The 72,089-nt window shown below is 38.5% G+C and overlaps 1 long non-coding RNA gene across 1 annotated transcript; it reads right to left on the bottom strand.

Moving 5' to 3' along the window:
• Positions 1–32,349: 32,349 nt before the first annotated feature.
• Positions 32,350–66,189, bottom strand: LOC137638348 (uncharacterized). Its single transcript, XR_011044088.1, has 5 exons — positions 66,098–66,189; positions 60,304–60,480; positions 57,144–57,419; positions 44,048–44,126; positions 32,350–36,996 (listed from the first exon to the last, which is right to left on the bottom strand). It is a non-coding gene; the product is annotated as an uncharacterized lncRNA (long non-coding RNA).
• Between the last annotated feature and the right edge of the window lie 5,900 nt (positions 66,190–72,089).

Genomic DNA, 72,089 nt, shown 5'->3' with positions numbered 1-72,089 from the left:
TCTTCCGAGAGGCCGTCGAGTGGTAGCATAGGCTGTAGTTCTATTGACCGATCCCGGGGTGCGGGAGAGGTAGTTGCCTCCCATAGCGAGGCAGCTGCCCCTCCTCCCTCGGAGGAGGATATTGATTTCTCTGTGAATAACAATGATTTGTTACAGCTTTGGGCTTCCTTGGGGCTTCAGGGTTTGCCCTCCAATGAAGCCCTATTTGACATGATCCAACTGGGAGCAGCTGTTAAGCAATCGCCGACGATAGCAGACATAGATCCTCTGTCTATCGTTGACGTTGTTGTAACGGAGGCCTCCTGTGTGTCTGATCAAACTCCTGCTCCTGTTGTTGCTGAGGTAGCTGAAGGCTTAGCTTCCCCCTCTGAACATCCTTCGAGGGTGGAACTTAGTCCTACGATCCCTCCTGTTAGTGATTCTCCCCCTCGGGGGAGTTCACTTACAGAGACTCCTCTGCGGAGACCTTATGATGGTCAGCTTGCTGATCCCACGGCCCCTAGAGGGCATATAAGGCGGAAGGCTCGTCCTCCCCTTCACCGTAGAGGACTTCCTTCTCCTCACAAGGGAGTTAGGAGGCACCTATTCGGCTCGTCATCCCCGCAGTCCTCTGCGGAGGAGACTCGCCGTTCACCAATCCTGCCAGCAACCACCTTAGACCTCTCCGGAGATCGTTCGCGATCCCCTTCGGTGGAAGGTCGTCCTTCGGGAACCCCTGACCTGTCACCCTCCAGACCTGCTGACCTGCCGTCACCCTTCAAGGCTGCTGATGCGCTATATGTGCCTTCTATTCCTGTCATTGCACAGGCACCGGTCCCTTCGGGGCACAAGGGACTTGAGAGCAAAACTGCGCCTCAGTCCCTCAAGTGTCAGGTACCCCCTGCGCGCCCTCATGCTGCTGCTTTTCCTGACTTAGCGCCCCAGCGCGCACCTGCGCGCGTGCGAGCACCTATTCCTGTTCCTACGCGCCAGGGTTCCCCTGCGCGCCCACAGTCTCCTGCGCTGCAGCGCCCACCTGCAGTTCCTGCTATAGAGCGTCAGCGCTCACCTGCCCGCAAGCGCTCATCTGTTCCTGCTACAGCGCTCAAGCTCTCTCCTACTTGTCAGCGCTATCCAGTGCCTCAGCGCACTTCTGGAGTTAAGCGCGCAGTCGCAGTTGTTCCTGATACAGCGCGCAAGCCCTCACCGGCGCGCCAGCGCACCCCTACATTCCAGCGCGCAGTCCAGGAGGTACCTAAGTTAGCGCACGGGGGCTCACAGGTACCCCTGCACTCTCCATCCAAACTGCGCACTCCTGTGCGCCCGAATCCTGTTGCGCGCCCATCGCAACAGCGCACTCCTGTGCGCCCGCATCCTGATGTGCGCCATACGCGCCCGCGATCTCCTGCGCGCCCACGATCTCCTCAGGGTACAGTTCCTGCACCACCTGCGTGCCAGCGCGCAAATTCACCTTTGCGTTATCACGAGGCTGCGCAATCACGCCCTCGCCCCATGCTTCCAGATACGCGTGCTCCACGCCCACGCGCTAGAGACATTTCTCCTGCTCACGCGCGCCCAACAGTCTCGTTCGCACGGGCTCTTCAGCCGGTTCCTGTGCGCCTGCACCCGCGCGATCAAATGATTGCTCACGCGCAAGCGCTCATCCAGCCTTCAACCCCGCCCCACGTTCCAGCTCCTGTGCGCCGCACGCCCTCGCCATCACCTACGCGCCCTCGCCATCACCCTCGCGTGCGCGAGAAATTCCTACCGTGCACGATCCTCCCGCGCGCGATCCAGGGCAGGGCTCATCGCGCGACCACCAGCGCGATTTGCGCCGCGATCGCCAGCGCTATCCCGCACGCAATTTCACGGGGCTTCAGGCGGACAGGTCATCGTCTCGTTCCCCTCCTCACAAGCGCAGAACAGCGCGCTCGCTGGAGGAGGGGAGGTTTCCGGACAGGTCTAAGGACACTTTTTCTTCAGCTTTGTTTCAGGCAAACCCTCGTTTGTCGACTCCTCCTAGGGATCGATCGATCCCCTTCCCTCCAGAGGGAATGTCTGACAGCGCGACTGTCAGCCAGCAACCCTGGTTTGGGACCATAGTCAGAGCTCTCATGCAGGGTTTTAAGCCTGTGTTCTCTGAACTGGGTCACAAAACAGTGGCGGCTTCTTCTCCCCTGAAGAGGAAGAGAGGAGTCCCCTCCGTGGTGACTTTGTAGTGGTTTGCGGACTGTGGCCAAAGGTAGCACCCAAACTGCCTAGTATCCGAATGCCGACCACAACCCGACGTTCACTACACAACAAACATACAACGGTGGAATACCCAAAAACCTAAGTAACAGTTCAAAGCACTGGGCACCACCCCTTGATTTATAATGGGCAAGGGGACCCAGCTAGATCCTGACTTAAACCTTTGCTTCTCCAGCTTGCTGATCATAAGTATAAGAACATTAGGTGAAAGGGATTATTATAAGTTATTTGAAAGATTAAAAAAACAATGGCTGAGTAGGGGAACTCAGTGGTTTAAGGAACTGGAATGAGATGCTGTACTGTATACATAAAAAACAAGAAATGTTTATTTGGAAAAACTAATAGGAATAATATTACAGTACATCAATTAGAATAAATAATCAAAGGAAAAAATTAGCATCCCTTTCGTAAAACTTCAGCATCCGGGTAACAAAATAAACATTACACAAACAAGATTTCCACTGGGGGGACACTCATAAGTGTTCCTATACAGTTCAAGTATAACCAGAGGCACTTCTAACCGTGTATCTATTTGGGCAAGTACCAGTATGCCATCTATAAAGAACATATAACGGGGAAAAATACAGTACCACAATTTTCCCTAAATCAATACTGTTCTCATCAATCTCCCGTCCACCATTGGGATGCAAAGTCACTTAAACAGTCCTAATTTCTGAAAAGTACAGCCGCAGACTATGTCGTACAGGTCTCTACGGGCCCACAATAACAATGTCTCAAAAATTTTGTCAACAACACGAGCATTCGCCAATGGCCTTATAATACATTGGTTGTGGTGTTATTCATTCAAACACATGATGGTACTTACAGTTCACAGGCAGTGAAAAATGAATACAGAGCAGACACACCCACCACTACACACTGGTAACAGGCCATCAACTACATTTATAATTGTAATGAACAGTACTAGACAGATACTCTGTTCCTATATTCTTTACATACAGTGGTCTCGAGTAAATTTCCCTTACAATTGGGAACTTCTGTCAACATAAAGTCTGCCGTATCTGTTCTTTTTTCTTTTCTTGATGAAGGAACCTATTCTTTTAAAGTACAGTACTTCTATTTACTCAAACTCTGGTTACACATTCAAACCCTACAGAGAGTAGGGCGTGCTGCAAAAACAAATGTGATTAGACAACTGGTAGGACCAAAAAATATTACAATACCCCTTAAAACTATAAATAATGCTTCTATTCATGAATTTCTGTTATAAAAATAAATGAATTTGTTGCTGGCAAAATATGTAAATCTATTTAAGAAAAATTGAAATCTTTACAGTGAATATAAGGGAAATCATTATAGTACAGTACTGGGGCAGAATATCAGACATTATGACAAAAGGGAATTGATAATGAGAGTTACTTTAAAACATTTATAACCCAAGCTCGTTATATGTGGAAATGGTTTGTATTTTCCCCAACTATTATTAATTTATTTCACAACTTCTCCGAGGGCTAAGCTGTCTCCTCGGAAATCCTTGCGCAAGGCTCCCTCTCCCCCCCAGACTTTCTCTCCCTCCCCTGCGGATGAGGATTTCCACTCCTCAGGGGAGTCGGACGAGCTGGTTCGTTCCCCCATCGCACCAATGGGGGAAACTCCACCTCTCCCTGAGAAGTCTTCTCGCACGGGTAGAGAAGAGCCTGCATCCATCGTTATTAGTGTCCTGTATCCCTCCCAGGAGGGAGCCGAAAGACTCGAAGACTTTACCTAAGTCTTCGGCAAGGATCAGACAGGAGCCAGCTAGACCTTCGGAGAATGTCCACGAGTCCCCCCAGGAAGACTTTGCTGCTAGCCCTTCGGGAGGAGAGCTTCAAGAGTCAGAACATGCGTTCTGACAAGTTCTGACCCTCATGAGAAATCCCAACGGGTTTCCAGACCCAGAGATTCCTCCTCGTGAGGGTAAGGACACGGTCTTGAACCGAGTCTATGGCATCCAGAAACCATCTAGGGCCAGTGCAGCTTTGCTCTGGTCACAAGGGATGAAGAGTGCCAGAGACAAAGTCGAAGGCCAGCTGTCTGAGCTTGCCTCCTCCAACAGATCCAGCGCCGGTAACAAGCTCCTCCCTCCTCCTCGAGTCCACCAGAGGAGGTATTTCGAGGTCTTAGAGGAAACTTGTTTGGGTCTTCCTGTTCACCATTCTGTGGAAGAACTCACTGGGGGAGTCCCTCTAGAGAGACTCTCCACCGGCATGTTTAGTATTCTGCTACTGAGATCCTAAGCCAGGAGAAGGTGGCGAAGTGTGCCATGCAGGCAACCTCGTGGCTTGACATCCGGCTGGGGTCTCTGGACATCCTGGTGCGGTCTGAGGATCTGTCCAAGGAAAGCACCAGGAAGGCACTGGAGACATTCTTACTCTCAGGCACGCGGACCATCGAGTTTCTGGCCCACCAAGTCTCGAGCTTGTGGGCCAATACGATCCTGAAACGACGGGACGCAGTGGCTGAGAGATTTCACCAGAAGGTCCCCAGTTCCGACGTTAGCAGGTTCAGACATTGCGGACGCAGTGGCTGAGAGATTTCACCAGAAGGTCCCCAGTTCCGACGTTAGCAGGCTCAGACATTCTTCCATACTCGGTAAGAGTTTGTTTGTGCCTAAGGACATGGAGCTAGCTGCTGAGAGGTGGAGGAAGTCCAACCAGGATTCCCTCCTCCATAGGGCCCTGACATCGAGGCCCTACAAACTTCCAGCAACCCAACAGCCCCGTCCAGCTAAGAATGCGAAGAAGACGACAGCAGCAAAGCCAAAGGTGTCTAGCCCTTTCCTGTCAAGGACAGGAAGGGCAGGAAGTCCTCCAGGGGAGATAAAAATCCTAGATGGAGCGGCCGAGGCCGTAAACGCTAGGATTGGCAGTCCCCCTGCATGTCCACTAGGGGGGGGAATGCCTACAAAGTTGCGCGACAAGGTGGCAGCAACTCGGGGCAGATACCTGGACGATTTCTGTGATCGGCCAGGGATATCGCGTCCCGTTCACAACATCTCTACCTCCCCTGACAGCGAAGCCAGTGTCATTGAGCTCCCTTACCATGGGATCAGTAAGGGGGCAGGCCCTCCGGGCAGAAGTCGAGACCATGTTGAAGAAGGACGCCCTCCAAGAGGTGGCAGACGGGTCCCCAGGCTTCTACAGTCGACTCTTTCTTGTAAAGAAGGCGTCTGGAGGCTGGAGACCAGTCATCGACCTCTCTACCCTGAACGGGCTTGTCAAACAGACACCGTTCAGCATGGAGACGGCAGACACGGTCAGACTTGCAGTGAGACCACAAGACTTCATGTGTACACTGGACCTGAAGGACGCGTACTTCCTGATCCCAGTCCACCCGTCTTCAAGGAAGTACTTAAGATTTTGCTTAGACAACAAGATCTACCAGTTCAAGGTGCTGTGCTTCGGTCTCTCCACAGCTCCTTAAGTGTTCACCCTGATATCATCTTGAGCTCACAGGATTGGTATCCGTCTCCTCCGTTACCTGGACGACTGGCTGATCCTAGCAGACTCGGAGGCAACCGTTCTTCGCCACCGAGACAAGATTCTCGAACTTTGCTAGGATCTAGGGTTCATGGTAAATCTCGAGAAGTCCTCTCTGCATCCCTCTCCGAAACTGGTATACCTAGGCATGGTCATAGACACCAATCTCAACAAAGCTTCCCCATCAGATGACAGGATATCAAGGCTGAGGAAGGTCGCAAGGCCTTTCCTCAAACGAGAAGAGCTTCCAGCCCAAGTGTGGTTACGTCTCCTCGGCCATCTCTCTTCCCTGGCCCGTCTGGTTCCCAATGGTCGCCTCAGAATGAGATCTCTCCAGTGGCGACTCAAGTCTCGGTGGAATCAAGGACACGATTCCCCGGACACTCTGATCCCTATGGGTCCTATGGAACAGACGGACCTTCAGTGGTGGGTGGCAGACGAGAACCTACGAAGGGGAGTGGATCTTCTCGTCCTTCCCCCGGATTTGATGTTGTTTTCGGACGCATCAAAGAAAGGGTGGGGGGCCCACGTTCTGAACCACAGGACCTCAGGCCTGTGGTCAGAATCAGAAAAGTACCTCCACATAAACCTGCTAGAAATGAAGGCCGTATTCCTGGCACTTCAGAAGTTCCATCAGGTCCTGGCGGGCCACTCTGTGGTGGTGATGAGCGACAACACCACAGTGGTGGCTTATATCAACAAGCAGGGAGGTACCTTTTCACAACAGCTATCCCATCTAGCAGTAGAGATACTGAGATGGTCCGAAGTCCACTCAGTCACACTATCGGCTCACTTCATTCCAGGCAAGAGGAATGTGCTCGCCAACAGTCTGAGCAGAGCGACGCAAATAGTGAGTACCGAATGGTCTTTGGATCGTCAAGTAGCCAACAAAGTCCTGACTTTGTGGGGTTCCCCGACTGTGGATCTGTTCGCTACAGCACTGAACTTCAAGCTCCCGCTGTACTGCTCCCTAGTCCCGGACCCCAAGGCTCTCTGGCAAGATGCCTTCCAACAACAGTGGGACAACATCGACGTTTATGCCATTCCCCCGTTCTGTCTGATGAGGAGGGTGCTCAACAAGACCAGAATATCGGTCAATCTATCGATGACCCTGATAGCTCCACTATGGCATCACGTAGAATGGTTTCCGGACCTTCTGCAACTCCTTACGGCGTCAATGACCTCAGATGTCAGGATGCCTGAAAACTTTAAATCAATCAATCAATCTGCAACTCCTTATGGAGCTCCCGAGAGAACTCCCTCCATGTCACGAGCTACTTAAACAACCACACGCCAACATCTTCCACAAAGCCGTAGCTTTGCTTCGACTTCACGCCTGGAGACTATCCAGCACCTCCTCGCTGAGAGAGGATTTGCGCAGCAAGTTGCGAATAGGATGTCTGGACACCTGCGCAGGTCATCCGCGGGGGTCTACCAGGCGAAGTGGCGAGTTTTCTGTGGTTGGTGTCGTGGAAGGGGTATCTCTCCACTCGATGCCACTATTCCAGCAATAGCAGAGTTCTTCGTGTATTTGCGGGAAGAAATGGGCCTTTCAGTCTCGGCAGTAAAAGGCTATCTCTCAGCCTTAAGTCTAGCCTTCAGGCTCAAAGGAGTGGACATTTCTTCCTCGCTGGAACTTTCTCTACTCATACGGAGTTATGAACTTACCTGCCCTCAGTCGGAAGTGAGACCTCCTCCATGGAACGTGGTTCGAGTTCTCAGGTCTCTGAAGAGACCTCCCTACGAACCATTACGCCAGGCTTCAGATCGCCACCTTACTTGGAAGATGGTGTTTCTGCTAGCTTTGGCTTCAGCCAAGCGAGTCAGTGAATTTCATGGTCTCTCGTATGACATCGCCCATTCAAGGGGATGGGGGGAGGTAACGTTCAGGTTCGTCCCTGAGTTTGTTGCCAAGACTCAGAATCCGGGAGTGCCGGACCCTCGGTTCGACTCTTCATTCTGTAACAGATGACGCAGACCATCTCCTACTGTGCCCAGTAAGGTGTCTGAGGTTGTATTTTAAAAGAACAGCTGCAGTTCATCCCCAGGTGCAAGCCTTGTTTGTGAGCACTGGGAAAACGAAGAGGAGGGTCACTAGGAATACCATCTCGGCCTGGATTCACAAGGTAATACACCTAGCCTGTAATCCTGACCCCCCTTCGTCACGTCGCCCTAGAGCACATGATGTTAGGGGCATAGCTACGTCCCTGGCCTTCAAGAAAAACTATTCAGTGACGCAGGTCCTGCAAGCTGGGGTGTGGAAGCGTTAGACGACCTTCACAGCCCACTACCTGCAAGACGTGACACACAGGAGACTCGATACGTTCTCTATCTGCCCTGTGGTGGCTGCACAACAGCTGGTCTAACCTTAGGCTCCTTAATGGACAAGTAGCAGAAGGTTGAGGGCATTGTTACCTGGTTTTAGTCTGCATGAATGAAAAGGTTTGTCTGGCCCTTATTCTTTTCTTCATCCTCTCCTCCCTTGGAGAAAGCAGCATCCTGGGTTCTCTGCACAGCTGACCTCAAACCACTGCAGGTAAACCATGCTTCCTTGTGTTCCTAGTATCAAGGTTAATACTGTCACATCCCCATACCCTGACGAGGTGGTATTGGGAGAGTCCTAGCCTAGAATTCCATCTGAAGAACTCCAGGTCAACTTCCTAGGACGAGTCACACTTCTCACCTTCACACACAGCTTATGTAGGCCGCAGCAGTTACACAGCAATGCTAGCGAGGCGCAGGGACTCCTTATTTCTTGAGTACTTACACACTCAAATATTGAGTCCCCGGGCAAAGCCAAAGCCAGTATGGCAGGGACTTACCACCCTTCCTAAGGGGTGAGTCACCATATTAAATAGCGTGGTTTGTATTTCAGTTACGGAACAAATGACAAATTCGTAGATAATTTGTATTTTTCCTAACTATACAAACCTTAGCTATTTAATCAAACTTGCCCGCCAGCCCTGTCCCCCGTGAAGTCCTACCTCTAAGCAAAGTGAAGTATTCACAGGTGTGTGAGGGGGGGGGGGGTAGCAAGCTACCCCTACCTACCCCCCGCTAACTAGCATTGGGGTAGTAAACCCTCGTTAAAATTCTAATGGCTCGTCATTTCAGCTACGCCGAAGTAATAACCCATATTAGATAGCTAAGGTTTGTATAGTTAGGAAAAATACAAATTATCTACAAATTTGTCATGTTTAAAAACAAATTTCAGTTGATATATTGTAGAAAGCTTCTGTTTTCATTATTGCATTTTAGTCACAGCAAAAGATTTTTAACTGAGAAAGAATAATTTGATAAAGTCAAAACATTTTTATCTCATGATAAATTTAATCCAGAGACAAATGATCTGGTTTGTATTTCACTCGAGAATAATTGTAGCTGAATAGGTCACTATTTTTCTAATAATTCTCCAATTATTTTGAGTGCCGCTAATTCTATTTTTCATATGTGATAGGAAAAGGACTTGTCCTAGTATGCTAAGATCCTGTAAATGTATTCTGCCTGTTAACTATTACTGCAGCAGTGGCCAAGATCTCTTTCATTCGTAAGAGTCCTTGTAGTTTTCATTGTGGATGTGGCTCCTGTAAAGAGTATATATATATGTGTTCTTATGAAAAACAAACCTTTATCTGGGGATTATTATTATTATTATTTTTATTATTATTATTATTATTATTATTATTATTATTATTATTATTATTACTTGTTAAGTTACAACCCTAGTTGGAAAAGTAGGATGCTATAAGTCCAAGGGCTCCAACAGGGAAAATAAGCATGAGGAAAGGAAATAAGAAATCCGATAGAATATTGTGCCTGAGTGTACCCTCAAGCAAAAAAAAACTCTAACCCATGACTATGGCATTACCCAAGACTAGAGAACAAGGGTTTAATTTTGGAGAAGAGCCTCTTACCATAGCTCTTCTACCCTTACCAAGAGGAAAGTAGCCATTGAACAATTACAGTGCAGTATGTAATCCATTCAGTGAAGAATTTTTAGATTATCTTAGTGTTGGCAGTTGTATGAGGAAAGGAAAATGTGTAAAGAATAGGCCAGGCTATTTGGTGTACATATAGGCAAAGGAACAATGTGTAACCAGAGAATAAGTTATCAAAGAAGACAAATTCTATAGAACTTTGAATAGATAACACACGTAAAGGTATTTGCATTCTGTACCTTTAAATGCATCTCAGGAATTGTGTGACATTGGCAATTTGTGAGTACAGTTTTCCAGAGTTTTTTTTTTACATTGATGTTACAATGTTTTTTTTCTCTGGTTTTTAATCTGACCTCACAAATTGCCAATGTCATACCAGTTCAGGATATGGTCAGATAAGGAGTGTCATTCACATAAACTATCTGGACCTGTTAGCAGTATTCAAGGAAGTTTGGGCTTAGGAGTTACTGGTAAAAGGGAAGTGCAGAAAACACTGCCGCGGTCTCCTACATTCAGCGCCAAGTCTCTTTCTGGAGGCGACAAGATCCTCACTGTCGTATAGACTTTGACACATTTTACTCATGCTGTTGTAGAGTTAGTATTATTATGATTATTATTGCTAAGCTACAAACGTAGTTGGAAAAGCAGGATGCAATAAGCCCAAGGGCTCTATCAGGGACAAATAGCCCAGTAAGGAAAAGAGATAATCAAACAAATGAAGTGATGAACAATTAAAATAACATATTTTAAGAACAGTAACAGCATTAAAATAGATCGTTCGTAAATAAACTATAAAAAGAGACATGTCAGCCTGTTTAGCATAAAAACATTGGCTACAAGTTCTACCGATTCAAATACCCAATTAGGAAGATCATTCCACAACTTGATCACTGCTGGAATAAAACTTACAATACTGTGAAGTATTGAGCCTCATGAGAGAAGGGCTGACTTTTAGAATTAGCTGCGTACTTAGTACTGTATTATGAGCCGGATGGTACTGTCCAGGAAGATCTGAATGCAAAGGATAATCAGAATTCGGAGGTCTATTTAGGTCTTTGACAATTAGTTCATAGTGGAAAGGCTGCAATAATGTTAGATGGATCATGAACAGTGGCTCAATGGAAACATGGATGGAGAGTCTATGTAGGACAGTTTCAGAAATCCTTTAAAATTCAAAAGTTTTCTGTGTAGGTGGTTCCAAGTATGTCTTCCAAGAATGATGATGTATTCTTGCATATTGCCCTAAGTAGGATATAAAGGGTTATCTTAAGGGAGGGATTTCTACATCCATAGGTACTGTACAAAATTCTTCATCATTGGATTTGTAATTTCAAAATATGATGTTCCCCTGTATGCAGTAGTGTGATGAACAATGGTATCGTTTCTGTAGTGCTGTTTTGAACAAAGTTATGTTCTCTAATCAGTTTACCAGTTGGCCTGATAAAGTATTATGATTTTGGTTTCGACTTAAGTGTGCTCCCTTTAAGATTCAACTTCTAAAGGGGGACATTATTCCCTTTGGATAATTTGCCTAGAAGGGCTACTTAACTTTTAAAAATGTCATCACTGAAAGGACTTATGCTTAAAAATGCCATTCTTTTTAAGGTTTTACTCCATAAAAATGAATTATCTTCAAAAGTACGCTTTCCTTTCTTCAGGGAGATTTGGTGTCGGCTAATTGCTGTACCACACAATAGCAACTTAGTTTCTGTCTAACCCAGTGATAAAGTATCAATTTAAAGTTGGTTTGTATTTATGAAAGAGATATTTTATAAAATAGATCACTTTTGTTTTTTTAAATTTGATTACATACAGTAATTCACTTTTGTATTATCTTTGGACAGAAAGGAGTTTAATCTCTTATTTTATTTGATAGATTTGTATCGTAAAAGTTTAAGGAAATTTTTCAGTCTTGTTCCAAATGAGTTTAGATTTTAATGACCTTAACATTCTTTTGCATATACACTAGATTAAATACTGAAGATGTTCTTATAATAATCTTAGGACTTCACAAGAATGTTTAATAGATAACACTTATTTTGTAAAGCGTGAATATATTTTCTGCATAATTGTAATTCATATTTTTTAAATTAGATAACCATGGCCACTACTGCAGTATGATACAACTTAGTTTGCGTTAGAGGTTAAATCGTGTACTAACTGTGATTGAAGTACTGTTACTTCTATGTTTTTGAAAAGTTTTGTAAAACTTCTTTTGACATAAGTCTGGATATGATATTCCAGCTTCAAACCTTCTGAATACAGTTGAGGAAGTACTATTGCTGTTAGTTGAGATCAAGGGCAAGGTTGAGTTGTTAGTAACTTGCAGAATAAGTATTTATATTCTTATTTTTAAAAGTTTAATTGCATTTGTGATACACTTAATAATTTTGTGATTTATTCAGGTAGCTTGGTTGCGTATAAGTTTGAAATTCCCGAGCAAATATTTACAACCATTGATATTATGGTGGTTAGAAATAAACAAAATAATTTGCAAGTTAGAAGTGATTATAGGTAAATCTATATTTGAGAGTTTATAAGGGATTTTAAGCCCATTTCTTTAAGCGAGATGCAGGTAATGAGATTAAAAGAAATCTAAGTAGATACTGTATAGTGAGTCAAACCTTAGATAGATTGACAATATCTAGTCGAGGAGATGAAGCAGGTTATGTAATTAAGAAGGCATTACAGTATAACAATATTTAATCCTAGTTTCAAAAGATTTTCAACTTGATAACTGTCCTGAAATTTAGGCAAGAGGACAATGTATTAATAGCTAAATTATTGTATTCTTTCCATATTTTTGTGTTGGGTTAAGAATTATAAATAGGATTCCTCATATGTCCAGACCTATGTCAAAACGAAGTCCGTCTTGTAATGTTGAAACATTAAGTGTATTCTGTAACCTTGTGACAATACTGTATTCTTTAATCTCTTCCAGATATAGATTGTATACTATTCCAAAAGAAAATAAAGGCCTTTAGGCCCATCAACAGGGGCTGATGTCATAGAAGTTGCTGGCCATGCTTCCTTGCCACCAGAAGCCGTATATAGAAGCTACAACAGTCCCTGTCTCCTGTGATGAGTTTGGTGACGTATCTTCTCAATGGTGAGGCTTGAAATTATGTGATAACTTCTTGTTTACTGGAAGCAGTGTGTCACTGGGTTATTATCTTCCAGTTGTTTAATGTTTACTGAATAGGTATCTTGAACATTTGATATTTTAGTCTAGAAATATGAAACTGCTGTCATAATTTTTTCATCTTATTGAGGGAGTTACTCAATGCCACAGAACTAAAAATAGCCTGTCACTAGAGTTCTTAAGAAAAATCCTGATTCATTGTAGCTTAATGAATAATCATATTTTTAAAGTTCCAATCGGTTTTCTTTTAGAATCATGACTAAAGAACAAATGAATTTAAAGTTTTTGAGTTCTTAAAGTGACCTAAGATGTCTTTGGACGCAACAGTTTGATGTTCCAGTTGAACGTAGATTTGCCATTCAAAATAATTCCTAATTCCATTATAGCTGATGGAAAAGATTACTGTACCTGGAGTATTGTTCCAAACATGAGTGCAGTGGTTAGATGATTTTACCCTGGATGTGAAAAAGTTTTGTCTTCATCAGATTTTTTTTTTTACAGGCAATTCAGTTTTGTGTAACTAATTCTTATAGTAACTGTATTACTTGATAAGTCAATTTTATAGAAATAGAATCCTCAGAAAGCTTAAGAAAGAGTCTTAGATCTTCCACAGGCTTTGAAAGTTCAAAATTTGTTAAACAGAATACTTTCTTCTGTGTTGGATGCTTAATTTGCCAAAATTTCATTAATTCTAAATATGGCATTATCTGGTAATTGTCTACCCCTGTATTTATGATTACATCTTAGATTATATGGGAATATATCTCTAAATCTTGAAATGTATATCTTTATTAATTTGATTTTGAAGAACAATTTAGTGTGAACTTAATTATTCTCTAGAAGCCGGGAATGTTAGATTTTTTTTGTGAGATTAGTAGTAAAGTAAATTGTAATTAAATCTTTTCATCTTAATAATCATTAAATGTCACAGAATGTGAATGCAGTCATTCATTGTAGGGCATTTTTAGGTTACATTTGTAACTTGTCCCACGATGGACTTGGAAGAGTTTCAGTATTTTTCTTTATATTCGGGATGCCAATAGCTTTTTAGAGAGGGGACCGGCATCACCCTTTACATGTCCCAAGATTAGATGCGTGTTATGTTTCTTGAATACTTCATTGACCGAGGAGAAGTGCAACAAGCACATTGCTGCGTCATTTTTGGCCCAAATATGGTGCGGTAACCTATCATTATTAAAATAATCTTTACATATTCTGTTATTTCCTGTACCAAAAGGTAGAGCTAATGGATTTGTCAGATTCTTGTGCCAAAATGATGACATTTAGTAGAACAAGTTTAGTTGTGTTCTAGAGAGTTGAACATTGCCCTAATATATTGCCAACTATGTCATGCATACTTGATATGCTGTGGTCATTAATACATTCTGTATTGAGCTATTTTGTTAACAGAACTTGATTTAGATGTGTCTCTCATTCGTAATTTTAGGCTTGAATCACAGGCAGAAGGCATAGCTTCTTTTTGATTTTGGTCTTCCATATTCTTTGGCTTTAGGTGGTTCTGTCTGGCTCTACTTCAGTATTGGTCGAAGCGCACACTTATATTTGAAGCTGTAGATTTTGTCACACCCAATCTATTAAGATTGACAATTGCTTTTCTTGATTAAGCACTGGTGTTTTCGGAGAATCTATTGTTCCTTTGTTGTGCTACTTTGGGTCCCCATGGTGACCACTGAGGTAGTGGCAGTAGGCGAGTCAAAAAAAGTCACTGAAATATTTCTATTAGATAGAAATACTGTATCAATATCTGGGTATTGTAAATGTTCATGTTACTTTGTTTGTGGTAGTCTAATTGAAATATCCCTGCTTGGAATCTGCTGGCCTGGGGTTCGAGACCCGCTGAAGCTTGGGGGGAGCCTATAGGTCTACCTACTGAGTTATCAGCAGCAATTAGGTAGCCCTCACTGGTCCTAGCTTGGGTGGAGAGGGGCCTTGGCTGATGACAATATGTATATGTTGTCAGTCTCAAGGGCACTGTTACTGTCCCTTGCCTCTACCATTTATGAGCAATGTTTAAACTTGCAGAAGTCATCTGTCATCTTTATTACAAAAACTACAATAATTCTTGTTTTGACTACAGGTTTCATCTCCATCATGAGCTGTACAAAAGTCTTTGATTGAGAAATTTAAGATTTCTACTTTATTTGCGAGATTTTACATGTTATATAGTACTTCAACTAATGTACAGTACATATCAGGAGATAGTTTACACTAGGGAAGAGTACTGAATAATTTGGCTGTTCCTTTTAAAAATTATCAGAACTTGAGACAATTTTCTTTTTGAAATGTAAGGAATTTTGTTGTCTTGTTTATAGTCTACAAGACTTTTCCAGGTGTAGCTTTTTCATATTGGCTATAGCTTATGGTAAAGGATGTCAGTACATCCAAGGTTTCAGTTAAGCTGAGATACATTGAAAGCTCAGTACTGAATGACATTGGAGAAGTTACTGTACACATTTTAGAGTTATATTATTGGCTGAAAGTCTCTTGTTGTAGACTGCTAAGTTTATTTCTCCATTGAGATCTATTAACTGCTTTGGGAAATACTGTATAGTTTAGATTTTCACATTGAATGAGTTCTGCCATGGAAATTCTTATTAATCAATTCAACTGTTCAGAAGCTCATTTGAAGCCAAATTGTCTTTGGTGATCCAGAAATATTCTGTATTTTTCTTTTTGGATGAAAGATATAAAAATTACTTGTCATTGTCAATCCTTTTGCAATGCTATACTCAAGCAATTGAATTAATTCTAGATTTTTTTTCCCAGTCTGAGGATGTTTCGAGATTATTTTCTCCTTGGCTCGAAGGATTTAATTAGTGCTTGTCCCAAATGTATTTCACTCAGGTCTTGTGTGATATGTTGATTTCTTTCTGATTTCATCCTTCCCAAGATCCTTGGACATGATGAGGCGTACAGTGCTAGTGGCATTTTTAAATTTATATCAGAAGCAGGTCTTCTTGATACTATTTAAATTTTATAACATGTTTACTTTTCTGGTTTTAATTTGAATATTCTTTTAATCTTTATTTGTAATAAACGATATCGGCGTCAATGACCTTCGATGTCAGGATGCCAGAGAACTTCAAATCATTAATTTTTTCTGACGGATTTAAATACGGCCAAAATTGAGCTTCATTTGCACAAAAACTTGTAGATTAACTTTTCCTTATTCAAAAGGTTGGTTTGACGCTTGCTTATGATAAATCTATTATAGATTTCATTCTGTCTTCTCTAAGGAATATGTATGCTCGTTGCAATTTTAAGTCTGATTCAAGTATCTTTTCCTGAGGATCTAAAAGATTCAGTTTTCCCAAGAATGACAGAAGTCTACATGGAAGAAGAAGCTAAATGCATCCTGTTTTCTCTCTAATAAAAACAGCTTCTGTGAGTATGATGCTTGATCTAGGTATCATGGTATTTGGAAGCCTTTCTTTAATTGTTCATTTCAAATGCTTTGAGTCAATTGTTTCTCGTTGATCTTTGTTTGGATGATGCATTCGATAGCTGATTTTGACGTATATTTTTCTTTGTACGTTGCTCTTTCTGTCAGTATTTATTTTGATTACTACTCTCTGTAGCTGCATGCCTAAATATTGGGCCACTTTTGTTATAGTGAGGATATTCTCCTGAGACCTTTCAGTTTTTCCTGAGATCTTACCGTTTTAGAGACTTGGTGAAAACAGTTCTCTATTATTGCTCTTTTTGTAATTATTTTCATATTTCCTTGGGAGGAAGTTTCTCCACTAAAGAAGCCAAAGAAATTATCTATTCTGTTTTGTTCAGTATCTTGATGAAAAGAATACTGCTTTCAGTGCAACTCAGAATGCAACATAGCACAAAGGCAATTGATTACTGTACTTTCAGCATTTTATTTTATTAGCTTGTTCTGAGATATGTGGACTTTCATCTTCAGCTATCAGTAAGAGGCTGTAGTCATTTTCATCGTTTGATTTGCAACATTTTCCTTGTGCAATCATTTTAAGGAAGGAATTCAGTTCCATAGTGCTTTTATAGAATTATTATACCTCTATCAATGCCTTAATGAACAGCTATTGATACAGTGAGTGTTGATCCATAGTTCTCTTTTGAGTTCCATAGCTCTGGTCATAGCTGACTTTTGTGCACAAGGAGGCTGTTAATTATTTCTTTGGTTCATTATCTTGTATCCTCTGTACTTCATATTGCTGTCTATGAATATCATTAGATCTGCCCTTTTGTTGATGTGAATCAGTGTAGCACTGTCCAGTCCTTTGATTGTTGGTGCCACTAGCTATTTTCAGAATCCTAGTCACTGTTATTTTTACTAGTACACTATTTGTTCAAGGAATTTACATCAGCATTTCTGCTGTACTTAGTGTACGACTGTCATTTGTTATTGCTTTGGATTTTGAAATCTTTTATCACTTTGTATATAAGTGCAGTTTGCTAGTAATTGAGATGGACTTTGGTGTCTTTTGACAGCTGGCATATTGTGACGTTTAGGAAATTTCTCCTCAAGCAGTTAGTACTTTTATACTCATGTTATTTTAGAGGGAAATACATTGAAATCACCAGCTTCATTGCACATACCAATGCTCAGTGGTGGAGAATTTATAACATTGTTCCAGTTCAGGTTTTGTATTCTAGAAAGAACAAACAAAACTTATTTTGTCTCACTAAACACCAAAGGCATATGATAAAAATTTTTCTCAATCCTTGTTGGGAGTGTAAGATGGTGTAGAACATTGTCCTTGTCACTGTGCGCTTTGTTTTGGATCACAGCTGTGATAAGATGGAACTTTGAGGTCTGGAGGAAGTAGTGTTCTGCACTCTATGACATACTTATTGTTTCCAAGTTCACCAAGCTTTTTTGCAAGCAAGCTAACTCACTTGGAATGTCCCTTCTTATGGGATGTGGTCTAAGGATTTACCCTTCTCTAAATGATTGCCATTTTGCTTTTTTTTTTTTTACAAGTCTTAGATTTGAATCTGGATTTGTAATCTCCAATTAGGGTTGACTATGATGTTAGTCCCTGCTCACTTTAGGTCAGGATTTCCCAAGTGTTGGAATTCCATTGTGCTTTCATATTCTTGGTGTTGATTGTCTAAATCCAAGGTACATGTCATTGTATGCTGTCTTTAACTGGGTTTTGTAGACATTGTGAATAGCTTTATTTGCCTCGTGTGAATTGTTTAATCATTGTCATTGTAGGAAAATGATTAACAATGATCCAAGCAATTGTTTTTGGCTCAGCTCCCATTTAAGAAGTTGTTGGACTGTTGCCTCTAAGAAAGAAGAAAAACAAGCGGCAGGAAAGAGGGTGTTGCAGGAATCTTTAGCAGAAATTTATCCCTAATCTATTGATAATGCCCTTGTTCTCTTTATTTCTTTGAGGAAGAAACTTATTGTTTCCTTAGAGTAAAGTACTATAGTCCAGTTGTATGTGGAGCTGATCTAGTGGTCATAGAATTTTGTATAGTTCATGAGTTTCCATTTGAGCATTCCAGTGCAATGTTTCTTAGAAAATTGCCTGGATGAGTTTCGTAAACTTCTCAGTCTTCCAGTTGATTGTCACGGATCTCACGCTTATTAGCAAGTGTTAAACTTGCGTCGACCTCTCGTGATTCTCGTGACGTTCTCCTCTTAGCTTTGCTCTTTGTATTTTGCCTCTAAGAAAGCTCCTTTATGGCTACTCAAGTATTGTCTTTCTCATTGAGCAATGAAGTGCATTTGATATCAGTTTTTGCTCTGACAGTAATTCCCAAGTACTTGAGGTTTTACATGTTCTGTGAGGTATCACATCAATATGATACCATTTCAGGAATTTCAGTTGGATTACCATTTCTTAGGTTTTCTTGACACAACATGAGTTCTGATTAGCCTAGTGCATTTATCCTCAATTTAAGAAAGGTATTTGTATTATAACCTAAGCATCTTTGTCATCTGCTTTGTATGAATGACATGGCCTCCTATTAGGAAATAAGAGTAGCTATATTTTCCCTTTAGTTTGCTTGAGAGGAAATTGCTGAGGATGCCTCTTTTTGTTGCACAGGTTAAAAAGAAATCTGTTCTTGATTATTCTGTCAATATTATTTCACATTAATTAGTCTGTTGGGTTTTTCTTTTGGTTGTTGGGATTTTATCCATAAGTTTATCTAATTGTGAAAAGTCTAGAAAAAAATTGGTTTCATTTCCAACAGTTTACTCAAATCATAGATTCTTGTTTGTTGGAGCAACTTAGTCTGTTTTTCAAAATTGTTGGTGCATCAGGGTTTGATTTAGACAGAGTCTAGGTTATTGAAATCCCTTGAAATGAAGACAGCAATCATGTTATAAGACAAAATAGGGCCAAACATTTATTAGAGACAGCCATTTGCTTAAAAGACCACAATTTAGAAGGGCACATCTCAACCATATTTTTATCTTTTGGTTTACAGAATATGCAGGAAATAACTTGAATATGTAAAAACATTTAGATTTAATGTTAAGGTCAGGCAGTCACCCTCCAAGGAAAGTACTGGCAGATGCATTTTGGTATTTAAGGTTTACCTTAGTACCAATGCCATGTCTTTCAGTGCCCCCTCGAAGGGTGCGCTGCCTGTGCTAACTCGTCTGTGTAGGGGAATGCGACGTCAGTCCGATCTGGCACATAGCCGGCTGGGGTGAAGCCGGGGTGTCAGGGTAGTACCCTGCATTTGATGTCATCCCCTTTTCCGGAGTCTTTTTTGCATTTGAGAAACATCGCACAAATTTTACCTTGGTTGTGTATTTGGTCTTGTTGCTTTCTATAAAGCTTTTTCATCCAGGTATATTGGATTGTATTTGAAATGATGACTCCTGTCCTCAGTGGTGACTTGAGACGCTAAAGTAAACTATAAATGTCTGAACTTTAATGATAATTCGTTCACATTAAGGGGTTTAAATGGGGATATTTTAGTCTTTTGTTTCTTTGCATTTAATGAATGATGGCATTGATAAGTTTATACTTTAATGTCAGTTGTAACGTAAGATACAAGTTTAGATATTAAAGTTTCTTTGGGGGTTTTAAATGTTACATTACCAACAACTTCAAGTTTAATTAAGATAACACCTGAAATTGTTCTTATTCTGACCAAATTAAAGAGATATATCCGCTTGAAAAGTAGTAGAGAAATACTTTGATATAATCCAGATAATCTTAAATCCAGGGAGACATTTGCTAGACATTAAATGTGTTTAAAGATAAATTTGTACTTTGACAAATGTTGCTTTTACGCAGTTTAACATATTCTGCTTATTAAAATAGTGTTGCTCTCAAAGATGTATGGAAGAGTTATGGCTAATATTTCTGCTTTCTGAAGGTTCTAGTTTTGTAAACTGGACTTAGATTCTAGACTATGCAGTATATTATAGGGTTAAGATATGTTAACAAAACTGAATTGCCTATGAAGTGTCATAAAGAGTTAACTATCAAGTCCATGGTAACATCATCTAAGTATTGTACTGATTTTTAGAACTACACACTCCAGGTATGGTTAAGCAGGATTCAATTTGATTGGCAAAGTTCTTCAAATGGTATTTTTAACTGTAATGTCTAGTATGTTCTTAGATCCCTTCAAGAAATTAAGAACCTTACTTCCATTTGTTGCTTTAGATAAGTCATGATTTTAAAAAGCAAGACTCTAAGTGGAACTTTAAAAACTGATAATCGAGTTACAAAATACAGAATTTTTTTTAAGATTCTGTTTTCAGAGATATTTTTGGTACTGTGGTAGACTGAAACACTTTAAATTGCTTCCAAGTGTTCTCTCAATAAGATAAAAAAATTGTCTGCAGCAGCAGTTTCTAGTTATGATATTCCTAGACTTTATCATTTGTTATAAATGATACCCATTTCCTTAAATGTTAACCAACTGGGAGATGTCCCAGCGATAGTCTGCTTCCAGTAAACAAGGAGTTGCCGTACAATTTCAACTTCTCCAATTGGAGGAATGAGACAATGTCACTGTACTCGTCACAGGAGACGTTACGGGACTGTTCGACTTCTATATAAGGTTCTCTGGTATGCTGGGAAGCAGCTAGAGCCAGAAAATGCAAATCTATGAGGTCAGCCCCTTATTTGGGGAGGACACTAATATGTCCAGAAAATTTTTTTTTTATTTTTTTATTTTGTTATATTTTCCTTTGTATTTTTATGGGAAATAAAAGTTTCTTGTTCTAAATTTTCCTTTATTGTTTTCCTTAATTTTTTTTTATACATAGAAATTGGAGATTTTTTCAGTTCATTTTTACAACATAAGCATAAGGATTTTTTGCAGAGTACAATTTTACATAAATTTCATATATGTATTGTGCATTTCTACTTTAACTGTCAAAACTTTAGTGTTAATAGATTTATATTTAACTTTTTTGGTTAAATATCTGACTTACAGTAATAACTGCATTGGTTAGAGGGTATATCAGTTTGCATTTTTATTTCAAAGTGTTGACATTTCATTGCAAGAATAATTTGTATCACTGTACACTTATGTATCATGCATTTGAGGTAATAGTCCATCTTGTGGTCAAAGTTTTGGATGTAAAATCATGGTTTTTGCAATTGACTCGAGAGATCTAGTCAATGACAACCAAAGACGACCATAAGAATCCTTGGGATTCATAAGTACTTTTGAGGGACTTCAATTAATCTCTCCAGTCAACTGTACAAAAAATAAAAATTAAAACCTGCTTTTACATCTAAAACTTTAACCAGAATTGATAAATATTTATCATGTGGTCTAATAACTGAAATGTATGATACGTAAGTGTACAGTGATGCAAATTATTCTTGTAATGAAAATGTAAATACTTGGAAATTAAAATGCAAACTGATATACCTTCTAACCAATGCAGTTATTACCGTAAGTCAGATATTTAACCAATAAAGTTAAGTATAAATCTATTAACACAAAAGTTTTGACAATTAAAATAGAAACAAAATTAGTCTAAGAACTTTTACACAAATATTTCACTGGATTTTATCTTCATAGAAATATCTTCTGACTTTGGCAACATTTAAAATCGAAGAAACAAAATAAATCTAAAGAAGTTTTACAATAAATATTTTACTGGATTTTAGCCTAATTAAAATCGGTTTTGACTTTGGCAAGAGATTTGGCACCATTTAAAAGTGGACAAACATAATTAGTCTAAAGAAATTTTACATAAATATTTCTATAACAAAGATAACGGGGCAATAAAGATAGATAATAAATCTAAACTTGGCTTAAGGATGTAAATTGATTCTCTATCAAAGCAAGACTGTGAATAAGCTAAATGAAAGTAGAACATATCAAAATCATAAAATCTCAAACTACTGTACATAGATCACATATTGACATTACTCGGCAAATTGTACTAATTAATCAGTAGAACTTAGCAAAAGACGACTATTTTCTTAAGTGGTACAGCAAAATTAGATGGCAATACAAGAGAACCACAAAGCAACCAATACAGCTATTTTCCTATACACAAATTTTTGTTTAATATATATTAAAAATCTATGCAATAATATTTCTGGCAATTTCTCCGGTAAATAATTAAAGAAAAGAAAAAAAAGTAACATGGTAATTTCTTCACAAATTTCCCAAAACTAGGAGAGAACTTGAAAAGTTTTAAAAATTCTTGTATTTTTCTCAACTTTTCATTTAAAATAGTTTGAAGTACTACAATTCTGCAACTTTTGGCCAAGGTAACAATTAAAATGATTTCCAAGACAGACAATTTAAAAAAGAAACAGGAAATTGGGAGCAAAAACCATTAAATACCGATTCCAAAAAAGGAAAAAGACCCATTCCATATTTACAAGGTCTATCAACATTTCTAGGCAAAAATAGGAGGCAGAGACTAGCCTCTTAAAATGACAGAGGATAGACAGTGGTGTGAAAATGCAACCTTATAACATCTCTTGGGCTAAAACAGAAACTGGACAGCTATTTACAAAGACCCGAAAGAGATCGTGATAAATAGAAAACATAGAAACAGTGATGACCAAAAAAAGCGATGCTATGCAGAGCCTTCAGAACAATCTTATCGGATAAGCATAAGGCAAAGGGTGAGAGGTCCTCTCCCCAAGCGATAACCATCTAAAACTCAACATTAAAAATTGAGGGAAACTTTATACAATATCAATCTCTTGAGTGAGCGATGATTTGGAAAAAAAGGTTAGACCTGTTAAGATTTGACAGTAGAGGGAAATAGGGCACCAGTTTCATGTGGAATTGTGACGGGTGCATTTTACAGCAAACTTTAAAAACAAGTTTCATGACTGAGTGGCACCAAAAATAATAATGCTATGTCATTACAATTCCAAAAGATTATTCTTACTGTACCTAGCATAAAGGGCACCAGAGAATTAATGTTGAAATCTGCAAAATTATACCAACCTGTAAATTGACACGTCAGCAAAGGACCCTGCATGGAGGGCATGATTTAAATGGAAACGAGAATATTAAACTAACAGACAGGATTTAATATAATGGCCTTTCAGTGAGATTAGTATATACAGTACAGTATATGCAAAAGCAACCATAAAAAAGTCTACCATCCATCCATATACCAAAGGCACTTCCCCAAATTTTGGGGGGTAGCTGACATCAACAAGAACAAAACAAAAAAGGGGACCTCTACTCTCTATGTTCCTCCAGCCTAACCAGGGACTCAGCCGAGTTCAGCTGGTACTGCTAGGGTGCCACAGCCCAACCTCCCACATTTCCACCACAGATGAAGCTTCATACTGCTGAGTCCCCTACTGCTGCTACCTCCGCGGTCATCTAAGGCACCGGAGGAAGCAGCAGGGCCTACCGGAACTGCGTCACAATCGCTCGCCATTCATTCCTATTTCTAGCACGCTCTCTTGCCTCTCTCACATCTATCCTCCTATCACCCAGAGCTTTCTTCACACCATCCATCCACCCAAACCTTGGCCTTCCTCTTGTACTTCTCCCATCAACTCTTGCATTCATCACCTTCTTTAGCAGACAGCCATTCTCCATTCTCTCAACATGGCCAAACCACCTCAACACATTCATATCCACTCTAGCCGCTAACTCATTTCTTACACCCGTTCTCACCCTCACCACCTCGTTCCTGACCCTATCTACTCGAGATACACCAGCCATACTCCTCAGACACTTAGTCTCAAACACATTCAATTTCTGTCTCTCCATCACTTTCATTCCCCACAACTCCGATCCATACATCACAGTTGGTACAATCACTTTCTCATATAGAACTCTCTTTACATTCATGCCCAACCCTCTATTTTTTACTACTCCCTTAACTGCCCCCAACACTTTGCAACCTTCATTCACTCTCTGACGTACATCTGCTTCCACTCCACCATTTGCTGCAACAACAGACCCCAAGTACTTGAACTGATCCACCTCCTCAAGTAACTCTCCATTCAACATGACATTCAACCTTGCACCACCTTCCCTTCTCGTACATCTCATAACCTTACTCTTACCCACATTAACTCTCAACTTCCTTCTCTCACACACCCTTCCAAATTCTGTCACTAGTCGGTCAATCTTCTCTTCTGTGTCTGCTACCAGTACAGTATCATCCGCAAACAACAACTGATTTACCTCCCATTCATGATCATTCTCGTCTACCAGTTTTAATCCTCGTCCAAGCACTCGAGCATTCACCTCTCTCACCACTCCATCAACAAAAAAGTCTACGAAAAATATAAATCAGGGAACTTGCAATAAAATAACAAGTAATACAGTATTACAAGTAAAACGTCAAGACAGAACGTTGAAATGAAAAGTGATGAGCAGCTGAAGATTGCAAATTTAAGGTAACTTGTATTTTTCCTAACCATACAAAACCCGACACTTTTAATAGTAGCATGACAATCAGCGGAGCTGAGCAGCTGTTAAACTTTAACGAGGAAAACATAGCTGCTTACTGGGTGGAAGGTAAGCCGCCACTCGACAGGCAGCTCGGCTTTCACTTTGACCTTTGGCCCGGGTGCCTGCCAGGTGCTTGAGGGCGGCTGTGCAACTTGAAGGTGTAACAAACCATCGACTTTGAATGGGAGACTTATCCTGAGGAGGGAGGAAGTTCTTAAGACCAAAACTGGCTTGGCGAACCAACCCAGGAACTCCGGACTTTGTGTGCCCTCACTCTCGAGGGTCAAGTGCCTTGCACCTCCAAAGAGTGGTAGGAAAGTCTGATAGTTTTTAAAAGCTTGAAGGAAACAGTGATTTTGGAGATAAATTCTCTTCAGCTTATGATTCAGAGCTATGAAATATTCTCTTTTGATTTAGCATCTCAACGCCCTCACAGGACAGTAGCAGATTGTCTCGATTGCTTAAATCCCACATTGACAGGTCATCTGTCCTCACCACAAACTGTGGGGCATATAGAGAAGGAAACCTTCCAACGATCAATGGCATATGAGTGCTGTGTAATTATTAGACTTGCTTCAACAAGGCCAACACATTCAGGTACAGTGAACCCTCGTTTATCGCGGTAGATAGGTTCCAGACCCGGCCGCGATAGGTGAAAATCCGCGAAGTAGTGACACCATATTTACCTATTTATTTAACATGTATATTCAGACTGTTAAAACCTTCCCTTGTATGTAGTACTGTTAACAAACTACCCTTTAATGTACAGAACACTTAATGCATGTACTAACATACCCTAAACTAAAACAGGCACAAATATTAAAGGCAACTTTATATCATGCGTTTCCTAAACACGCCAAAAAGCACGATAAAAAATGGCAACCAATGTTTTGTTTACGTTTATCTCTGATTATAATGAAGAAACAAACGCATTTACACATCTGTGTATAGGTTAGTTTTTGCATTGATTATATTGATTATTCAGTGCAGTATGTTGATTTGGTTATTAATAATGTTTTACCTTAATTTTTCTTAGGACTTCCAAATGAAATGTTTTTCTTTATGGCACCGCCTGAAACGACGGCGTCATAAAGTACGCTCAGTAAACAAACTAAGGAATTTAACGTGCATGATGAAAGTGATAAATAATGATATTACAGTAAAAGCTTTTATAAAATATGTTGTTACAAATATTATTTACCGTATCTATATAAAATCATACATACGTAGCAAAGCAGGAAAACAATCTACGAGAGAGAGAGAGAGAGAGAGAGAGAGAGAGAGAGAGAGAGAGAGAGAGAGAGAGAGAGAGAGAGAGAGAGAGAGAGTTGTTTTACATTCGTAAATGTAAATTTTAAACAAAAAAAAATAGCCCCATTTCATATAAAATAGATTACAAATATTTTACTTTATCATACTACAGTAGTCTGTATAATACTGTAAAGTTCAGTACAGTATGTTGTTGTTATAGTCGTGGCGATGAAATTCTCACGAAACAAAAACACGCCATTTGATTACAACAGCTGATTCATTCTCTCTCTCTCTCTCTCTCTCTCTCTCTCTCTCTCTCTCTCTCTCTCTCTTCGTGTTATACAATACTTACATTTAGATGAAGAAACTAAAATTAGTTTTCTTAGTGTCAATTAAATAGAAACGAAAAAAATAGGCCGAGTCTACATCCATTTCAATCATAGCTAAAAATACCGCATCCGATTTCATCAGCAAACCACTAATTTTTGGGAAATATAATTTAATTCTAGAAAATTGCCACTCTTTAAATAGTTAATTGCACATTAAGAAAGCGTGTACTTTTGTTTTTAAATTTCGGGTGTGTTTTAAAAATCGAGTATTGACGACTTCTTTTTGTTTTACTTTTGGCTGTGATTAGATCAGCTGTCATCTAGCTGCCGCTCTTGAGTGTGTACGAATACACTAACAAAGTATCGTTTATACCATTTCTTAACTTATTCAAACTGTCTACAGTATACAGTTGATATTACATAAGCACCAATGTGTTATAACCTATCAAATTTTTTTGTTTATTACATTCAAACCCCCCTCCATCTCTCTCTCTCTCTCTCTCTCTCTCTCTCTCTCTCTCTCTACCTCTACCTCTCTCTCTACCTCTACCTCTCTCTCTACCTCTACCTCTTTCTCTACCTCTCTCTCTACCTCTACCTCTCTCTCTCTCTCTGTGGGCTACTTTTCACTACCTCCCATTCCTTACCTCTCTCTATCTCTCTAACAAATGATATCTTTGTTGCTCCTCAAAGTTTCATTTATATTGAAAATCAGTCATGATTCAATTTTCCTTACTTTCTCCAATCTCGCACCATCGGTCACATCGCGGTATTTTCGATATTTCCGGAAAATCCGCGATATATGTATATACATGGGTTATGAAAAAAATCCGCGAAGTGGTGAATCCGCGATGGTCGAACCGCGAAGTAGCGAGGGTTCACTGTATCCCCACCATAAATACAAAAATAATTTCTGGTACGAGGTCCAAACTACACAGTAAGTATTGACAGCAAACAAACCTGGTGTCCTTGACCAGTAATTTTTCTGATCAAGGCGATACACAAACCTTTTCACCACATTCAAGTATCCCCATGATTCAGAGGTGTGCTCACCTACTTGAGTGTCCATCAGTGTCGATACTACCACAGCCGCAAGAGTTAGGATGGGGCGAAAGGTTACTTAAATTCAGCTCACACATCAGGTATTAATAAGTAACTGACGAGTTGAGACTTATGATAACACAACTGCTGAAGCATGGCTTCTACACCAAATATTGGGCGACAACCACTGCAAGGCCTAAAGAGCAGGTGTCTAGAATCTTGTATGCACCATTTATCAAATAAGAAAGGTAGTTTTCCTCTTCCAAGTTCCTGCTAACAGTAGCAACGATATCCAGTGGTTTTAGTGAAAACAATCTTGGTGACAAGACCACGGAAATTATGAGCCCTGGGCGAAGCGCTCCAAAGAGATGGAGGCTTCATAATAGTCTTTTGTAGTCAAAGAGAAACTGTATTTTTGGTTACTCTCTCCCTTTTATCCATTGTTGACAAATAAGTTGGAGACACTGGTTTCGACAAGGTTCAATCTTTATCAAATAGAGATACACTGCCCTAACAAGGCATAGTAGTAATTCAGTCCCTTCTCGAGTGATGAAAGTCAGATCAGTAGACACAAAAAGGTGGATTTTGGATCTTGCAGGAAGCTATGGTCGCAGCAAGCCCATGAATATTGTGAGCCCTGGGAGGAGGCTAGGTAACCCGAGAGTTTGAAGGCTCTCCAAACAGCCTCTTTCTCCATGTTTACCGATTGGTTATTGCATAACGCTAAGGTTGAAGAAAGACCAATAATGTCATTGGCTTTTACCAAAGATATAAACTCTCATCATCACATCCCCGTGACCAGAAGGAGATTGTGATCTTGGACCCGCCTTTCTTGTTTTGAATTGTGCTAACAAACAAAGATATGGAAGGACAGGTGGCAAGGAGCATTCTCCTAAGGTATAAGTAAACTGCCCTTACAGGAAAAAGTAAACTGTGCGAATCATCAGTTACCTCCTTAAATGACAGTACTGTAGAGGAGTGAAATCTGGTATCATTATTAGAAAGAGTTTGGATTTTGGCTACAAATTCTGTAACAAAAGTAAATGACAGATCTTTTCACCCTCTAGTGGAAAAAAAAAAAAAAGATAGGTCCTGTAGTTTGCTTGCTCTTTTTGATGAGGCTACAGCTAGAAGGAAGACTGTCTTTAGTAGTAGGTCTCGATCTGAAGTCTTGTTGAGGGGAGTAAGAGGTGCCATTATGGTACTTGCTGAAGCCATAGTTGCTGCATTACGTATATATGCCTCGGGAGGGCCCCATCAGATGCTTCTCTCAAAGATAAACATGCTCTCATAAACATCAAGAACAGTGGACTAGAATGATACAGTGTTCGGTAGATGACACCAGTGACAGGGATCTCAGTTACTTTGGAGTCAGCCTCAAAGTCCCTCTTTCAGAGGTGGTAGGTAAACTTCAACTGTGGAGATACAGTATTTACAAAACAGCGAAGCAGAACTTCAAGTGCACTTACCGCAGCAGAATTGGTCAATCTGGAAGCTCCTTGGAACTTCTGCGGTTAGATCTATAAAGTTAAGGTACCACTCCACCTGAAGCTGTTCTTACCAGGAGGTCTGGTTGCATTCGGACCTTGTTTAGGACCTGAGAGAGTAGTCAGAACTGGGGAAAGTCTTAAAACATCCATACCCTGCCAGGAAAGATGGCCAGCATCTGGAACAGAACTGGAGAATAATGTGCTGCCAATTTTAGATTCAAATAATCATCACACCTATTTATAATTGAGGAACCCCAAATGATGGGGTTTCTCAGTACTCAACGATTCAAAGACAAAACAGAAGCAATTATCATCCTAGTTAACCAATTGTCTATTACTCCTATCACACTTATTTCACTGGGATGTAGAAGGCTGAGAGGTGAATGACATTCACATTGACTATTAGCAAAAGAGGTGTAACAGTCTCTCCTTGTTTGTAAATACTTCTCTGAAGTCATGCTGTCGTTCATCAATACTACTGAGGGCCTACTGATGGTTGCAGTAAAGTAGGGCAATGCTAGATAAGCTACTTTTGGTTCTAGATAATTATTAATATCATTATTATTACTTGCTAAGCTAAAACCCTAGTTGGAAAAGCAGGAAGCTATAAGCCCAGGGGCAACAACAGGGAAAATAGCCTGGTGAGGAAAGGAAACAAGGAAAAATAAAATATTTCAAGAACAGGATCAACTCGCCAATCTGTGGTAATCACAAGGACACTTGCTCCTTCCGAAGGCAGGCACCACATTTAGTATGACACGAGGAAAATGGTGGGTATGGCTCCCCTGTACACTTCCTCTCAAAACTCTGCAATTATCTGGGATTAGGTTTAAAATTGCCTGACGCTACTTTAACCGATATACAGTATAGACAAGCATAGCAAAAGTTACGTTAATATTTCCATTTCTAGATAGGCCTGAAAGGGCATAGGTCATCATTATTATTACTATCATTACTCACTTAACTACAACCCTAGTTGGAAAATCAGGATGCTATGGGCCCAAGGGCTACAACAGTGGAAAATAGCCTAGTGGGGAATGGAAATAGACAACAAGTAACTATAAGAGACTTATGTCAGCATGTTCCACATACAAAAATTCACTGCAAGTTTGAACTTTTTAAATTTCACCAATTCAACTAGCTGATTAGGAAGAAAATTCTAGAATACTGTGTAGAGTTAAGCTTTATGATGGAGAATGCATGAATATTAGAATTAACTGCAAAGGATAGTCTGAATTAGGAATAATTTTACGCAACATGCAAAGGCAAACAAACTAAATGAACAACGGAGGAAGATATCAATGTTTAGACCAGAAATAAGACATTTAATTAGACCGTAAGTAGAAATGAGATTCAGCAGCTCAGGAGATCAATAATAAAACAAGGCAGAATGAAAGAATCAAAACACTTCTTCAGAATATATTGATCACCAAAAATCTTGAGACATTCTCAATACACCAACATTTTGTGCAACTGAAGAAGAGAAAGACCGAATGTGTTTCTCAAAAGTAAATTTGCTATCAAGAATCGTACCTAAAATTTCAAGTCGTACACAGTAAAGAAACATAATTGCAGAGCCACTGTTCTCGACCTACTTACAATTATTTTGAGTTTTGTTAGGGTTCAACTTTATACCCATAATTTGCACCATGCACTAAATTTAGCTAAATCTTTATTGCGGTAAACTCCAATAATGATGGATTTGAAAGAGAAAGGCCAGAAGTTGGGAAGAAAGGCTTTAGCTTCTTGCTTTCTGCAGAGGAAGACACAAAAGGGGAGGAATCCGACACCTATTTGATTTTTCCCAAATCATGCAAAATTCACAAGTTGAGGTAAAGAAGCATTGCTTACCATGACAGGTGCCAGAAGGACCTTCCTCCGAGATTGGGGCAAGTTCTCATAATCACTTGGGAAATACTCATACTCCCAAATATACTAAAAGCAAAGAAAAAGCATAAGACACAAAGCGAAGCACAGCATGGACAACGTCGAAACAGCGTTTGATTGGAATGACAACCCTGATATAGCTACAGCCTCTAGAAGCTACGAATTAAGAGGCAGAAAATGCCGAGGTTAAATGACTTAGATTCACAAGATGTGCCCAGTGTTATGACAGCTCCATCCAGTTCAACAGGCAGCGAGTTAAGAGTTTCCATACGGACATAAACCTTTCCCTGCCAGGAAAGGGTAGGTAGACTTGATGACCCGATCAACCTCAGAATTTTCTTTATATAAAACTGCTTTATCAGGATCATCATGGTATCTCTATTTTGATTAGAGAGTGGTACTCCTAACATATAATGTGCACTTGGGTGGCTCGGAAAGAAACCACCAACCACACAACACCTCCCAGTCACCTGAGCATGAAGAGGTTCTCCATAGCCAACACTATGACAGATAAGATGCAGATCCTCATAAAACCTAATGCTTCACCCATTCATGACAAGAGACCGAATCGTAGGCAGACGATAGGGAAGGAACTCGGTCGTTATGTTCTGCTGAAAGATTCGTGATATGAATGAAGAAATAAAGGAATATTAAAAATTGGATCTTTGCAATTTAACAATTTCTGAAATAAGTGGCATTTTACCCCAACTTTCCATTAAAAAATATTCATATTCATAATATGGATGAATAGAAAGCTAAATCCAAGCTGTTTAAGTGATAGCTGGTCACAATAAGAGGAAGGAGGGATAATTCTTAGAATAGGAGATACAGTTTTGCACTCCTTTTCTTATAAGATATTCATGTAATGTTCTAACTTCTAATACCTGCAACTTCAGCAATGGCAAGCAGCTCTTCTAGGAGTAGGACACTCCAAAATCAAACCATTGTTGCGTAGTCTTAGATAGTGCCTTAGCCTCTGAACCATGGTCTTCCACTGTCTTGGATTAGAGTTCTCTTGCTTGAGGGTACACTCGGGTACACTATCTTATCTTTTTTCTTGTTTTTTAAATGGTGTTAGGCAGCCTTAATAGAAGGGCCATGGATGTCTGGTGGTTTTTCAAAAGGTTGTCTTTTCCTTATATGTTTTTCTTTTCAAGATCATCCTTACTGTCCGCCCTTCGGTTGAAATGGCTATCCTGGACGTTATTTAGCCTTGCTTGGTGTATCGGCTCTATGTTTACCAGTTTTTGAGACTTTTTTTTTTTATAGGCTATGGATTTGATCGATTACTTTATTTATAATTCTGTCCATATTGTTTTCATCATTCTTGCTGATTTGATTTGTAAGTATAATGTATCTTTTTTTATTACCATCAATTCTTATGCTGTCAAGAGACATTGAGCAAAATCCGGGATCAGTATGTCTTGAATTTTGTCAATGTCGTCTACTATATTGCAATATTCAAGGTCTTCATGCAAATATTCAAGACCTTACAGTTGCGTTGAGACAGTATGATATTCTTTAGTGCTCCAAAACTTTGGTTTCTAATATGAGGCACTTATATGAGCTCTTACAACTGGTTTTGAGTAGCCAATAATTTTGAAAAGGGATGCCTTTCCTAGGGACAGGAGAATGGCAGTGTTAGGACCGAGTACCCTGCTTCTCATAAGTCCTGCTATGAATGTGAATGTCATGAGATTCAGGTAATAAAATTTTGTGGCAGGCACAACTTCTATACGAGTTCTATCCATCAAATCCAGACATGGATGATTCCATCTTCGATTGTCTTCTTACCATTATGGCTAAGATACAAGATGATGATAAAAAGGCCTCTTTTGTATTTTTTGGCAATTTCAATACTCACCGTTGGGAGTGTTTAAATTCTGGTTCTCCTACCAATCGCCATGGCTTAAGAGCTTTAGACTTTACCTCCAAATCAGGCTGCGACCAAATCACAAGTGAAGCTACTCACAGGTCTGGTAATGGCTTGGACCTTGTATACAATGACTACCCTAGCGTTATACCAAGTAAGGTTGGTTCTCGAACTGAGACATATGATCATGCCTTGATTTCATTAGTGGTGAAGATTTGTATGAAATCTCAAGCAGACTGGAATGGGATTTTGAGTGATCTCTGGGGTTGAATTGGTTACAATTGTATAATACTGTTGATCCTGTTGTCTCTTTGAATGAGAATCTAGTCAACATAATTGATAAGCGTATCCCTTCTCGGATGCTAACATACCGAGTGGAGGACAAACCATAGTTCAATGAGGATTGTATACGTGCTTATTTGGAGAAGCAGAAGGCCTATCATCTTTGGAAGGGTAACAGATCAGATTTGACTTGAATTAACTATACTCAGCTTAGAGCTTTTGCACAAAATTTATGTTTCTGTTTGATACAACCCAGGAATATAAGTGCTGAACTACCCTAGATCTGCATTCTTTGGTGAAAATGCACAAATTCCTCCTTTATCTAAACCTGATGGCTCTGTCACTCACTGTCCACAGGAAAAGGCAACCCTTTTGGCTAAGGTGTTAGACAGGAAGCAGAGTAACGAGACTCGAGATCTTCCTCATTCCTGTTTTTCTGAGGCCAAACTAACTAGTTTAGCCTTTTGATCTAGTGAAATTACAGCTCTCTCGATGAACCATGATGCTTATGGAGGAAGACCTAGATGGTATTTTCCCTGTGCTTTTTACAAAGACTACAGATTTCTTAGCTCCGAAGTTATGTTATTTTACACAAGTTAGCAAGAAGAGGAGTTTTTAGCACTTGTTGGAGAATTGGTAATGTTACTCCACTATGTAAATGTGTTTGTGGTAGCTCAAGTCCAACTGCTTACCATCCAATTTTTATAACTCCCATATCATTTAAAGTTTTTTAACGTCTTAATAGGATTGCTAAAGGTAATCATCTGTTCCCTAGTTTGGAATTTGGTTTTTGTAAAGGCCTTGTAGCATGTGATACCGTTCTTACAATCTTCCATGCTGTACAGAAATCCCTTGATTGTGGTCAGGAAGTTTGTATGATGGGCCTTGTTTTTAGTGCTGCCTTTGAACATGTTAATCACGAGACCCTTGTTTTCAAACTTGAACAGTTGCGAGTGGGTGGGTTGTTTCTTAGCCTTATTATTGAATTATCAAGTAACAGATTGCAAAGAGTTGTTATTGATGGGCACCATAGTGATTATAGGAATGTGATATCTGGTGTTCCACAGGATAGTGTTCTTAGCCCATTACTTTTCATTCTATATACACATGACATGTGGTTTGACCTAGAAAACAAGCTTGTTGCATAAGCAGATGATGCTACTCTCTTTGCATCAATACCATCCCCTGAATGAAGATCTGGGGTTGCTGCAAATTATGGGTTATGAAGTTGAATCCTATGATTCAAGTACCGGTAGGTCAAGGACAGTGGCTCCTCAACATCCAGACTGCAGCATTTATCAGGTTTCTTGAACTCTGTGACTTAAAATTTTAGGAGTAATTCTCTACAGCAAATTTACTTGTGAGAAACACATTAGATCTGAGTGCTCTTTAATTGCTATACAAATTGGCTTATTGAGAAAGTCTTTTAAGATTTAGAGTGATCAATCTATTCTGAAGAAGAGTTTTAGTTCTTTCATTCTATTTTGTTTCGAGTATTGTTCTCCTGTCTGGGCTTACGCTGCTGATTCTCATCTTAATTCGTTAGACAGGAACTTAGTCTATTGAATTTCTTATTCCTGATCTAGATATTCATCTCTGGCACCATCATTCCATTGTTCATTATGCATGTTGCATGAGATTTTACATAATTCTGATCATCCTTTACGTTCAGATCTTCCCGGACAGTTCCATCCTGATCGTAATACTAGGCATGCAGTTAATTCTGATAATCAGGCCTCCTTCATCATGAGGCTTAACACTACACAATATTCTAGAAGTTTTATTCCAGCTGTGACCAGGTTGTGGAAGGATCTTCCTGATCGGTTAGTTGAATTGGTAGAACTTCTAAAGTTTGAAGTTGCACCAAATGTTTTTATGCTGAAAAGGCTGACATAAGTCTCTTTTTATAGTTTATATGTTATTGTTTTTAAAATATTTAATTCTAATTGTTCATTATTTCTCATACCGTTTATTTCCCTATTTCCTTTCCTCACTTGACTATTTTTCCCCGTTGGAGCTCTTGAGCTTATAGCTTCCTGCTTTTCCAACTAGGGTTGTAGCTTAGCAAGTAATAATAATAATATCATATGCTTAGGGCCACCATAGTTATAAGGCAAACCTACTTTGTGAGAACGTGATGGGAATTGCAAACTTTCCTCTTCCACCAAGGGTGCCTCACGACTCAGTGGAGATAAAAGTCTCAACTCTAGAGTCCCTCCAACGGGAGCATCTTGTTGAACCTGCCTGTCCTTTTTCCATCATTCTGGTTGATGTGCTAGGACATGGCTCTTCAAGATTACGCTGTGCGTAATCCAACACTCCCCTGAATGTGAGAGTCGTTTGAAGATAAGGTTTCAGGGAAATCTCAACATGAAAAACTGAAGGGAGGTTCTCGCCACATAGAATAACATTTGTCTCTAAATCCCGTTGGGAGGAGAAAGAGTAAAGTAAAAATATCGTTAAGCTTCCTATGACGAAAAAAAATATTCCCATTGGGAGGAAGTCCACAACCTACAGTTTTTACATGGAGATGCCCTTGAACATCTCTTGTCTAGGCAAGAGAGACAAAGAGGATGTGCGTCTATGTCTGCCCAGCTCATAAGAATGCCACAACAGTCGCTATCCTGTCCAAGGCAAGAATGTAAATATTGAGTTTTACTAGACATAAGCACTCACTTGTAACTTACAGATAATGAATAGCAACTCATATGACTGTGAATTAAGAAAGAAAACACAAGAGAACACAACACTAAATGGGTAGGGAAATGAACGCAAGAGACTCGATCGTAGAGAAGAAGTGAGAGCACAACCTCTTCACTTCGCGGCCAGCAGCGTTGTGAAGAGATGTTGTGAGCATGTGTCCCCTTGCTCCTTGTGCATACGCTATGTTTACCCAGCAACAAAGCATGATGCAATCAACCAAAATTTTGATTGTCCGGTCGTAAAAAACATGATTAGCAGTTACCCCAAGTAAATGACTGGGAAGTTTGTATCCGCGTAAGAATAAAAAAAACTTACAGCACAAACAACGGAATGAATTTTATGTTCTTTGAGCACTGAAATAAAAACATAGTGTACTAGCAAAATTTTTCTAAATATCTTAAAATTGTCATAGTTGCATGAAAGTTAAGTGTTGTTCACATGTTGAAGATGAACAAACCAAATATTTCTGTAAGAATAATAAATCACATCAAGACAATATATAAAAGAAAATGCAATGAATTAGTTTCCAGTGAAGAAAAATCAAATTATTCTATTAGAACTTACTAAACATTGAAATTGAAATACTACATTCAATTCCACCAGTTACAAATCTAAAATGCATTATCCCTTCAGCTTGACTAGATTTCTTTACTAAGCTAAATTATCATTTTTTTTTTTTTTTTTTTTTGTTACAAACATAAGATTTTAAGAATGCATTATTAAGGAATGTTTACTTAGAGATTTTTCTGTAATAGATTTACTTGGGTGATCAATTTGAAATTGTACTACTCCCTCATCTACTATGTTTTTAACAAAGATCTTGAGGCAATTGTAACCTTAACTAAGTGTACACTGCATTTTACGTTAATCTTAATGAAATTCAAGAAAAAGGCAACCGTTACATGTATCTGCAAAAATCACATTGAAAACTTTACTTTAAATTGAATTTGTATTAAAAATTATTCTCAAACTGAATTCGTATTAAAAATTATTCTCATAAGCTGAATTCGTATCAAAAATTATTCTCATAAACTGAATTCGTATTAAAAATTATTCTCATAAACTGAATTCGTATAAAAAATTATTCTCATAAACTGAATTCGTATTAAAAATTATTCTCATAAACTGAATTCATATTAAAAATTATTCTCATAAACTGAATTCGTATTAAAAATTATTCTCATTAACTGAATTCGTATTAAAAATTATTCTCATAAACTGAATTCGTATTAAAAATTATTCTCATAAACTGAATTCGTATTAAAAACTATTCTCATAAACTGAATTCGTATTAAAAATTATTCTCAAACACATTCTAGAAAACATTATGGTAAATATTAGTAGCGATGACTTGACATCTTGAAAATTGGGAGCGACGACGATATAAACAGTATCTTGAAAAATGGGCTGGCCTTCTTTGGGTCTTCCTAAAGCTTGAGAATTTCCAGTGTCGGTGCTCATCCATCAAAAAATGTCTGTAATAAAAGGAAAATTGTCAAAACTGTCCCAACCTTTCTTATTACAGCTTTTAAAGTTGAAGAGTTTAATTATTCAAACAGGTTACTTTACATGGATGAAACTAGCAAGGCCATAATCATTGGTTGAGAAAAGTTTAAAATGGAATGATCCAATGTTGAGAATAGTTAAAATTCAAAGAAAAAGGTAAATCAACAAAGAGATGAAGACATACAAATAGCAATGATGATTCAAAGAAAAAATAAGACAATGATGAATACTGTACGACTATTTACACATCCTTTCAAACTGACGCCATACTGTGCAGTACGTACACGACTATTTTTCACTTTTATAAGAGGGAGTGAGATGTACAGCCTTAATATTATTATAATTATTATTATCATTATTATTATTATGGTATGGTATGGTATGGTATTATCATCTTCATTTTTATCATTATTATTATGATTATTTCTTGCTAAGCTACAACCTTAGTTGGAAAGCAAGATGCTGTAAGCCCAATGGCTGAGACACAGAAAAATACCTGTGAGGAAAAGAAACGAAAATAAACTATATGAGAAGTACTGATACATGGATATAAAGTGTTAAGATCAGCAACAACATTAAAACAGATCTGTCATATATAAACTATGAAGACAGATTCATGTCACTCTGGTCAACATAAAAACATTCATTGCAAGTTTGAACTTCTGAAGTTCCACCAATTCTACTGCACAAGAAAATAACACACTAACAGGGTTACAACATCCTCATCCATGTTAAAGTTTGAAGGCCACTTGCAAGCGGCAGAGGCAAGGGGCAGGACAATTTTCTAGAATGACTATTGGAAACATCCCTGCCTGGTTCAAGCTCAACAGTTTCTTGTAGAGAAGAAAAAAAAAAAAAAAAACCTGACTGATTGCAATAATTACAGAGGCATAACACTTACTGTACATGAGTCATGAAAATACCAGTATATAATATGCTTAATCTAAAGAGACTGGAGAAAGATTGATGAAAAGCTGAGAGATGAACGAGCAGGATTTAGAAAAGGTAGAAGTTGCACTGACCAGATTTTCATTTTGAGACATGTTGTACAGTAAAGCGTAGAATATAGAAATCCCCTTTTGATGGGATTTGTGGACTGAAAAAGCCTTTGATAGTGTGCACTGGCCAATTTTGTGGAGAGTCCTGCATTACTATGGAATTCCTCTTAAATATGTGAATTTGATTAAGTCTGTTCATGAGCATAGCAAGTGAAAAGTTAATGTTAGTGGAGTCTTATCAAGCAATTTTCCAGCGAACAGCGGAGTACTCCAAGGGAATGTGTCGTCACCTATGTTGTTTATTCTCTTCATGGATTCTGTGATGTGTAGAACAGTTATAGATGGTGGAGAAGGATTGGACTGGATTGGTGATAGGAATTTAGCAGACCAGAGTATGCTGATGAGGCTGTCCTTGTTAGCAGAACATTACAGAATTTGCAATGCTTGCTTACCAGAATGCATGAAATATCAAATGAGGTTGGGCTGAAGATAAGTAGAAGAACGACAGATGAGAATGGAGTATGCAATGGAAGATGAAATATCATAGGAAGGAAAAAGGATTAATGAGGTAGAATCTTGTAAGCATTTAGTAACTATGATCTCCAATACAGTAGAGTTTAGTGAAAGATTGAAAAAAAGCAAATCAGACAGTGGCTAAGTAAGTAAAACTTGGAAATCAAATCGCCTGAAACTGCATATAAAAATCTGACTATACATCAGTTTAGTGAGATCGGTGTTACTCTATTTACATGAGAATGAAACAATCTCTAATATATTTAGTAGATTTGAGCACAAAGCCTACAGAAGGATATTGGGAATTAAATGGCAGGACAGGATTAGAAATGAAACTATAAGAGATTACTCGAGTACCATATGTTGACGAGATCACGATGAGGGGTAGATGGAGATGGTTTGGGCATACTCTTCGCACTACCAAAGAAAGATTAGTTCACCAAATGTTCAGTTGGGATCCACAAGGCCCTAGAAGAGTTTGAAGACCCAGGCCTACATGGTTGAGGACAATGAAGAGTGAAATAGGAGATGATGAATGGAGAAGTATTGAATTAAAAGCTCAAGATAGAGACGACTGGTGAAAGCTAACCGAGGCCCTTTACGTCAATAGGCGTAGATGATGATGATGATTACAAAATAAAAACAGCAAATATACTGTACGTCTTTTCTATTGTTTATGCTTGTAAGCTCTTTCAGACTATGTTTATGCTTGTAAGCTCTTTCAGACTATGTTTATGCTTGTAAGCTCTTTCAGACTATGTCTATGCTTTCCATATCAGTTGATTAAAGCAAAATACTGATTATTTTTCAAGCTAATAGATAATTATTACTTGAACGAATATTTCTATTTTACCATATCAAAGTATATACCAGTAGTTTTTACTAAAATTAACCAGTAGTTTTTACTAAAATTAATTTTCTCATTCCATTTACTGTCAATTTTAATGGCATATCGAAGTTTAGAGGTGTTTCATATCTGATGCTGATGCACAATTTCATGATTCTTGTTTACAAAGCTTTGGAAATTATTGAATTGTTCTTATAATTCTATAAGTAATATGTGGAGAATTTTTATGTGAATGGCTGAGTGGGAACTTAGTCCAGGAAAGTCTCCCTACGGCAATTACCCAAAGCTCAACAGGGGAGGATAATGAGCACTTACTCTCGGGACGCAAACGCCCTGCTAATACTTTACTGCCATAGTTCACTAACCTTTCACTCTAAAATACAAAAGGAGGCAATTTTACTGTCCAGAGGCCGGAGAACTCCACACGTTAATTTTGAAATAATTTAAGGCCTACTCTAGCTTTGTCAGGGCTAGAGTCATCTCACTCTAAGGCTCTGTTTCGATTCCGTCCCAGTGACCCCAGTGAGATGCTGTACAGGTATCTTACGTTAATGCAACTAGAGACAATAAAAAAAGGGGGGAACAGTGGAGTATAAAAGTATAAAGTAAAGTTAAATGGGGATCTTCACCTTCAAAGCACTAAGTTAAAGAGCGTACACTCGCCGATACCAACTTACCTGTTTAGAGTAGGTTACTTTCAACACCTTGGGTACTTCTGACCCGTCCCATAGTATAAATTAGCTAAATTCATATAATGTGGTTAAAGATACCAAAATGTGTAATCTATTCCAAATGATTTATTACAGAAAAAGGAATGGAAATAACTCGATGATTTTAACACAACAAAATTAAAAATTGGAAAAAATATCAGTAACTCAATTATAAGTTTTACATATGATAAAATGAATAAGTGAATTTACAACACAAAAAATTGAAAACGTTAAACGGAATTAACTCGTGGATTAAACCTCAACAGAATAAATAAGAGTAAAAAAAAAACTCTGATCAACAATTTGTGCGGTGGCTGCTGTGAGGTCCCAACATGTGGTCAGTAACCTCAAGCAAATACCAAGATCAAAAAAAATATGAGTACATTAATTTCCATGCACGCAGCCCGAAAGATGTAATGCCAAAATAATACCTAAACTTAACTTATGAGAAATTGAAACTTATCTAAAGGGGGAATGGCCATTAGTTAAACTCACAAGATTTTTATATGTTGTGGGCGCCCGTGTCCTAAATGTGGCGGTCTTCAGTTTGCTCACTAGGCCTACAACACTTATTCTGCAGAGTCAACGGCCCCCTCCAAGCTCTCCAACTAGCCCCCAAGATTGGAACCGACATGCTGTAGAATTAGCAGCTATGCACTAACACTGGTCATCTGCTTGACCTCTTCTACGACGTATTCTTGGCTAGTTATTGTGTAAGGGGACAGGCTAGTGATGGAGAGTGGGAGCACGAGGTTGACATTGGAGCCTGACTGGGCAGCTCCGTTTCGTACCGTGGCCTGTATGTTTGTGAGGTCGAGTTCAGGTCAGCTGCGTCCTCCTTCCTTCCCCAAAAAAAAGCGTATCTTGGTGCGTAGGTAGGCCTACGGTCTTGAGGTGCCAACTCTCATTTAGGACAGGCTCAAAAATCTTGTGCCTTGTGAATTTCAAGCAACACACTTATTTAGAATACAAGGAGAAATCTTGCAACTCCAGGGGGCAAAGATAATCCTAATTCTAAACAATTGGCATACAGAATAAAAATGAAACTAAAAGGTAATTTAGCAAGTCGGGCTTACGTGTGTGGACAACCATACCTCCTAGACTAGCAGACTTGAGTTGTAATTAAGAGATTTAAAATACTGTACCTAAATACTTACGGTAGAATAATGTATACAAACAACACATAAGTATTAATCTTGGGACACTCGCTCAAGAAAGACACATTACTCACATTTTTCCCTGCCGTGACGTCACAAACAATAACAAAGTCTACGTATAAACTATGAAGAAGAAGAGTAGTGAAGAAAATTCTTCACATAATGTCATATTCTACATAACATCATTTGTAGCAACCAAGGTAATTGGTTACAAACCGGCAGTTTACTTTCTTTTGGTAACAATTGTTTCATCATTCATTCTCATTTGCTCTTCTAACTTACTGAACCAGAAGTTGCGATACAGAGGTAGAGAGAAAAAGACGTTAATCTATTTTGATTTAGTCTCAATAGAAAAACTGAACTTGCATTATACACAAAATAAGTGGTGAAATTATTTTTCATTGAAGAAAATTCAGTGCTCGCACAATATGCTGGATTGCAAGTGTTACACTAGTATATGTGGTATTGTTGTAATTTACTTCATTAATTTAAAGCCCCAAAAAAGGGATATTGACGAAGGAAAAATCTATTTCCGGGCACGACCTGTGTCGCTTCGTGAAATGCTCCTCTAGCACCATTTCTAAGGCATAGTTATTGCTGAATATACCAGAGAAAAAAAAAAGATACATGGAATGCCAGGAATAAACCCAGCTTGCTCACTCATTGAGTGTCAGTATAGAAAACCATAGATCCCTCACCAATTAGACCTCTCCCTCATCAACATCCCCCCCTCTCTACCCCTACATCTCCCCACCCCCCCCCCCTCCTCATTCCTACTCAGCACATAAAAGAAAAATTAAAATGTGAAAAACATAAAACATATCTGCTCTCGGAAAACTGCGATAGAGAGAGGAGTTCGGGGTGTAGATTTACATGAATTTATAAATCTGCGATGCATTGAGGGAGTGATAAGTGAACCGTGATATGACTAGCGATCTCCTGGACTGGTGTTTGAGTCCTGCTCAAGCTCGGTATTTACTTGTACTGTCTGCAACCTCATCATCCTTTTGAGCCTGTAAGTCTACCTGCTTAGTAATCAGCAGCCATTGCCTGGCCATCCTTGGTCCTAGCTTGGGTGTTGATCATATGTATATATGGTTAGTCTGTAGGACATTGTCCTGCTTGATGGGGCAATATCACTGTCCCTTGCCTCTGCCACTCTTCAGTGGCCTTTAAACCTTAAAAGCTCCTCAGAGGTCTACAATGCAAAAGTTTTGCTTTCCAAGTCAGATATTAAGCTTATTTTTGTTTTGGCTGAGACAGCGACAGTTCTGGGAAAGACTACAAGAAATGGATTTTATATTTATATCTAATTCTTAAGGATGAGCAACGAAGTGTACCAAGGTATGTTTTAGTGACAAAGAAGGGTATTTGCAATGGAAAAAATGAATGGAGAATGCTTGTTGAATGTATGTGTTTGTAGGAAATATTTTGGGGACAATGAAAAGACACTAAAGGTATCATACTCTTGAAAACAATTACCAAAAGTGAGCATTAGGAGTGAATAGAAAGAAAATGTTGCGTGAAAGATGGAAGAATGTACTAAGTGGCTAATTAATAAAAAAAAATATTTTATTTCGAAGATCCTCACTAGGCTAAACTAGAATGTTAAATTGATTAAAAAACAAAAGATTGACAGACGATGATGCCGGCTACGATTCACAATGCCAAGAGAATCAGCACTACGTGGGCTTTGGACCTAATTCGCGAGAGGGATACGTATTTGAAAGAAGTTAAACACTGGTTCAGGATGTCAGGGCACTGGCAGCCACAGTTTGCCACACCTAAACCCTTTACTACTACTACTACCCCTAAGTTATCCCAACATTAAGGGGTCGGTCGCCTGATGCGCCCTCTGCAACACCTTAAATCAAAGGCATCCTCTTCTAACAAACCTCTTCTCTCCATATCATCCTTCACCTTATCTCGCCATCTAATTCTCTGCGTCTCTCTTGATCTTCTCCCCCTTACAGGTTCCTCCCAAGCCCTCCTCACTCCCTCCCCACCATCCATCTTCAACACGTGCCCCCCCACACACTCCATCGTGACACACTTATCATCTAGGCAATCTCCACTACATCTGCCATTCTACTTATTTCTTCAATTTGCAATCTTTCAAAACAGTGACACAATATTCCCATATACCACCTTAGCATTTTCATCTATTTTCTCTCAAGCCTTTCTTCCATGCCTGATAAACCAGTTACTCTTCAGTTGTAAATTAGTAGTTTTCTATCTTATACCATCATTACATGCTGAGCACCAGGGTGAGAATATACAAAGGGATAGAATTTTGTGATAAGGTGGCACTGTGTGGATGGATGAATGTGGATGAGCTTGCAATCTCTTACCAAAATGAAGAGAGAGTAAAGTCAGAGAAAGAGAAGATGGTGGAAAGGAAAGGAGAGGAATAAAAATTAAAGTAACACAAACAAAGCTAATGGTGAACAGTAAAGAAGTAGTTAAGAGTTTGACAACATTTGAAAAATGGAAAAGTTGGGTGCGAACAAAAGCAGGCCTAAGTTTCCGAGGGTAAATCTTGACTGGAAGGTTGACGACTCAAAGTATCTCAAAGTATATACTTCAATGTACAACAGAGATGAAGCAAGTCCCAGAATAGACAGGTCAGGTAAGACAGACAGGTGGAAGGATGTGAAAGATTGATAAAAGGTTGACTGAGGAAGCAAAAGATGGAAATGTATTATACAGTAGTATTTCTGTATCTTATGATGTATTGATCTCTGCAAACATGACATGATTGGAATTTTATCCAATACACTTCTCCCAATACTCACCTTGACATGTTTTGCATAAATTGGCCACGGGTCACTTCAGACATCACCCGAGTATACATAAGGGAAGACCTTGGCTCATCTGCAATAAAGAAAATAAATTACTAGTTGCATTTTAAGTGATGTTAGCAATAAATCTTACTCAATGCATAACAGGGGAACTCTCAAGGCAATCGCGTGAATGTTCAAGACCCATATATTTGACTTTTAATACTGTATCACATTCTTTAAAACTAATTTGTATTTTTCCTAACTATACAAACCTGAGTTCTTTAAAATGAGATTTGATTTAAGCGCATTAGCAGGTAGTTAGCGGCTGGTGGAGGGACAGCCCCGGCCCTTCTGCCGGTACAAAGAACCTTCAATTCGACTGTGTCTGGGACTTAGGTGAAGGCAGAAAGTTAACTTTGAGGAGTCAGGTTTGTATTATTAATACAGTATTATTACTTGCTAAGCTACAACCCTAGTTGGAAAAGTACGATGCTATAACCCTTACAAGGGCTCCAACAAGGAAATCATCCTCGTGAGGAAAGAAGATAAACATAGAATAGTGTGCCCGAGTGCTCCCTCAAGCTAGACAATTCTAATCCATGACAGTGGAAGGCCATGGCACTACCCAAGACTAGAGAACAATGGTTTGATTTTGGAGTCTCCTTCTCGAAGAAGAGCTGCTCACCATATAAAGTTTCTCTTCTAGCCTTACGAGGAAAGTAGCCACTGAACAATTACAGTGCAGCAGTTAACCCTTGCGTGAAGAAGAATTGTTTGGTAATCTCAGTCTTGTCAGGTGTATGAAGACAGAAAAATAGGGCAGACTATTCGATGTGTGTGTAGGTAAAGGGAAAATACGAATTAGTTTTAAAATTTGCGGCTTGTCCCCCCACGAGTACAAGCAACCTTCGTCCTTTAATATGACTTAGGTGGGTGAAGTCCCTCTTACTAAAGTGGATGGATAAAATCCAGCGATAGCTATGCTCAGACCTGATAATGTAAGGAACGTGGCATCCTAGACACCTCACGAACCAAGGTCAAATGTACCGTAGGTTCAAAGACCAGGAAACCAATACTATTGCACTGATAATTCCCTGTCTCAAACTAGTGAATCTGTTAAGTAACATCCTCCCCCTCAAAAGGAGGATGGTGGAATGAATGAACACTTCTATTTCAACATTAACAGAAAAACCGTTAGCTATAAATGTTGTTTGCCTGTATCAGCATCCATCCAGTTCCATGGGATCACAACAGCTATGCCCAAAAGGGAGAGGAAAAGAGAGAGCAAAGGCTCCAGACTCTCACTCTCATCCTAGACTTACATTGTAACCGTCATCTTGGACACAATACTTTGTCCTGCAGGGGAGCTACGGTCACAACATGACTTGCTGAGCAGCAATTTCAGGTCCAGTGAATATGTATTCAAAGGGTCCTTAGTGCATCCCACAAATAATGCTCACAAAAAGGGGTCCGATGCTTCCATACTCCTACATCTAAAGCTTGAGCCGACGAGAGTTTTTTCTTGAAGGCTACAGTAGCACCAACCCCTTTGATCTCAACGGCACACACCTAGTTTAACCTGATGTGCAGAGGGATCTCGAGGGTAATGCTTTATTGATAGTCTCCTGCAGCCAAAAGGAGAATGTATTCTTGATAACTCTCCTTGTATGGTCTACATGTACTTCAGAATAGATTCTGTAACCTAGGTCTGGCAGTTTGAGTTATCTTAAGGTAGTGCTTTAGCACACAAATTAACTCATCTGGATCATCACTTACTTCCCTGAGTGAAGAAAATAAATGATAACCTATAATTGATGATTGATGGATTTTGAGTTTTGCTAAAAAGCAGGAACCAAAGATAAAAATGACCTGCCTGCAATGCGCATAACGAAACAAATATGAGAGTATGTTAAGTTTGTTTACACACTTATTTGAAGCGAACGGAAGGAGAAAGACAAGGTTTTATGGTAAGGATCATTAGGTGCTCTCTTTAAAGATTGCAACACAATGGTCATACAGTATGACAATGAAACAATCTCCAATAGATTTAGTAGATTTGAGAAGTAAGCCCTCACAAGGATATTGGGAGTTGAATGGCAAGACAGAATTAGAAACAAAACTATAAGAGATTACTCGAGTACAATAGGTAGTGGGCTGGCTAGGGCACCAGCCACCCATTGAGATACTAACCCTAGAGAGTTATGAGGTCTTTTGACTGGTCAGACAGTACTCAATTGAATCCTTCTCTCTGGTTACGGATCATTTTCCCTTTGCCTCACACACACACAGCGAATAGTCTGGCCTACTCTTTACTTATTCTCCTCTGTTCTCATACACCTGACAACACAGATTACCAAACAATTCTTCTTCACCCAAGGGGTTACTGCAATGTAATTGTTCAGTGGTCACCACTTGCCTCTTGTTAAGGGTAGAAAAGACACTTTAGCTATGGTCAGCAGATCCTCAAGGAGAAGGACACTCCAAAATTAAACCCTTGTCTTGGGTAGTACCATAGCCTTTGTACAATGGTTTTCCTTTGTCTTGGGTTACAGTTGTCTTGCTTGAGCTTACACTCGGGCATGCTGTTCTGTTTTGTTTCACTTCTTGTTTTGTTAAGGTTTTTATAGTTTATAGAGAAGATATTTATTTTAATGTTGTTACTCTTAAAAATATAATTTTTCCTCGTTTACTTTCCTCACTGGGCTATTTTCCCTTTTGGAGCCCCTGGGCTTATAGCATCCTGCTTTTCCAACTAGGGTTGTAGCTTAGCAAGTAATAATAATAATAATAATATATGGATGAGATCGTGATGAGGGGTAGATGTAGATGGTTTGGTCATGCTCTTTGCACTCCCCAAGAGAGATTAGTTAACCAAACATTCAGCTGGCCTCCACAGGGCCCTAGAAGAGTTGGAAGACCCAGGCCTACATGGCTCAGGAATATGAAGCGCGATGTAGATGAATGGAAAAGTATTGAATCAAAAGCTCAAGATGAAGACGACTGGTCAAATCTAACAGAGGCCCTTTGCGTCAGTAGGTGTAGGAGGAGATGATAATGATGATGAACAGTAATAACACCAGAACAATTTTTCACACAAAGTATGAAAGCTTTAAGAAAAAAAGGGGAGAAAAATAAGATAGAATAGTGTGCCTGAGCGTACCCTAAAGCAAGAGAACTCTACTACAAAACCAGAGAACAATGGTTTTATTTTGGAGCCTCCTCCTACAAGAGTAGCTTACCATAGCTAAAAAGTTGCTTCTACCCTTACCAAGAAAAAAGTAGCCACTGAACAATTATAAAGCAGTAGCTTAACTCTTGAGCGAAGAATTCTTTGGTAATCTTAGTGTTGTTAAGTGTATTATTATTAGTACTGTATTATCATAATTATTAGTACTAGCCAAGCTAACACCCTAGTTGGAAAAGCAAGATGCTACAAGCCCAGGGGCTCCAATAGGGAAAAATAGCCCAGTCAGGAAAGGAAATAAATAAATGATGAGAACAAATTAACAATAAATAATTCTAAAAACAGTAAACAACTTCAAAATAGATATGTCATATATAAACTATTAACAACGTCAAAAACAGATATGTCATATATAAACTACAAAGACTCATGTCAGCCTGGTCAACATAAAAACATTCTCTTTTGAAGTTCTACTGATTCAACTACCCGATTAGGAAGATCATTCCACAACATGGTAACAGCTGGAATAAAACTTCTATAATATTGTGTAGTATTGAGCCTCATGATGGAGAAGGCCTAGCTTTTAGAATAAACTGTCAGCCTAGTATTACGAACACGATAGAATTGTCCACGGAGATCTCAATGTAAAGGATGGTCAGAGTTATGAAAATCTTATGCAACATGCACAATGAACTAATTGGACGACGGTGCCAAAGATTAATATCTAGATCAGGAATAAGAAATTTAATAGACCGTAAGTTTCTGTCCGATAAATTAAGATGAGAATCAGCAGCTGAAGACCAGACAGGAGAACAATACCCAAAACAAGGTAGAATGAAAGAATCAAAACACTTTTTCAGAATAGCTTGATCACCGAAAATCATAAAAGACTTTCTCAATAAGCCAATTTTTTTTTAGCAATTGAAGAAGACACAGACCTAATGTGTTTCTCAAAAGTAAATTTGCTGTCGAGAATCACACCTAAAATTTTAAAAGAATCATACAAATTTAAAGAAAAATTATCAATACCGAGCTTGGGATGTTGAGGAGCCACTATCCTTGATCTACTTACAGTCATACTTTGAGTTTTGTTAGGATTTAACTCCATACCCCATAATTTGCACCATGAACTAATTTTAGCTAAATCTCTATTAAGGGATTCACCAACCCCAGATCCACATTCAGGGGATGGAATTGATGCAAAGCGAGTAGAATTATCTGCATATGCAACAAGATTGTTTTCTAGGCCAAACCATATGTCATGTGTATATAGTATGAGAAAAATAATGGGCCAAGAACACTACCCTGTGGAACACCGGATATCACATTCCCTACTCACTATGTATGAGGACAGATGAGAATATGTAAAGAATAGGCCTTACTATTCAGTGAATATGCAGGCAAAGAGAAACAGAAGCTGTAAATAGAGAGAAGGATCCAATGCAGTACTGTCTGGCCAGTCAAAAGACACCATAACTCTCTAGCGGTAGTATCTCAACGGGTGGCTGGTGCCCTGGCCAACCTACTACCATCTCAAGTATGAGTGATGGCGCTTCCGTTGGAATAAAAGAAATGGTTTGTATCTAAGAAAGCTTAGTGGATTGTATATGATGAAACATACTGTTATTCTTTTTATGGTGACAGAGTGTTCCATATTCATGATATGAGTAACATGAAGGAAAAGATTCTCACTAGGCTAAACTAGAATGTTCAATTGATTCAAACACAAAAGATTGACAGATGATGGTGCCGGCTACGATTCAAAATGCCATGAGAATCAGCATGATGTGGGCTTTGGACCTAATTCGTGAGAGGGATACGTATTTGAAAGAGTTTAAACACTAGTTCAGGATGTCTGGGCACTGGCAGATACAGTTTGCCACACCTAAACCTGTTACTACTACTGCTTATCCCAACATTAAGGGGTCGGTCGCCTGATGCCCCCTCTCCAATGCCTTCTATCAAAGGCATCCTCTTCTAACAAACCTCTTCTCTCCATATCATCCTTCACCTTATCACGCCATCTAATTCTCTGCCTCCCTCTTGATCTTCTCCCCCTTACAGGTTCCTCCCATGCCCTCCTTACTCCCTCCCCACCATTCATCTTCAACACGTGCCCGCATACTCTCGATCGTGTCACTCTTATCATCTAGGTAATCTTCACTACATCTGCCGTTCTACTTATTTCATAAATTTGCAATCTTCCAAAACAGTGACACAGAAATTATCAAAATCCACCTTAGCATTTTCATCTATGTTCTCTCAAGCTTTTCTTCCATACCTGATAAACCAGTTACTCTTAGGTCGTAAATTAGTAGTTTTCTATCTTATACCATCATTACATGCTGAGCACCAGGGAGAGGATATACTAAAGGATAGAATTTCATGCTAAGGTGGCAATGTAAGCATGGATGAATGTGGACGAGCATGCAATCTCTTACCAAAATGAAGAGTGAGAGTAAAGTCAGAGAAAGAGAAGATGGTGGAATGGAAGAGAGGAATGAAATGATATTTTCATAATAAAATAAATTTTTGAATATACTTACCTGCTGGTTATATAATGGCTAAAGTCCCTGATGCCTCGGCAGGAAATTCAAAATCTCTTGCGCAGCTTAGCGCAGATATGCCAGGCGTACCCCAGGGCCCTCGCGGCACAACAGGTAGAACTATACTCAACCAATTCAGATTTTCCATGCCCCATGGTCTCTAGAGGGGAGGAGGGTGGGTCTAAAACTTATATAACCAGCGGGTAAGTATATTAAAAAATTTATTTCATTATGAAAATATAATTTTTAAATATAAAACTTACCCGCTGGTTATATAATGGCTGATTGACACCCATTGGTGGCAGGTCAGAGACAGCTGCATAATTGGAAATTCACTTAAGAGTTACATAAACACCTTGAGCGGTTCTAACCTGATAAGGAAGCTGACAGCAATGCTCTTCCTCATTTTGTCTGTTATCCTTAGGAGATCCAGTGATCCACTCGGGGCTGATGATCTCTAGGAGCTGTCAAACGGTACAACCACCTATAACATGACAGGACCTCAACTAATACCCTTGTTCCGGACGCTCTCTAGGAACAAAATGACCACCTGACTAAATCCAAGATTGCGGAAGATTGCCGACCAATCTTCACGTACGATCATAAAAATATATATAACAGTTCCAAGAGAAGAACAGGGGTACTAGGAATTTAGGGAAATGTAGTGGAGAATGTTTCACCTACTACTGCACTCGTTGTTGCAAGTGATCCCAAAATGTAGACGTCTTCATAAAGAGACTGGACACGGTAAAAGTAATGCAAAGCGAATACAGGATTACCCCTTCACAAGGCTGTATATGCGATGCTTTGCAGAGAAGAGTTTAGTTTAAAAGTTACAGAAGTTTCTACAGCTCTAACTTCGTGTGTCTTTACTCTTTCAACATTTTATGATCTGTCACCCAACCGTGTGGAAGAACCTTTGTAATCAAAGTCTATACGAGATGATAGAATGTTTTAGACATGGATAGTGCAGGCTTCTTGACCGTGTACCCAAGAGTTATGAATAGACTCTTAACTTCTTTGTTCTTGTCCCAATAAAACTTAGTTTTAATCGGGCAAAAAACTCTTCTCAGCCCATCACAAACCAAATTCGAGAGAATAGTGATCCCGAAAGATTTAGGCTATGGATGAGAAAGATGTTTGTTAATGACCAAGAATCCAGGTTGCAAGGTACCTATGGCTTAACCAATGTGAAGTCCGTGTTCTTGCTAAAAGAGTGAACTTCACTGACTCTCAACTATGGTAGACTTACTCAGAAAGTCTCCAAAGTTAGGCCTTAAAAAGAAACCAAGTGTAAAGGGTCGGATCTGTCACTACCGCGAAACTCCAGAAACGAACCCTAAAATTCAGCCTGGCGCATCTTGCTGATGCTTCCAAGTCCTCTCAAATGATCTGAGAAGATCTATAAGGTCTCTATTTGATAGATCCAATCTTCTGCGTCCGAAGACAGATGCCCGCATACTCCTGTACCCTTTGATGGTCGAGGAGGAAAGAAAATGTCTATTCTTCTAAGGTCTAAGAAAAAATAGGCCACTTGTGTTAGAGTTACCTAATGAAGAGCCGGCTCTAGCTCTACACCACTCCATAAAACACTAATTGGGTTGGAAAACCTTGAGGCAAATGTCCTTTGTACAAGCGAAAGCCTCGGCTGTCTCCTTCGAACAACCCTCTAGATCCTAGGGGTTTTCTGAAATACTGGAGGCAGCTGGACCTAAAGCTTGATGGTTTAACATAAAACGTTCGTGATCCTGACACGGGGAAAAGGACTAAAGACATGCTTCCGGCATGCACCCAGCATGGTCCCAGCATGAGTCCAGTATGGTTCCAGCATGCTGCATACACTCAACATGTCGTGAGAGAGGATCGGGATCTAGAACCGCCTCCCAAAACTTGTCCATATCGGTCGCAAGAAACCGATATTAAAGCTGGGCTTGTTGAAAAGAAGCATCAACAACGTGAACCTAATGCTGTGAGGTTAAGACCTGATAGTGTGTAATCAGCGAGTGTTCAACAAACTTAAAGCCAAAGCTTGACACGAGGGAGCGTTAGCTGCGAGGCCAGAGACACGCGAAGGAGAGACAATAGTCTGTTTATACTGTTGTGAGAAAAAAAGACTTGACTGTTTGCGTCTAGCATGCGACCATAATGTCGCATGTGCTTGCATTGCCGTAAGGTGTCAGCGTGCTGTATGCGTTCACCTTGTCGTGTGGATACAGCGCTGTGTGTGTGCCCTGCTTGTTGTAAATCTACAGCGTGCTGCGTGGAGGCGACAGCATCGCGTCCGGTCATTGACAGAGACACGGAACTGATTGCCGAGAGTTGTCCGCGTGTAGGATGCGTCCGCATGAGTGATAGTCACGCGTCTTGCAGACCGCGAAAATGGGACAACTTGTTGAAAGGATCAACTTTGACTGTCAGCGTCCAACATACGACCAGACTGGCGTCTGCGTCTGTGACTGCGTGAGGGAGAGACCAGAACTTGCGTCTGTGTCTGCGTGACGTCTGCCGTAAGAGAGAGACCAGACTATTACAAGCACCGGCTCTAACGCTTCTCGTAACACGAGCATATCTCTGCGAGGAAGTGTTACTAAGCATAGGAGAACTATGCCTTCTGACACTGGTCGGAAAAACATTTCTTTGATCTCTGGTAGTCCTTAAGAGACTTTAGGAGAAAATTTTCTCCCCCCGAGAATCATAATCGCTAAACACAGATGAAATAGACCTCTTTTAGCTCAGACCAAAGCTACACTCGCGGGGTAGCGAGTGCGCCAACTCAAGCATGGGCGAAGGCCGGGAGAGAACATCAACCGTAGTCCTGAGAGTGACCTGGGAGAGTCCCTATGACATTTCAAGCGCGCCTTGTGCGCGAACTGAACGTATCCAATGCTGTGAGATACCGTCAACAGTAGTCGCTAGACCTCAGAAGAAAGTAACAGAGCTTTCCCCAAACTGGGGGAGGGAAAGAAGTGTGAATAGAAGCAGACTGAGTACCTTTTCCTCCGAAGAACTGTGTGTCTTACACGATTCTGGTGCCAACACGTCGCCTTCTCCCGAAAAGAAAAAACTTCCTGCGAACTTTAGATACTGCAGGATAAGAAAACATACGACTCCTGAAAGGTCTAGGATATATTGACTGGTGACTACCAAGTCTAGGTTTTGCAACCTTCGATGAGGGCAAAGCCTTTCCTCCCTGAAAGTGAGTCAGAATCCAGAGGAAAAGCTAGGATTGTATGTGACTTGTCTGACTTCCGCTTCTATTGCGGAAGAAAAAACACTCGATTGCTTCCTGTTTAAGCATCAAACACGTTTGCTGCGAAGGAAAATTCTGTTCGCGTGCATACATGACAAGTAACTTCCTGTCTGGAAGACAGGGAAAACGTAGACAGTCAGTCTCGTCAGGGAACTGCAATCTAATATGCAGAAAACAGTTACAAAGATCCATGATACCATAGCGATGACGAACTGATCGCTTCAAGACATTCCAACTTCGTCATTCCAAAATGGAGAAAGAATGTCTTGGACTGCATCAACAATATCGCTCGGCGGAACAGACGTTTAATGCACAAGGTCCGCGAAGAACCTCAGCCTACCGACCTTCCTTCTCCCAAGGGTTGGAACGTAAGGAAGAGATATAGGACTAGGGCAAGGTGAACACGAACAAACACCTCCTCCAGAGCACTGCGCTATGTTTAAGAGTCACTAACTAGAGTGGTTTAAAAGTATAATACCTTAAATCATAAAAGATCTGCCCGTGGTGGGAGATATACTTTTACGTTCTATTCTCATAAAATTCCTTAACCCTTTTACCCCCAAAGGACGTACTGGTACCTTTCACAAAACTCATCCCTCTACCCCCATGGACGTACCGGTACGTCCTTGCATAAAAATGCTATTTAAATTTTTATTTTTCATATTTTTGATAATTTTTCGAGAAAATTCAGGCATTTTCCAGAGAATGAGACCAACCTGACCTCTCTCTGACAAAAATTAAGGCTGTTAGAGTATTTTTAAAAAAATATACTGCAAAATGTGCTTGAAAAAAAAATAACCCCTGGGGGTTAAGGGTTGGAAATTTCCAAAAACCCTGGTGGTAAAAGGGTTAATGCCCTTTCTGTTGTTGCAGCTGCAAGCGCTGTATCAATCTCTATAGTAAGGTTCGTTATTTTCCAGAGAATGATTTGATGTTAATTTATTAATTTATTTTACCATTAATTTACTAGGCCAACGTTCCCTAAAGGAGCCCTTTGGGTTAAAGCATCTTGCTTTCCCAACTAGGGTTGCAGCTGGCTTGTAACAATAACAAAATAAAATAACTCGAGACACCATCAACTCAACTAGCGAAAACTCTGAAATCGGAACGAGGAGCAGCAGGTAAAATATATGAGGGAAACTCTTTTAGAAAAATTCTCATAAGTTTCTAAAAGCTATTCCATTCCTTTTACAATCTCTATCCTAGGAAGAGAAGTCTTGATTCTTAGGAATCCACTCCTTATGATTGTGAATTCTGACCTCAATACTTAGAGGTTTTAATTCTAGTTCTCACAACCAAGAGTTAGAGCCGGCCTTGGTCCGAGAATATAAAATCTTTCTAGTTCAGATTTATTTCTTAATATAGCGCCTGGAGCAACAATAACTCAACACTAGACATTCATGGTCAGGTAGACATCAAAGTCTATTGTCATAGGTAGCGAAGCGTCCACACTGGCGCTGAAGCGTCCACACTGGCGCTGAAGCGTCCACACTGGCGCTGAAGCGTCCACACTGGCGCTGAAGCGTCCATGCTGACATTGAAGTGTCCATACTGACACAAAGCGTCCACACCGACGCTGAAGCGTCCACACTGACGTGGCGCTTCGCTCCATTCCGTCGACGTTCCGTTTCCGTTGCCGCACCGTTCCGATGACGCTACGCCGGCTCTGCTGTCTGGCGAACGTCGGCGCGTCTGTATAGACTGATACTAGGTTTGCGTTGAGCAGGTAATCGAAGTAAAGCATCCACTTTCCCCTACCATTGAACATTGCGGTTGGTAGGCCGCCTATGCAACAACAAGACCTCACCGTTAAAGACATGACGCCTGTGCGACGGTGTCAAAGACCTGAATCGAGACATCCAACCGCACTGTTTACGGCAGGCTGAAAAGACTGCATAAACGAAGATAGACGCTGTTTCATGCCTAACTACAAAGATCAAGGATCAACCTTAGGCAAAACGTATTCAGCATTATCTTCGTCGATCCATAGCGCTTGCCACTGTCGAGAGACGACACCCATCAGGTGGAAGCGGCAGTACTGCGTCTGCGCCGCATGAAAGGTAACACACGCAGAACGAATCTAATTTTGTTTTCACCTTAGCGCCTTTGAAAACACCAATACCTCGCTTTATCTATAGCGAGGGTGAGCGTTCTGGTGATCGACAGAAAACGCTCGAGAGGACTTCAGTTCGGGTCTTAAAAGACTGTAACGCCTGGTTACCCTCTCGATTCCTTTCGTCGTTCGACTTAGTTTCTCCCCTGGGTCCGGGAGCTCGACAGAGGTCTAAGGCTAGGATAACGACAGGTCCGAATAGAAGCACTCTCCACTGAATAAAATTCACTGCACAATTTATCACTAAAAAATTTGTACTTTACTCTTTGGCACAAAGATAGTTTCATAATTACCTGAAAACCAAAGTATACACTCTCTCAAAGGAAATGAACTCCGTAGGGAGAGACTTATAATTCTGTCACTGGACAATTGTTTGAATGGGAATGCAATAGTACCGAATCCCATATAAATGTAATAAAATATTAAATATCAAATATTACCTTAACAGATATATTTATAAATTAAAATAAACCCTTAAATTAAGGGGTTCCAATAAAAGATGAATCATCACTCGCATCATTGGAACATTACAAATAATATACAAACAATTTTAGTATTCTGAAAACCACCAAAGCAACAACGATACATAGAATCGTGTGCTACGACGATTGTAAAGAATACTGCATCGTATAAAATAAACTGAACTAACTTCCTTTAATCTCTGACTAAGGAAAAAATACTGAAAGGACCAATTAATTGCAAAATGAAATGTTCCTTTTATAAAGTACAATTCAAAACTTGAGAAGTAAGAAGAAAGTACTATTCATAAAATCGCTACAATATATTGTAACATCGTAACGATACTGACTACTGCGTAACAAAAATAAACTGAACGTTAGTTAATCTTTGCAAACAGATCGAAGCTTATCTAAAGAAAACTATTAACAGGGTAAAATTTTCTCACAATAATTCTTTTATTTTAATTCGTAACTTAATACTCTAAAAGCATATTCACTCATATTCTTTGTAAAAAGCAAGACAGACTTTTAACCTACGGAAGAGGCTTGACGTCATCAATGGTTGAAATGTTTACATTTCGCCCCTATGCTTTCGTGAGGTTTAAAATAGGTTGAAAAACCTTCTAACACTACCTTTCAAGTTATAAATACGTGATCACAGATCAAATTAAACAAATATGCGAAAGCCAAAACTCAAAAACGTTATTAAACCACCAAATAACGTCCAAACAGAGTAAGAAAACAAGAGAGAATTTCCAATAGTACAGCCAGCTATGGCGGCAGAGAATATCTGAATTGGTTGAGTATAGTTCTACCTGTTGTACTATGAGGGCGCTGGGGTACACCTGGCATATCTGCGCTAAGCTGCGTAAGAGATTTTGAATTTCCTGCCTTAGCGTCAGGGACTTTAGCCATTATATAACCAGCGGGTAAGTTTTATATTTAAAAAAGCCCATTTCTGAATCCCACACTAAAAGTAGGCAGTGAAGTCTACCCAAATATGAAAGCAAAAAGGTCTCTCTTGTGCAATTGTTCCAAACCCCTCACAGTTTTGGGAAGTATTAGCAACTGTACCTTGTAGAAATTATACTGATCTGCATATTTCCAAACACCCAGAACAAGTTGCCCCGTTCCAAAACCCACACATAGACTTAACTATTTCCAACATCAAACACATTACTACTAGCAAAACAACAGGCCCTGTTGGAAAAGCTTTCCTAGTTTATCACTGGAATCTGGTACGAGAGAAAGGATCCCTAGGATAAGACTACAGGATATTTCTTTATTACTTACTCGGGCAATTCTTCTCCACCTGCATTTTGGCATGACATCTACTACTTGCTAATGATGGTATGAACCCCAGTATATACTGGCCCTTAATTATGGTAATTATGGATTTAACTACTTCCAACATCAAACACATCATTACTAGCTGAACAACAGGCCCTGTTGGAAGAGATTTCTTAATTTATCGCTGGAATATGATACGAGAGAAAGGTTGCCTAGGATAAGACTGCAGGGTTTAAGTCGTCAAATGGAAATTTCTTTTTTACTTACTTGGACAATTCTTCTCCACCTGTATTTAGGCATGACATCTACTTCTTGATAATGCTGGTATGAACCCCAGTTTATATGGGCCCTTAATTGAGGTCATTATTGAGTTATTGGATCAAAATGACCAGTAAAGAATCCACACTCATCGTCGGCGCCCACTCGTGTCCGAGTATTGGGTTCTGTCGTTAGCTATCAGCCTCCTATCTAAGAGATGAAGAAGGGTGGAGGAAACGACAGAATGCCAGTAGCTGGGTATATTCTTGTGTTGAAAGATACCATCTGTAAATTTCATATAAAATCATTAGTTTTAAATTGCAGTATTAATATAGTTGAACACATTTGTATAAAAAATAACCTTACCCTATATTATCTTTCCATCTTGGGCCTTTCAAATAGTAGAGAATGACCACAATTTACAACCGTAACAGGTTCCAAAAAGCTGATGATAATTCAAATTATGTTAAATTTTGGCCTAATGTAGGATTCACTCAACTCACAAGGCTACAATTTTCAGCTGCAAAAGTAAACAAATATTGTTTTATTACTGTATTTCCTGATGAACTTTTGTCACTATCTAAAATTTGAGATTTCAGTTTGAATTGTCTATCTGAATGTTTGTTCATTAAGTTGAGCATCTTCTGTATATTAATAACAAATACAGAAGCTCTATCTTGTTATGATACTTGGCAAAAATATCAGGCATTAGGGTTGAGAAACCAGTTTGTCCCTTTTATAACCCAACATAGTAGTCGATCATGACCTTTCTGTTATCCTTCACTGAGGTCGGAGCTGAAACTGCTGTTGAAATTGTGGGTCTGTTACCAAAGATGACATTAGTGAATGCCTTAGGACAATTCACAGTCTAGTCCTCGTAATACCTTTAAAATCTATTGGACTCTATACACTTCACGGTCGATTTGCATTAAAAAATACAATTATTTTGTCTTATTCAGAAATCATAGAAATATCAGATACAACACTCAATATATTAATTTCCTTTTTTAAATGGATTAAACAATTATATTGCTCTATACACTGCTTTTATATTAAATTCAATACTTAATTTAACCAACTCTGTGTTCATTACAAATAAAAAATCTGATATCTTGGTTACCCACTTCCTCATTTCCTTTCTAATAATACTGTCTTCCCTCTTTAAATCAACTATCCGAGATGACCTGGGTATGCCGGGGAGAGGCAATAAATTGATGCTGGGAGCAATGCATCATATTATTACTAACTAAGCTACAACCTTAGTTGGAAAAGCAGGATGCTATAAGCCCAAGGGCTCCAAATGGAAAATAGCCCAGTGAGGAAAGAAAATAATTCAAAAGGAATAGTATGCCTGAGTGTACCTTCACGCAAGAAAAATCTAAATAAAGACAGTGGAAGACCATGGTAAAGAGGTTATGGCACTACCAAAGACTGGAAAACAATGATTTGATATTGGAGTGTTTTCTATAACACCTGCTTACCATAGGTAAAGTGTCTTCTATCCTTACGCCAATGGTTTGTTTATCGGCGTGTCCTTCTCCCAAAAGAGCTGTTTACCATGGCTAATGTCTTCCAATCTTTCTACCTAGTAGAAAGTAGCCATAAATAAATGTCTGGTAGTTCAAAACCATAGTGCAACTAAACTATTTATTCCAATCTATAGCTTGTACAGGACTAATTTTGGGGTTTGTTCTCGTGTAGAGAAAATAATCAAATCTAACGTAGCCTAATACCGATTCCAATACATTAGATGGTACGAGACTGGTTTGGATGTTTGTTCTTACATGAAGAGAAAATAATGCAATCATAAAAAAGGTTACAATTGACAAGACATATGTTGATTGAAAAAAAAAAAAAAGATTAAGTGATTTGATATCAATACATGACATCACTTTTTCACACATTCACGTGAAATATGTTCAATTGTTAATGTTTTACACAAAGCATTAGTTAAATGGCCATATTCAAGCTAGAGTATAGGAAAACTTAATTCCTTCTGAGGTATCAGGTTATAAATATCTTGATTTAAATTAAGTCTATAATTCAATGGAAATATTTTCGATAACAAATAAGACTTTCCTACTGTTGATCATTTGCACTTGACCCTAGGGTATGAAACTCATGCAAAAGCACGGCATTAGCTTTTAGAGAATTTGGGCCATACGGATGGCCATTCTGGCCTAAGGTCACTCAACAGCCAGGCAAATATGAGGGGGAACACTGCAGTTGCTTTAGGTAGCATCAAGAAAGTAGCAAACTGACAATATTGAACTACTTATCTCAATGACTAACTAGAGGGACACTCAATAAGAACGCCGACCTCCCCCTTGGCAGCTTATTTTGCAACCTTGACCTTAACATGTATTAATTGGCGTGGAGTTTCATACACTTATAAACCAAGTTTGAAGTCTCTGTGACAACGATGTCCAAAGTTATGGTTGATTACATGAATTGGACATTTTACTCGACAGTGACCCTAACCATCCAAAACTGAATCATTTCCAGTTTTTTTACATAACAATCCCTGCAGGTTTCATTATTCTTCGATTAATATTGTGGCCAGGAAGCTGTTCACGAACAAACAAACAAACATACAGGGGCAGAAGCATAACTGCCTTTCAACTTCACTGGTAGAGATAAATATCACAAGAATCATAAAATTTGGGTAAACATTTGTGTGTCTTTCCCTAATCATTTAACTATGCTGTGTAGTACAGAATTGCACTTCTCACAAGAACTCAGCCTTGATATAGTACGACTCAATCCAGGCTTGATAGCTTAACATTTTCTGCAACATTTCCCATATACACCAGTAACAACATAAATTTATCATTTTATCATTAACTTTATAGCCAAAGGAAACTAACTAGTACTTAATTAATGTGCTGTAGTAATACTGCAGCATAAAAGGATACAAGGCTATACATTACTGTATCATGAAACAATGGGAGCAAAATCAACCAACAGAATTTAACAATGGCTCCACTACTGTAACCTACCGTATGAGACTGTAACAGCATCATGACAAGTTATAAGGTACAAATCATTCAACCAGACTAATTTTGGCTAATCCATAGTTGCATATTAGTAATTACCAATGCAAACTACAAGAAAATTATTCAATGAAAGTGATAAGTTTCTCAAGAGCAGAGCTACATCAATAACTTACCTCCTGGCTAGTACTGCGGTAACTCGTTGGCCTAGCATTCACATGGCGGCAGATTGATACCAGGCAGGGACCAAGAGTTTAATCCATTTACTTGGGCTGGGCACCACAGTGCATTGGGCTTGCCCTAACATTCTGGTGTGCACCTCCCCGGATGTTACAGGAACTGACACCAGATACCTTTATAAAGAAGCAACTGATGGTTAAAATGATGAAAAACAGACTAAGACTAAATTAATTTGTTACACAAGGTTAACTTAAACATGTAAGAAACTTTGAAAATGTAGGCATTAAATGGTTCAATAAAACATGTAATGAGCCTAATGGTTTAATCTTAATTCTTGCAATGTCAAACAAACAGTTATGCCACTTTGAAATAGTTATAAAATTAGCATGACACCCCTAATAAACCTATTCCTGACATAACTTACAAAGAAAGAAGAGTACAGATTCAGGTAGTGTTATCAGATACTATGAAAATATTGATTACAATTTGATAAGTTGTTTTGAATTTTACATGGTTACAGTACTTTCAGTAAAATTCGGTTGACCGGATTGTTACCTTACTTTTTTTTATTATCTTTTATGGATTGGTGACTGTAATACATACATATACTGTAACAAGGCAATTCCACCAATTTTGGGGGGTAGCCGACATCAAACAAATGAAACAAAAAAGGGGACCTCTCCTCTCTACATTCCTCCCAGCCTGACAAGGGACTCAACTAAGTTCACCTGGTACTGCTAGGGTGCCACAGCCCACCCTCCCACGTTATCAACCACAGATGAATCTTCACAACGCTAAATCCCCTACTGCTGCTACCTCCGCGGTCATTCAAGCACCGGAGGAAGCAGCACGGCCTACCAGAACTGCGTCACAATCGCTCGCCATTCACTCATATTTCTAGCATGCTCTCTTGCCTCTCTCACATCTATCCTCCTATCACCCAGAACGTTCTTCACTCTGACTGTAATCTCACCCCTTTATGTCAATATATGTTTTTAAAACTGTAAATGCCTAGCAAAATTTATTCCAGGATTTTCACTTTTTTTTGTTACGGCAAATTTATAAGTGTACATAGCTAGGACAGAAGGACTAAATACTTTCAAAATTTAAAGCCATCAGTTTACATTTCTTTGGCATACATAGCCTGTGCACCATTCATAGACAATTTAACTTAATATGTAGCTCACAATACTCAAGTACTTTCATTGACCCCTTAAATCATTGTTAATGCTTAACAATTTCTTTCTATCATATTTTTCCTGGAAACCCAATTTCACTTGAAAAAGTAATTCACCTACTTAAAACTTACCCTTTTCATTATCGACAAAACCTGACGACGTCTAATCTCTATAACAGGAAAACCTTTGTTATCTATTCTATCCAACCTTTGAACTTACTCAAGTTTGTTAATTGTAGCCAGCTACCATGTTATCTCTTAATTACTTAAAATGAAATATATATCGGCATCTGTGAAACTATTCAACCAAAGGTTTCGTCAAGATAACAGGTGTCTCCAAGGTTGTGAAATTTCTCAACCTAGTGTACCTATACATTTTAAAGAGGAATACTTGGCGTCAGTTAAATCACGGTAAGACCACAACGTAATGCCTATTTTGCGAGGTACCCAAATTGAGGTTCCGAACATAGTTTCATTTAGAAAAATATATTTGAAGGCTTCGTAACAACTTTGCTATCTTAAATATAATAAAATTACAGCTGTATTTGTTCGCTTTTTACACGAACGTCAAAAAGAGTCTGTACAGCCCAAAAACAATAATTTATGAAAAAGATCCAATACGACTTTCTTTTAAAGGGGGATGTGGGTAAGAAGCCCATGATAAGTGAAGACAATATTAATAAGAAAACCCTGACATAAGCCCAAGGAGTCAAATAGAGAAAACTAGCGAGAGGAAAGGATCTACGGAAATAACTAAACTATACAAAAAATTATGAACAATTAAAATATAGAGAAAAGTAACATTAAAACAGACCTTTTTATAATAATAAAAAAACTATTCTTAACATTAGGGGGTTGAAAATAAGGGAGGGTATTATTGTAATGTATTACAGGGCAATGTAACCTAGGAAAAAAAACTACTTTTTCTTATAGAAATAATTACGCTCTTCGAAAATGAAACTCGTTCTCATCGCAAATGAATAGTTTCAGATATATAAATATATATATATATATATATATATATATATATATATATATAATATATATATATCCTTCGATAATGGGGGACCCCCAGTGGGAACTCAGGGTTTTGGGTGGGGAAAACATACTGGGGAAACGATATATAATCATAAAACAAGCCTTTTCTTCTCTATACATTACCTTCTTGAATGTATAATAAACGGAGGAAAATACAAAACAGTATGGCTGAATAAACTTTGGAGGTGCCGTTGCTAAGACTATGTCTCATGAAAAAATATAATACAGTAACCAGTGCTGCCAACGTGTACAGTGAACCCTCGCTACTTCGCGGTTCGACCATCGCGGATTCACCACTTCGCGGTTCGACCATCGCGGATTCACCACTTCGCGGATTTTTTTCATAACCCATATATATATACATATCGGTAATAACAAAATCAACATACTGTACTGAATAATCAATATAATCGATGCAAAAACTAACCTATACACAGATGTGTACAGTAAATGCGTTTGTTTCTTCATTATGATCAGAGAAACGTAAGCAAAACATTGGTTGCCATTTTTTATCGTGCTTTTTGGCGTGTTTAGGAAACGCATGATATAAAATCGCCTTTAATACCCTGTTTTAGTTTAGGGTACTGTAGTACATGCATTAAGTGTTCTGTACATTAAAGGGTAGTTTGTTAACAGTACTACGTACAAGGGAAGGTTTTAAAAGTCTGAATATACATGTTAAATAAATAGGTAAATTGGTGTCACTACTATGCGGACTTTCACCTATCGCGGCCGGGTCTGGAACCTATCTACCGCGATAAACGAGGGTTCACTGTAATGTAGATCAAATGTTAACGTATCATGCTAACATTAGCAGTGTTTTTCATTTAATTTTTCTCATTCTACTTGCCCGTTGTAGACGCTCTTGTACGTACGTTTGAACATAGCAGGTTTCAACTTTCTGCGCAAAAACCCCGCCTCCCTGCGCAGACTTTTCCCCAACTAATAGGATTTCTTCTTCTCTAATCGTGAAATGTAAGTATTCGTCTCTCTACCAGCTCTGTTCAAGTCTATTACTTGTTTAGTTATGTAATACCCTCGTATACATATTACGTTTGACCCCAGTATTACTCGTTTTATTATCCGATACCTTATAAAATCACCTCATTTTATATACTGTAACCATCAAATATTATTTATCATACATTCCATTTTATCTTCATATATTACTTTTATACATTTTGTTATTACCTTGTCACTCCTATATTTCACATAAATACTTGCTCTGGACAAGTTTCCCATTCTGTTCATTCATGTTTACTCTCTAGACTCCGATGCTTTTCTGTTAACCAATCACGAACCCATACGTATGTAAAGGTTGCACAGGGGGGTTAATATTTCCCTACCCCACCCTTCCAACAAGCCCCTTTCCAAGGAAACCTTTGACCAAGTCAGGTCTTTGTTAGTTCAAGTGTTGTCTTTTGCGTATTTTACGATCTAAGTATTAGAAAATTGTAACCGCTTCAATAATCCATACTTGAAACTATTTTGGTGTATTCCAATGTTGATAATTTTCTGAAATCACGTAATGTAATATACCAACTTTTACAGTGTTCCAAGTGCAGTGCTAATCTCAGGCAAAACACTTAAGACACCACAGACTCAGTCACAACACCCCCGTGACCCCTAAGTTATGACGTCACGGTCATAAAAGTAAGACTTTAATTTCTTTAACTTTAATGTGTTAGTTTTATTATATTTCGTTACAGTGCGAAGCTCGGCATTACCAATTGCCAATGCATACGAGGGTGATGTTTTATTTTCCTGTGATCGTGAGTGAGGAACAAGAACCATTATATTCAATATTGGTAATGTTAGCATGCGCAGCTCAACATTACCGCTAGCCAGTACATACGAGCTTGATGTTTTATTTTCATGCGAGCGAAGCGAGCTAATGGCGAAACAAGAACCATTATACATAATGTTATCGTAACAGTGCTAACGTTACCGTAACGTGAGTGAAGTGATATACCAAAGGGCATTATATTGGGTTTGTGACCTGGGAACTTCTAGGTTTGGGGGTTTGTTAGGTTCTGTACCCTTTTTGTACTTTTTTATATAGTGTGTAAAGGGTACATGGAAAAATTCTTTAAAATACACACGATAATAATACCATGCAACGTTGTCACCGTAACGTTGGCAACGTTGTCTACCGTTGGTAACGTTGCTAATGTTACTGTTCGTTCGCAGTACATACGTAAGTTAAGTGACACCGAATCTGAATAAGTCATTATATTCAAGTATTTTAACAAAATATATATAATAAAAGACATATTTAATAATTTTAACAGAAAATATGTTTTCCTGTAGAAAATAACGTGATTTAACCGGTTTTCACCTTCATTTCATCCCTAATAACAGCAACCAATTTGGCAACTTAAAGTTAGTCGAATTGATTGATCCGTTTGTTTGCGGTTGAAATGAAGGTCAAATTCGGTTAAATCACGTCATTTACTATAGGAAAACATATATTATCTGTTCAAAATCACACCCTGTAATACAATACAACTTTACCTAAGGGAGTTATGGGGCATGACAGTCATCATACATACACCCTGAATGCCTAAAATAGTGGGCCTCATTACCTGCCCAATGGTACATCGAAGTAACGCTGCACGGAACAAATGAGCATTAAAATATTACCCAAGCGAAGCAGACCACTCTGACTGGTGTATAGAAAACGGTCCTCAATAGAGCTACCTAGGACACAATGACTCGGTAGGGGTTGGTTCAACCTGTTATTACTATTACTAGCCAAGATACAACCCTAGATGGGGAAGCAAGATGCTATAAGCCCAAGGTCTCCAATAGGGAAAAATAGCCCACTGAGGAAAGGAAATAAGGAAATTAATAAATGAGAAATCAACAATAAATCATTCAAAAAACAGTATCAACGTCAAACCATATATTATTATCATTATTACTTGTCAAGCCACAACCCCAGTTGGAAAAGCAGGATGCTACAAGCCTAGGGGGTTCCAACGGGGAAAACGGTCCAGCGAGGACAGGAAACTAAGGAAAAATAAAATATTTTAAGAGTAACAAGAAATACGATTATGTTAAGTTTTCTGACCGATTCCCACCTAGGGACCGAATTGGGATCCCATTACTACTGGGATACGTAGGGTGGTAGATATCGAGACAATTTACAACTAAAAGAAAAATAATTTTCATGAAAATATACAACGAATGGACGCTAAAGAAAAATTACCACCGCTTCCACTCGATATCCGGACGCTACGGTTCACAGGGGGAAATTAAAATTTTGGATTGGCAGCCATCTGCCATACACGATTATATATTCAAGCAAATTGGTTATTTCCACATAGGTTGCATAATATAAATATCAGGTTAATTTAGGAGTGGCACTTTGTTTATTCCTCACCTTGGCACAAAATCCAAAGCAATTTTCGTAAAATAATAGAATTAAACATATGACATACAACTTAGTGGCTTCATTGCTAAGTTTTGACATGGTCACATGCCACACTTTCGTAATAATCACTGCATAAAAAAGGCATTTAGCATAAGGGATGTTGTGTATGTGATATAATAATAAATATGAAATAACTTACATTTGATCAATCTTTGAAGATTAGCAAGAAAAACGAGAAAACTGCTGAACTTTACGGACACAATCGAGCACACTCGAGACGCCATGTTGAAAACTACTGAGTAACTGACTTAGTGTGCAGTGTTGCCACTTGCTGCCTGTTGGGTTAGTGTACAAATTCCTAAAACTCATAATAAAAAATCCCCATTTTCACAAATATATTTTCTTCTGGTCACGTAAGGTTTAGTAATATAGAAATTATTCATTATATTGCATATAAGTGCAAAAAAAAAAAAAAACTAATTGCAACAAATTGGTACAGAATATCCCCGTCAGACATCCGAAATCCCCAAATGTAGGGATAAATTCCGATATCTGGCAACACTGACTTAGTGACTTTCGAGAATCTCGGGAAAAAATATGATATATTTTCGTATCTACGATTTGCTCCTGTAAATTATAAAATAACTCTTTAAAATAAAATTTATTTTTTTTATACACCATGGACAGTACAGTAAAAGTGGAATTATATTTCATAACTTAATTGTGAATAGTAACAGGAAAGTTGACTGAGAAGCGTTCCTTATTCTCTAATAGGGAAAAACTAAAGTAATTAGATAATGCAGAAGAGTTCATCCAATTGTTTAATATCATGTTAATTTTGAATATTTTGAAATACGAGCTGTTTATTGTATTTCATTATTTATAGATGTTTATTTTCTATTTAAAGCTTATAATTTCACGAAATTTATGGACTACGATGGTATGGACACCTGCTGACAGCAAACATAACTAATTATGCTAATAATAAATCTCAACTTAGTGAATTATGCAAAGGTATTTTGTGCAAGACGTGTTCAATATGATGAATGAAATTTGCGACGTATATCATAGAAATTGTGTCTACTTTCATTGGCATTCGTAATATACTGGATTCCTGGGATAAAAACTGGTATAAATATATATTTTCTAGAAAAAATGCTAGCAACTTCTCCCATTTCTAGATTAGTCATGAATATATCTATTGTTTAATGTTTATAAAAGTGTCATATAAAATATATATTTTATAAATTATTACTAGATAAATAAAATGTAGATATAGTTTTTATATCATTAATGTCATATTTTTCTTCAAAATAAGATACCTTAAAGGTATTTCGTTTTCTTCTTTGGTAAAACAAGTGGCAGAGCAGTTTCCATAATGCCACGTGGCATAAAATGAAATTATAATGTATACAACAAATTAACCTTAAAGATGCAATGGAATTAAAATTTGGTTGAACAAAATACTATCTAAAGAACGTGTGTTTTTACGTGTCCATTGTTACATATGAACACAAAGCAAGAGACATAACTGAGAGACCTTCTTTATAAGCTTATATAACATTAAAACATCGTTTTACAGACAATGTATTCTTTTGAAATTGAATAAAATTAACCAATAATGCATATACAACACTGGAAAGAACTATATTTGATCTGATATATAATAAAATCTAGATTTTCTGTTGGCAGACGATTTTCTAACAGGGAAACCAAACTAAAGTATTAAAATACTACAAAAGAAATCATCTGACTGCCTATTGTAACATTAAAACCGAATTCTTAAGATATTGGCTGTCTATTCTATTCAATAATTCTTCAATATTTATATATTCTATTAGGGTTGTAATCCCAAGAAATCCATGGGGACTGCTATGGTAAGGACCCCTACTGACAGTAAAAGTAACTATTTGAGATACCTTTAACAATTATGCAAAGGTATTTTTGTGCAAGATGCGCTCAATATAATCAAAATAATTTAAAACGTATATGATGAATATTATATTTTCTTTAATTCACAACTTTAATATATTGAATTCTTGAAATAGAAACTGGTAAAAATCTAAAATTATAAAAACTTCTGGCAGCTTTTGTCTTTTCTAGATAGTCATAAATATCTCTATTGTTTAATGTTAAGAATATTGTCGTATTAAATTTATATTCTATAATAAATCACTAGATATAGATGTATATATATTTCTGAAACTATTAATTTGCGACGGGAACGAGTGTCATTTTTGAAGAGAGCGTAATTTTTTTCTATATGAAACAGTAGTTGTTTTCCTAGGTTACATTGCCCTGTAATACACTACAATGAAACCAAATATGACGCAAGCGAAGCAGACCACTCTGACTGGTGTATAGAAAACGGTCCTCAATAGAGCTACCTAGGACGCAGTGACTCGGTAGGGGTTGGTTCAACCTGTTATTACTATTACTAGCCAAGATACAACCCTAGTTGGGAAAGCAAGATGCTATAAGCCCAAGGTCTCCAATAGGGAAAAATAGCCCACTGAGGAAAGGAAATAAGGAAATTAATAAAAGAGAAATCAACAATAAATCATTCAAAAAACAGTATCAACGTCAAACCATATATTATTATTATTATTACTTGTCAAGCCACAACCCCAGTTGGAAAAGCAGGATGCTACAAGCCTAGGGGGCTCCAACGGGGAAAACAGCCCAGCGAGGACAGGAAACAAGGAAAAATAAAATATTTTAAGAGTAACAAGAAATACGTTTATGTTAAGTTTTCTGACCGATTCCCACCTAGGGACCGATTTGGGACCCCATTACTACTGGGATACGCAGGGTGGTAGATATCGAGACAATTTACAACTAAAAGAAAAATAATTTTCATGAAAATATACAACGAATGGACGCTAAAGAAAAATTACCACCGCTTCCACTCGATATCCGGACGCTACGGTTCACAGGGGGAAATTAAAATTTTGGATTGGCAGCCATCTGCCATACACGATTATATATTCAAGCAAATTGGTTATTTCCACATAGGTTGCATAATATAAATATCAGGTTAATTTAGGAGTGGCACTTTGTTTATTCCTCACCTTGGCACAAAATCCAAAGCAATTTTCGTAAAATAATAGAATTAAACATATGACATACAACTTAGTGGCTTCATTGCTAAGTTTTGACATGGTCACATGCCACACTTTCGTAATAATCACTGCATAAAAAAGGCATTTAGCATAAGGGATGTTGTGTATGTGATATAATAATAAATATGAAATAACTTACATTTGATCAATCTTTGAAGATTAGCAAGAAAAACGAGAAAACTGCTGAACTTTACGGACACAATCGAGCACACTCGAGACGCCATGTTGAAAACTACTGAGTAACTGACTTAGTGTGCAGTGTTGCCACTTGCTGCCTGTTGGGTTAGTGTACAAATTCCTAAAACTCATAATAAAAAATCCCCATTTTCACAAATATATTTTCTTCTGGTCACGTAAGGTTTAGTAATATAGAAATTATTCATTATATTGCATATAAGTGCAAAAAAAAAAAAAAACTAATTGCAACAAATTGGTACAGAATATCCCCGTCAGACATCCGAAATCCCCAAATGTAGGGATAAATTCCGATATCTGGCAACACTGACTTAGTGACTTTCGAGAATCTCGGGAAAAAATATGATATATTTTCGTATCTACGATTTGCTCCTGTAAATTATAAAATAACTCTTTAAAATAAAATTTATTTTTTTTATACACCATGGACAGTACAGTAAAAGTGGAATTATATTTCATAACTTAATTGTGAATAGTAACAGGAAAGTTGACTGAGAAGCGTTCCTTATTCTCTAATAGGGAAAAAACTAAAGTAATTAGATAATGCAGAAGAGTTCATCCAATTGTTTAATATCATGTTAATTTTGAATATTTTGAAATACGAGCTGTTTATTGTATTTCATTATTTATAGATGTTTATTTTCTATTTAAAGCTTATAATTTCACGAAATTTATGGACTACGATGGTATGGACACCTGCTGACAGCAAACATAACTAATTATGCTAATAATAAACATCAAATTAGTGAATTATGCAAAGGTATTTTGTGCAAGACGTGTTCAATATGATGAATGAAATTTGCGACGTATATCATAGAAATTGTGTCTACTTTCATTGGCATTCGTAATATACTGGATTCCTGGGATAAAAACTGGTATAAATATATATTTTCTAGAAAAAATGCTAGCAACTTCTCCCATTTCTAGATTAGTCATGAATATATCTATTGTTTAATGTTTATAAAAGTGTCATATAAAATATATATTTTATAAATTATTACTAGATAAATAAAATGTAGATATAGTTTTTATATCATTAATGTCATATTTTTCTTCAAAATAAGATACCTTAAAGGTATTTCGTTTTCTTCTTTGGTAAAACAAGTGGCAGAGCAGTTTCCATAATGCCACGTGGCATAAAATGAAATTATAATGTATACAACAAATTAACCTTAAAGATGCAATGGAATTAAAATTTGGTTGAACAAAATACTATCTAAAGAACGTGTGTTTTTACGTGTCCATTGTTACATATGAACACAAAGCAAGAGACATAACTGAGAGACCTTCTTTATAAGCTTATATAACATTAAAACATCGTTTTACGGACTATGTATTCTTTTGAAATTGAATAAAATTAACCAATAATGCATATACAACACTGGAAAGAACTATATTTGATCTGATATATAATAAAATCTAGATTTTCTGTTGGCAGACGATTTTCTAACAGGGAAACCAAACTAAAGTATTAAAATACTACAAAAGAAATCATCTGACTGCCTATTGTAACATTAAAACCGAATTCTTAAGATATTGGCTGTCTATTCTATTCAATAATTCTTCAATATTTATATATTCTATTAGGGTTGTAATCCCAAGAAATCCATGGGGACTGCTATGGTAAGGACCCCTACTGACAGTAAAAGTAACTATTTGAGATACCTTTAACAATTATGCAAAGGTATTTTTGTGCAAGATGCGCTCAATATAATCAAAATAATTTAAAACGTATATGATGAATATTATATTTTCTTTAATTCACAACTTTAATATATTGAATTCTTGAAATAGAAACTGGTAAAAATCTAAAATTATAAAAACTTCTGGCAGCTTTTGTCTTTTCTAGATAGTCATAAATATCTCTATTGTTTAATGTTAAGAATATTGTCGTATTAAATTTATATTCTATAATAAATCACTAGATATAGATGTATATATATTTCTGAAACTATTAATTTGCGACGGGAACGAGTGTCATTTTTGAAGAGAGCGTAATTTTTTTCTATATGAAACAGTAGTTGTTTTCCTAGGTTACATTGCCCTGTAATACACTACAATGAAACCAAATATGACGCAAGCGAAGCAGACCACTCTGACTGGTGTATAGAAAACGGTCCTCAATAGAGCTACCTAGGACGCAGTGACTCGGTAGGGGTTGGTTCAACCTGTTATTACTATTACTAGCCAAGATACAACCCTAGTTGGGAAAGCAAGATGCTATAAGCCCAAGGTCTCCAATAGGGAAAAATAGCCCACTGAGGAAAGGAAATAAGGAAATTAATAAAAGAGAAATCAACAATAAATCATTCAAAAAACAGTATCAACGTCAAACCATATATTATTATTATTATTACTTGTCAAGCCACAACCCCAGTTGGAAAAGCAGGATGCTACAAGCCTAGGGGGCTCCAACGGGGAAAACAGCCCAGCGAGGACAGGAAACAAGGAAAAATAAAATATTTTAAGAGTAACAAGAAATACGTTTATGTTAAGTTTTCTGACCGATTCCCACCTAGGGACCGATTTGGGACCCCATTACTACTGGGATACGCAGGGTGGTAGATATCGAGACAATTTACAACTAAAAGAAAAATAATTTTCATGAAAATATACAACGAATGGACGCTAAAGAAAAATTACCACCGCTTCCACTCGATATCCGGACGCTACGGTTCACAGGGGGAAATTAAAATTTTGGATTGGCAGCCATCTGCCATACACGATTATATATTCAAGCAAATTGGTTATTTCCACATAGGTTGCATAATATAAATATCAGGTTAATTTAGGAGTGGCACTTTGTTTATTCCTCACCTTGGCACAAAATCCAAAGCAATTTTCGTAAAATAATAGAATTAAACATATGACATA

Source organism: Palaemon carinicauda, chromosome 3 (genome assembly GCF_036898095.1).
Source record: "Palaemon carinicauda isolate YSFRI2023 chromosome 3, ASM3689809v2, whole genome shotgun sequence".
Taxonomy (NCBI): domain Eukaryota; kingdom Metazoa; phylum Arthropoda; class Malacostraca; order Decapoda; family Palaemonidae; genus Palaemon; species Palaemon carinicauda.
The sequence above is the reverse complement of the archived record's forward strand: the minus strand, read 5'-3'. Positions and strand labels throughout refer to the sequence as shown.